This window comes from Rosa rugosa, chromosome 4, assembly GCF_958449725.1.
Source record: "Rosa rugosa chromosome 4, drRosRugo1.1, whole genome shotgun sequence".
Taxonomy (NCBI): Eukaryota; Viridiplantae; Streptophyta; class Magnoliopsida; order Rosales; family Rosaceae; genus Rosa; species Rosa rugosa.
In genome coordinates, this window is record NC_084823.1 from 28,953,282 (window position 1) to 29,024,613 (window position 71,332).

At 41.3% G+C, this 71,332-nt stretch overlaps 4 protein-coding genes, 2 long non-coding RNA genes and 1 pseudogene across 9 annotated transcripts; 3 read left to right on the forward strand and 4 right to left on the reverse strand.

Moving 5' to 3' along the window:
* Positions 1–1,445: 1,445 nt before the first annotated feature.
* On the reverse strand, positions 1,446–2,115 carry LOC133743569 (calvin cycle protein CP12-3, chloroplastic). Its single transcript, XM_062171546.1, has one exon. The coding sequence runs from the start codon at positions 2,041–2,043 to the stop codon at positions 1,642–1,644; it is 402 nt and encodes a 133-aa protein (XP_062027530.1). The 5' UTR covers positions 2,044–2,115; the 3' UTR covers positions 1,446–1,641.
* Positions 2,116–6,345: 4,230 nt separating this feature from the next.
* Positions 6,346–10,272, forward strand: LOC133742522 (mitotic spindle checkpoint protein BUBR1). The gene is made up of 12 exons (XM_062170213.1): positions 6,346–6,609; positions 6,807–7,020; positions 7,122–7,181; positions 7,655–7,799; positions 7,924–8,081; positions 8,175–8,259; positions 8,349–8,415; positions 8,510–8,564; positions 9,309–9,465; positions 9,577–9,662; positions 9,816–9,893; positions 9,984–10,272. The coding sequence occupies exons 2-12, from the start codon at positions 6,809–6,811 to the stop codon at positions 10,045–10,047; spliced, it is 1,167 nt and encodes a 388-aa protein (XP_062026197.1). The 5' UTR covers positions 6,346–6,609; positions 6,807–6,808; the 3' UTR covers positions 10,048–10,272.
* An 846-nt stretch (positions 10,273–11,118) lies between these two features.
* On the forward strand, positions 11,119–13,938 carry LOC133742524 (splicing factor U2af small subunit B). Its single transcript, XM_062170214.1, has 2 exons — positions 11,119–12,088; positions 13,673–13,938. The coding sequence occupies exon 1, from the start codon at positions 11,206–11,208 to the stop codon at positions 12,058–12,060; it is 855 nt and encodes a 284-aa protein (XP_062026198.1). The 5' UTR covers positions 11,119–11,205; the 3' UTR covers positions 12,061–12,088; positions 13,673–13,938.
* Positions 13,939–15,594: 1,656 nt separating this feature from the next.
* LOC133744610 (xylan O-acetyltransferase 3-like) lies at positions 15,595–19,787 on the reverse strand. Its single transcript, XM_062172692.1, has 8 exons — positions 19,590–19,787; positions 17,945–18,016; positions 17,599–17,827; positions 17,252–17,513; positions 17,075–17,129; positions 16,753–16,952; positions 16,488–16,634; positions 15,595–16,416 (listed from the first exon to the last, which is right to left on the reverse strand). Exons 1-8 carry the CDS (start codon positions 19,785–19,787, stop codon positions 16,062–16,064), a joined length of 1,518 nt encoding a protein of 505 aa, XP_062028676.1. The 3' UTR covers positions 15,595–16,061.
* Positions 19,788–29,978: 10,191 nt separating this feature from the next.
* On the reverse strand, positions 29,979–32,217 carry LOC133706811 (uncharacterized). Of its 2 annotated transcripts, none has more exons than XR_009844734.1 (4): positions 31,748–32,217; positions 31,261–31,386; positions 30,334–31,060; positions 29,979–30,221 (listed from the first exon to the last, which is right to left on the reverse strand). It is a non-coding gene; the product is annotated as an uncharacterized LOC133706811 (long non-coding RNA). The 2 variants fall into 2 exon arrangements; XR_009844733.1 differs by having other exon boundaries at positions 30,035–30,221; positions 31,016–31,060; positions 31,748–32,212.
* A 17,086-nt stretch (positions 32,218–49,303) lies between these two features.
* Positions 49,304–53,680, forward strand: LOC133707391 (uncharacterized). 3 transcript variants are annotated; one of them, XR_009845096.1, is made up of 8 exons: positions 49,304–49,615; positions 49,810–50,874; positions 51,060–51,103; positions 51,208–51,284; positions 51,958–52,176; positions 52,677–52,740; positions 52,819–53,094; positions 53,450–53,680. It is a non-coding gene; the product is annotated as an uncharacterized LOC133707391 (long non-coding RNA). The 3 variants fall into 3 exon arrangements; XR_009845095.1 differs by having other exon boundaries at positions 49,833–50,874; XR_009845097.1 differs by having other exon boundaries at positions 49,833–50,874; positions 51,958–52,089.
* Positions 53,681–66,274: 12,594 nt separating this feature from the next.
* On the reverse strand, positions 66,275–69,588 carry LOC133707376 (receptor-like protein kinase 7; annotated as a pseudogene).
* Between the last annotated feature and the right edge of the window lie 1,744 nt (positions 69,589–71,332).

Genomic DNA, 71,332 nt, shown 5'->3' on the forward strand with positions numbered 1-71,332 from the left:
TCTGCGCCAACGATGCCATTGGATTGGTGTGATTGGTGTAAAAAATATATTTTGGTACTTGAGATGTACGATTGATATGAGTTTGTTCTATCCTTGCAGAGAGACGATGGATTTGGACCCATCATGTGTCAAGAATGCCACCAACAGTGGTCTCCGTTCCCTCTCCCGATCCCAAAACGACTTTAGTGTTTTGGAAGGTTTTGCTGATACTGGGTACCTTTCTGACCCGCACAAAGGTCATTCCCAAACTGGTTAAGTGTTCACCATGTGCAAGACCTCGATATCTTGGAGGTCCACAGAATATACCCTAGTCGCTATATCTTTGAACCATATAGAGATTATTGCTCTTCACGAAGTGGTTCGTGAATGTATATGGATTGGATCCATAATTACGCATGTTCGAAGCAATTGTGGTTTGAAGTCTACCACAGATGAGCCTATGAGCATTTATGAGGATAATGTTGCTTGCTTTGAGCGAATGAAGCAAGGCTACATCAATAGAGACAACACCAAGCATAATCAGCAACAACAGACTCTCCTCAAGATCAAAATGAACTAGGTTCAATTTGAGGACAGTGTGATAGACTTGCTCACTAAGCCATTGCCTACATTTCACTTTCGAGAAACATGTTGGTAGCATCGTTTGCCGAGGTTATCCGAACTCCCATGACCGTAGTCATCAGGGGGAGATGTCTACATGTTGATCTCAAAACGTGAAGGGTGTGTTGTGCTCTTTTTCCCATTCGACCGAGGTTATTTTTGTTCCACTGAGTTTTTGTTACTCGACAATGTTTTTAATGAGGCAACGAGAGGAGCACCGCGTTTGGACGACACAAGGGGGAGTGTTCAAGTAAATCCAAAATATGTGTCTGACCCAAACTCTAGGTTACTTGCTCTAGTTGTAATAGAGTTTATGTTAGAGATATTCTCGGAGATATTCGTAGATATCCAATCATTGTACGATTATGTTTCCATGTACAATTCTATCTCTATGCTTGTAATCCTCTATATAAAGAGAACCCTATTATCAATGAAAGCACGACTCAATTCTCTCACAATTTATGATTCCCTAAAAAGGTATTTTTATTAAAAATACGTAAAATATTAGATATAGCCTTACATTCTTACAATTAGGGAAAATCAGTCTTTTAATCTTTATTTTGTACCTCACGCGAGTCACACGTAGTAAAATTAACGGTTCTGTGACGGAAAATAAACGAAGGTATAACGTTGACAGAAAACTGGAGTCTAAATATCACTTTGATCACTTTGAAAGTACATGTATTATTTTAAAAGTCCTCGAATAATTCAGAAACTGTTGAAGTAAAAAAACCCTTAGAAAATATATCCATTTATTTTCACTGTTTACTGTAAGCTTCTATTTATAGCTCCTTGGGTATCTCATTAATTTCTTGATATTAAAAAATATTGGGAATATAATAACGTACAAGAAGACCAATTGATAACATTATATTTTCTCCAAAAAAAAAAAAAACACACAATAGTTAGATAGTACACTCGGGTATTAAACTATTAATACACCAAACTTACAAAAAGATCATGCTAATCCTAGTTAATAAATCTGACCACAGCAGCACACAGTGACCAACACCATATTGGTATAACGATGGAGATGGTGGATCAGTCCTCGTAGATTCGGCACTCGTCCGTCTCAGGATTGTCCTCGCAAAACGACTCGAGAGGATCACTGTCCTTCATTTTGAGCCTGAGATCGGCCTTGGCTTGACTCACCTCCTCCACCTCGTCCCACGCCACCTTGCACTCGTCCGTGATCGGATCTCCCTCGCCGCACACCTGCTTGGCTTCCAGAACCTTCTTCTCGATCATCTCCGTCAGCCTCTTCTCCCTCATCTGCGTCCCCTTGAACTTGGCCACCGCCATCACTCTCATCGCCTTCCTCTGCCCACCCGGATTCGTAACCCGAACCGCCAGGCCGGATCTCGCAAAGGACACCGACGCCGCCGACGTTAGATCGTTGGAGAAACGCAGAGTCGAAAGAGATGTGGATGATAGGCACGCCATGGTTGGTTTTTTGAATTTGATCCAAAGCTGCTCTTCTTTCTCTCCCTTTCTCTGTTGTTTCTATTGGCTGGACCTAATAAACAAGTTAATAATGGAAGACCTTGGTTGGTTGGGCTTAACCATGGTTATTATTTAACTCTCACTTGGGGTTGAGTTTACGTAAATACCCCAAAAATTCTAGGGCCTTCTTTTGGTGGACGTTGTATTAATGGTAGGGTAGGTAACAGTCTCTTACATAATTCATGAACCATGATAGAGACAAGTGTGATTGATATACGACATCCTTATCTACAACAACTAACTGTCGTTGGGAAATCCAGATAATGTCCAAAAAGCATCCAATCTTTTGTTCCCAATTTTTCTTTTGGTCTGATCCAATCTTTTATTTTCCTGCACATAGTAATGCTCCCCGTAGCCCACGGTTTAGTTTACCTTCGCTTCTTCTGACTGACCGAGCACATTGGTTTATGGTCTTTGTTTCTTATTTTTCTTCTGGATATATTTTTATGGAAGTTGAGCTTGTTTTAAATGGAGAGGACCAGATGTGTCAATATCACTTGATTCAAAGTGAACATTCTGGAATGTATCTAAATCGCTAGTCCGATATAAATTTGGACAAGGAAATATAGTTGGGAGTGCTAGACGATGAGTCACGTTGTCACACTATTGGTGAGAATGTGAAAGAAGTTCCTGAAGATGAATGATCCTATCTTGTTACACACGCGTTCAATAACAAATGTGGTGAACGAGTTTTTGTGGCAGAAGCAACAAGCAAGTAGAGTAGTGATGAAACACAAAATGGAGTATTTGTTAAATTTTGATTCAAAGTGAATATTCTGGATTGTGGCTAAGTCACTAGTTCGGTAGAAATTTAAACAAGACAATTCTGATAAGTAATCAAAAAGTAGATCTCACAAGTAATATCTTAAAATAAAAAAAATAAAAAAAATAATTCCTCACTAAAAGTGCTATATATATAGTCATTCCACTGAGAAATCAATTTATTTTGGAAAAAATCCAGTTTACTCCCCTGAACTTTGGGCCTAAAATCAGATTGGTCAATCTTTTTGAAAATCGACCTCGCTGCACGGCGGCGCTTGCAGGTGTTTCACCAAAGCCGGAACTGCACCTCCAAATCTTCTCTCTATACCCAAAATTTCTCTCTACACCCAAATCTTCTCTTTGCACCCAAGACCGGGGAGTCGATGCCGCTCGAGTACCCCAAATCCAGCAACATCAGTGTTCAAGATCCCATCTTTACCCCTATAACAATCAATCCCACTCTCAATCACAGAGAAATACAACCTAACAACCCCCATAGTGTTTGAGTACCTCCGACCCACCTTGCCCCAGGAGCTCAAAGCCCTACTCATTCTGACCTTCTGAGGCTCGCTGGCGGCATTGAGTCCCCGAACAACGTTGTGGACGAGTCTGGCGGCTCCACGACCAGTGCGTCACCGTGAAGTGGCCGGAGTCGCTAGAAAAGGCTCAAGACCGCTCGAGCTGCAAAAACTTCGTGGGAAGATAGAGAGAAGTTAGAGAAGCTTGTGCCTACGCCGCCAATTCCGATTGAGAAGGAGGATGAGGAACAAGAAGCTTCAGATCGAAAGGGGTGGAGGTGGCATTTCCGGCCCGTCGGCCTCCAGCTCCAAATTGGGCGAAATTGAGAGATTAGGGCTTGAATCGGATTTGGGAGATAGAGAGAAATTAGAGAAGCTTGTGCCTACGCCGCCGATTCTGATCGAGGAGGAGGACAAGGAAAGAGATGGCGTGATGTGGAGCTTTAGATCGAAGGGAGGTGGAGGTGGCCGTCGATATAGAGAATGGGGGAGGAGGAGGAGGAGGAGGAGAGAGAGAGAGAGAGAGAGAGAGAGAGAGAGAGAGAGAGAGAGAGAGAGAGAGAGAGAGAGAGAGAGAGAGAGAGAGAGAGAGAGAGAGAGAGAGAAAAGAGAAAAAAATTAGAAAAATTGGAAATATCTATTTTGCCCTCCTTGTAGGCTTTAAAATCTGAAAAGTGGGTCCCTATATCGGCTCCAACTCAGCATGTGATGTCATGTTTCAAGCCAAATTCAAATTTTGGACTCGGGTGATGTCATTTGAGAGTATAGGGACCATCGTAATCGATTTTCAGAAAGAGGGACTAATCTGATTTTAGGCCCAAAGTTCAGGGGAGTAAACTGAATTTAATCCATTTATTTTTTATTTTAATTTTTTTTAGCTGAAATGTCAACTTTTATAATTTAGCAACCAGTACCAGATGACACACTCCTATAGAGTTGACAGAAAGAGCCATTCTTGAGGATACACAAAACCCTATTTTAAATACAAATAGAACCCAGCATACCCAAAGCACACCCACCTCTTAGACAGCCTACACACCATTATTTTAACAAAAACCTAGAACCTTAGAGGCATATAAAATAAAAACCAACCAAATTCCCGGCTTTTGCCCACTGAAAGAAATTAGATAATATTAGCAGTCGAGGATGAAAGATCACCCTCCACACCTTTCATTGCATTTGGAGTCTCCACCATATGCACAATATCAGTCCTACCATCCAACTATTCTTCAACAATCTCAAATTCGGAAACAACCTTGCAAGCATCCTCAAAAGCATTTCTATTTCATAGAAACCCTAGCAGCCTTCAAGGCCCAAATTCCTCTGAGCTCAGAAGGAAAACCAGCCTCACCCCCAGCGTTAATCCCGTCGGCAGCCGCCGTAGTCACCCCTGAACCTGAAGATTTAGCCCACCAAAGGCCAGTGTCGATCACCGGATCCAAGATCTGCAACCAGCTTTCACCGCCGCTGCTTGCCTTAACATCAAGGGGAACATATCCCACCTAGGAACTGCCGCCCTGCCCTCAATAGAAGGCTGCAAACCAACGATCGGGCCGAAACATCCACCACCACAGAGCGTACCAACCGCTCGTTCCAAGCCAAGTCTGATCCCTGATCTGATCAGCCATAGCGTTTGCAATACTACCATCACAACCTACGAAAGCTGCGAAGGAAAGAAGGCGAAAGCTTATGCTTAAGGGAGACCTCCGAGCAATCTCGTTGTCACCACCACAGTTTAGACAAGAGGGAGGACAAAGGACCCCTTTCTCAGTCGAAGGAATAGAGCCGCTGCTAGCCAGAAGTAGCCACCGCTGAGAAGCTTCTCAAGTAGAGAGGAGAGCATCTTTTTTTACTCTGTTTCCATTTTTTTAGTTATTTTAAGGGATCCTTCGTGGGACCCACTTTTGATCACATATCGATATATTGACCGTTTACTTTTCAGGGCGAACCAAATATATCAAACATGAACCGTTCATGTTTATAATTGTAAATCACAGTTTTGAATCTTTAACGATTATCAATTTGGCTTAAATTTGACAAAATTGATCTACTCATATAGACCTAACAACTGAAAGGTGAATATGTTGATAAGTGATAAAAAAGTTAGTCAAAAAATCAATCCCTTAAAATGACCAAAAAAGGGTCACTAGAAGCCATGTGTGTGTATATATATTATATAAACACACACACAAGGCTTTTAGTGAGTGATCCATTTTTTAAATCATTTTAAGGAATTCTTGTGGGACCCAATTTTCAATCACATATCGGCATTTTGACCGTTCAATTTTTAGGTTTTTATGAGTAAATCACTCTGCAACCGAATGGACGAACTAGAATTTGTCCAATCTAAACCATTCATGTTCATAATAGTACATCATGATTATGAATACCCAAACAATTATTAATTTAGCTGAAAATTTGCATAAGTGATATACTTACAAATTCTTAAAAACTGAATGGTGGAGATGTCGTTATGTGATCGAAAAGTGAGTCCCACATAGAATCTCTTAAGATCATTCACTAGAATGGCCCTTTGTGTGTGTAAAGGAGAGGAAAAAACTACTTCCACCCAAATACTAACTAGCCTCCATAGGAAAACCTTGACTGAACAAACCAAACCACCGGCTCAAATCCCTTAGAACGCAGTTATGAAACACCACAAATCTTCTAAATCACAAAAGACACCGTGACGATCGCACGTGCAACAATAAAATTTGAATCCGTGGCCAAACCACATTGAACTGAAAATATATAATTGCTCGAAACTAAATTGAACAAAACGAATGCTTGCAATTCAGTTTTCGGTTAATATTTAACAAAAACTCCAAACAAAATGGAAATTAGATGTGAAAAGCCTCTATTAAATTTTCAAGTTTTATCGTAAGCTCTCAAACACTGCTCATCGCTTAACTATAATTTAAAATTCTTTGTGAGGCACTTGATGGGAACAATCTTGGGTCCCGGCGGGCGACGTGGAAGGAGCGGGAGAACTAGCCGTTTCATTTTTAAACTTCCAATAACCTAAAAAGGAAAAAACAAAACAAACAAACAAACCTTCTTAATCAGTCTCCACCATCACCTCTCTCAAATTCTCAATTTCTCATCTCATCCCCCCCCTTCCTAGATTTCTATCTTCAACTCATATCACTCTCTTCCCCACCGGAGAATCTTTCCGATCTTTCACTCTTCAATCTCCGTTATATTCCTCTGTTACCGGTCTCTGCAGGTAAGCTTCAGATTCAACGAAGGTTCCCCCTTTTCCGTAATTTATGAAATTTCTGAACACAAAACATGACAGTAATGCTGTAATCTTGCAGTTTTTTTTTTTTTTTTTGGTTTTGGGTATCCTCTAATTTTTCTGGGTTTTTTTAGATTTTGCTACAAATTTGTTCGTTTTGAATTCTGAAAATTTTCTTGATTTAGATATGGCGGAAAGTGGAATTGAAATAGAGAAAATAGAGATGTTGGATCCAGAGTCAGAGTTCCTGGCGTCGAATAGGGAGTCAGGGAACGAGTGGGAGCTGTTCAAGGAGAACGTGCGGCCATTGAAGAGAGGCCGCAAAGTTGAAATCTTAAACGACGCTCTCAAAGCTCAAACTGACAACCAACTCAAGAAGTCCCTCTTTGAACAACGAAGGTCTTCTTCTCGAAACTTCATCTTCTTTCGCTTGTTTTATCTACTAGTGTGTATGCCCATTTTGTTTTGATTTTTGATTTGTTTTTCTTTTCAATGGTTAGGCGGTTGATTCAAGCAATTGACGAGTATGAAGGAGATGACCCTCTGCAGCCGTGGCTCGAGTGAGTACTCTCGTTTTTTCGATGTATTCATTTCATCTTTTCCCTAGAGAAGGCTTGATTTGAAATCTAGCGATTTGTTTCAAATTACATTGTTTAATTTCTCAATTTTAACTATTGCAACCAAAGGATCTGGTACTTTTGTTATTACTTATTAGTCGTGATTTTGCATTTATAGAAATCTCTGTATTCCATTTGAAGGGATTGACTTCAAATCTCGGTATTCTTTTACTAAAATGTAGCTTGAGTTGCTTGACTGAACTATTGCTGCTCATTTATACCTAGCTCTGAAGTAAATGACTCTTTGTGTATGGTTTGCAAACCGTTTTAAATGTACAGCATCTAGCTATATCAAACAATATGTAGTCTTTCATAGTTTTTTCAGAACAAAAGAAAATTCTTTTTTTTTTTTTGAAATAATTTCATCTAAATGGAGCCTTTCTGTTTTCCTCCAACTCTCTTTCTCTCTCTGAAAGGTGTATCAAGTGGGTTCAGGAAGCATTTCCCCCTGGTGGGGATTTCTCGGGACTGGTTGTGATATATGAGCAATGTGTGCGTACATTTTGGCATTCAGACCGCTACAAGGATGATCTCCGTTATCTCAAAGTCTGGTTGGAATATGTGGGTTCTTTTCCTTTCCATTTGTAAATCTACCATGATTTGGTTCTCGGTTCTGGCCTACTAGGTGTCAGTTTCATATTCTCAATTGTCTAATGTAATTTTGTGAATGAAATTGGTTCTGCAGGCTGAAAATTGTGCGGATGCTGAAGTCATATTCAGTTTTCTAGATGCAAATGAAATTGGAAAGACACATTCTCAGTATTACATATCTTATGCTTTGCTCATGGAATCCAAGAACAAAGTGAAAGCTGCCAATGAAATATTAAATCTTGGGATATCAAGGTCTCCATATGTTCACTTTAAACTGTAATATTGCATTTTTCCGTGTCTTACTCATTGTAGACATGCATTAAGCCTTTATTATTTTGTTCATAGGAATGCTCAGCCCACAGAAAAATTGAATGATGCATTTAGGAAATTTCTTGCACGCTCAATGAGAAGACCACCAAAAGCTCCAGAGGTATGCAACTCTTATACTCTTTGTGTGGATTTTATTTTAGTACTGGCTGTCTACAAGCCATTTACAGTTCAATCTTTTTGAACTGTCAGGAGGATTCAGCTGAGAAACGCTTACCCACCCGAAGCTTTGGAACTGTCCTTGCCAAGGGAGAGAATCGTAAGTTCCATTGCTACTTTCTGGATTATTATATTCCTTCAGAAAAGATATGATACTTTTGTCCTGCATTACTCAAATCTTAGAGATGTTGCAGGTCTGCAGACAAGTGAGAGCTCTGGTTTGTTGAAGAAGAACGTGAAGCTAGATAGGTGAGCATATGGAATTTTATGTACTTTATCTTCTTTAGATTAGTTTGGTTATTCCAAGTAAACTTACTTCTCCTGAACGGTTATGATTAATGAACCTTAGAAACTTATAAACCTATCACCGAAAACCAAATAAGTTATATGTCCAATTACAGTTCAATCACACCAATTTGGATATTGTGTTGAGTTGAAAAGAAGGTGCTGAAGGGCATTGTTAGTGATTCTATCTTTTTTCTTTTTCTTGAAAGTTGAAAATGATTGTTATGTCCTTCTCAGAAAAAGAAAAAGAAAATGATTGTTATGCTAAAAATCATTTTGTTTGGTTTCTGAAATATGCAATATGCAGTGAAAGTGATTTTCAACATATTGTGATGCCATTACATCACAGGATTCATGTTCTTGCATATAGGTCTATCCAAAATAATGACGTAGTTCAATTATGTGTTCAATACTCTCATGGCGACTTTAGCCCCTCCAGCATTTGTAATTTTATTTAAAAACTTCATTTTGCTTGTTTCTGTTTTTGTATTATAATTCTTCCTTATTCATGCCTGTATTCTTTCCGTGAGCCAGAATTTCATCTCTCTCTTGTTCTTGTTCTTGTTCTTCTGTATTTTTTTTTTCACAATCTTGTGTGTTTCCTGTGTGTTTCAATGTGGATATCCTGTGTGTTTCCTGTGAGCGTATTACTGTTTTATGATCTATTAACACACTGGCTCATGAGACCTTATGTTATTGGCTTTTCAGGGGTCGTGTTCCACTTAGCATTTATAAAGAAGATTCAGATTCCCTTGACCAATCAGAAGTGTCAAAGAGAGACGTGAATTCTTGGCACACCCTTGGACCTAGAGCAGAGAGAAATAAAGAAAATAGTGCGAACCCTTCCAAGTGGACATCATACAAGGTTTCCTATCCTCTCCTGCTTCAATATATATTGGATGCAAACTTTTCTAGTTTCATATTCTTGCAGCAACTTTACCAACTCCCAAGTCCTAACTGGGTTTAATTATTTCAGGTTCGTCAAAGACCTGTGCCTAGAATCGGAGGAGCAGCTGCTACTAGTGCCTGCATTGAGATTTTTGTCGATGAAGAATGTGAAGAGTGAGTAATATGACATTTTCCCCGTCTTGGTGCACTTCTTCTGATACTGCATTTTAATTCCCAATCTTGACTTTTGTCGTAGTTGTAAGGGATGTGGTTCTGTTGCAAATTCTAATCAATCATATTTTATTTGACTTGTTAAATTTTATCCAGGACACATAGAATGAATGCTGAGGGTGCCAAATCTTCAACCTTGCAGCCTAGACAGGGTGAAGAGCAAGAGCTCAAGAAGTAAGCTTGGTTCGATGGGAACTTATGCTTCAAATTGGTTTATATGTTTGTTTCAGCCTTCCCTAATGTATTTCTTAATTTCTTGTGCAGGGAAACAGAGTTGTTGAGACAGCAACCATTACGCAATTTCCCTCAAAATAGTCTTCCCAGATGATGATAATTGCAGAAGTTCTATGCTTGTTGCTGTGGATCAACTTTATATCTCTAAAGTCTGATCCAGGTTTATCAATTTTTTAATGTTCCATGTTGGATTTGTTTAGTTTCACATGAATTTCTCAAGGTTGAGAAATTCTTGGCAAACACCCATTGGATAAGAAAATGATGCCAACTGAATTATATTGCTGGTGTGGTTAATGCAACTGAATTTTTCTGACATGCGTTTCGATTGTGCTTGAAGTCAAGTTCTGAGTATGAAGAGTCACTATTAGAGTAAACTATTTGGTATAGAGATAAGGGTTCTTTTATTACTATTACATGGACTAAGGGTTATTTTGTCTTGGGGTGTGACAAAAGAAATGAAGGTAATGATAGATGTCTGTCTGGATCTGCATGTTGTCCCGGATGCACTCCTCTATTTGTGTCTTACCCTCAAGGAGTGCCTGAAACGTGGGTTTCAATTCATCCTTCTGGTGAGTTTTATTCTTCCTTCTTGGCGATATACAAGCTCTCTCACCAATCATCATCCTCTTTAGTCGGTCTCTTACAACTTCTTCACCTTTAATCATGATTTTATTTTTTCTCCGAGTTTACCTAACCTCCTAGTCACTTTCTCTATCCACTCCTGCAACTTTATCTATCGGATCCTTAAGTGGTCACTTTGATCATCTATTTAACTCCACAACAGATGATATGTTACCCCGAAACACAATTGTTAGGTAATGACGTAATGTAACTCATGCGACTCAGTTCTAGTAATATCATCATATAGTAGCAATGTTCTCCCCATGCGTAACCATCTTGATGACAACAGTTATCGGGTTTTGATGTGAAAATTTGCTTTTTATCCACAACCAATCCCCACCTTGATAAGACAATTGGAAAAAGTTAAAAGTAGTCACATTCTTTCTTGTTCATTGGATATCAAAAATATCCAAAAACTACGTCGTATGATCAAAACCCGAAAGATTCCAAGGACATTCCCGAAAGATTGAAGTGCCGTTGATCTGGTCTACGAAGTGGGCACGTGTACGCACATGATACGATATGATATGAAGTGCCGTTGATCTGGTACTTGCTACCTTCACCAGAAGCAATTGGAAGTTGCAATTCCAATTGAATTGAGTTAGAGTGAGAGAGAGAGAGAAGAGTAGCGATGGCGGAGCACTTGGCTTCGATATTCGGAACCGAGAAGGACCGGGTGAACTGCCCGTTCTATTTCAAGATCGGCGCGTGCCGTCACGGCGACCGGTGCTCCCGTCTCCACAACCGGCCGACGATCAGCCCGACTCTGCTCCTCTCCAACATGTACCAGCGCCCCGACATGATCACCCCCGGCGTCGACCCCCAGGGCCAGCCCATCGACCCCCGCAAGATCCAGGACCATTTCGAGGACTTCTACGAGGACATCTTCGAGGAGCTCGACAAGTTCGGCGAGATCGAGAGCCTCAACGTCTGCGACAATCTCGCCGATCACATGATCGGCAACGTCTACGTCCAGTTCAAGGAGGAGGACCAGGCCGCCGCCGCCCTCCAGGCCTTGCAAGGGAGGTTCTATAACGGCCGCCCTATTATCGCCGACTTCTCGCCGGTGACTGATTTCCGGGAAGCCACGTGTCGCCAGTTCGAGGAGAACAACTGCAATCGAGGCGGCTACTGTAATTTTATGCACGTCAAGCTGATTGGGAGGGAATTGAGGAGGAAGCTGTATGGGAGGTACCGCGGGTATAGGGCTAGCCGGAGCCGGAGCCGGAGTTTGAGCCCGCGGCACCGGAGGGATAGGGATAGGGATTATGATAAACGGGACTACCGGGACAGAGATTATAGAGGGAATGGGAGGAGAAGCAAGGATAGGTATGACAGGGACAGAGACAGTGGGAGGAGAAGACATAGCAGTCCCAGGCGGAGCAGAACCAGGAGCAGGAGCCCCGTGGCGGCAGTGAGGGAAGGGAGCGAAGAACGCCGAGCTAGGATTGAGCAGTGGAATCGAGAAAGGGAGGGGAATCTGTGATTGTGGCATTGGATTTCGTTGGGATTTGGTAATCTTTCTGTATCTGTGTCATTTTAAACTTAATGTACTAGTGTGAGATGACCTGCTTTCTTTGCTTGCCTAGAGAGTAGACTAGTGTGAGATGACCTGCTTTCTTTGCTCGCCTAGAGAGTAGTATTGATTAGGGTGTTTAGGCTTTCAATTGTTATTGGTGAATGGACACCCGAGTACTAGACTTGCTCAACATGTCTTTTAATTTTTTATTTTCTTTGTGATGCTGTACTTTATCCACTATTCTACTCTTTGTATTCTCTCTATGCTTATTCTGCTTTGTTATATATTTTAGAACAAGTCGAATCAAGTATGTCTAAAATTGATAATCCTTATATTCTCAGCCTTGTTGTGGATCAATTAGAGGTTATGAGGATTAATTTGTCACATATGTATTAGTTTCAATTCAATTGCTCATATTTTGAAGGTTTCATAGATGAAGTAGTCTTTAGATTAGGACTTGGACCAGTTGGTGAATGGATAGGTTTCACTTTAAATCTTGCTGATTACAAAACAGTCTTTGAGTGTGCCATTACCTGCTACATGATAGAAATCATGAGTTTCATAATCATGTGGGCACCAAATCTCACTTAGAAATGAGTATGAACCTGTCCGTCCATGAACGTAAGGTGGTGGCATCCTAAGCATACGGTAATAATTGGTTAAAGGATTAGTAGGTTTGCTGTATTTGTGTTAACTTAACCTGCTAGCATCGGTCTTTATGCTTTTCATTCTCATTGGTTAATGATTACTTTATTACTAATTACTTGACTTTGCAGACAAGTAGCTTTATAATTATGTTCATTTGTAGTATCTCTTTGCGTTTTTCATCATTTTTAATCATAAAAGAGTTCCTTTAAATGTAATAGTTTCACTTGTTGAGAGGGTTTCTTGACCTCTCAGTTACTTAGACTGTGCTGCAGACAAGTAGCTTTATATTGTTTTCATTCCCTCAGTATCTCTTTGTATTTTTTATATATTTTTCCTTGTGAGAAAGAGTTCCTTTTGTGAAACTTGTTGTGACCTTGTTTAAACTTGTTTAAAAGATTAAAGTCGAAGCATGAGTCTTTTTGCTTAAGGTCTGGACCTGATAGATTATTAATTCAAATCTTGCTTCTCAAAATATAGTTAAATTGGCCATTCTGGATTCTTTGGAAGTTTGGTGTACAGATAGTGGCCTAGGGAACACACAAAACACAATCTACTTTACTTTTTTATATGGAAAGTAAAAGTGTTATGGTTTCCACTTATTCAGTTTCCACACCATTCTGTTGTAATTCTGGTTGTTATGTATGTTCAGAACTAGTTATGGCATTTTTCCTGAGATGCTTGTTGCTTAAGGTGCTGACTGTGCGTGTGTTTACCTTTTATAGCATACCATTTAAAAAAGCAATGTAAACCATATGAGTTATATGCATTGCCATTTAGATGTGAGAAGTCGAAACCTTTCATAGTGATTTCTCAGCAATCAATATGCTTTTTTTTTTTTTTTTTTTTTAATAAAGAAATTCTTTGTTTCTTAGTTTAAAAAGGTCATCCAGTGAATCTGATTATAATATGGTTTCCTTTGTTGTCTTTACAGCTGTTAGTGTAAAGCTCATGTCGTGGAGATTCTAGTTTTGATGACTTCCACTGCTATTGCAGTACGCATATCACACAGTTAGCTCGACCCTGTGTTCTTATTATTTGTTTTTTTCCTGTTGCTATTTTTCTTTTCCCATCTAATACTACAGGATGTTGCTATCTACGCGATAGCATCATATGCAGTATAGGTTCTTAGGCTGGGTGCTTGTTCTACAGTCTACACATCATAACGGCATCCATGATAATAGAATATTTGATGCTAAATCTATATTGGATACTCAGCACACTGGTGATATGGCGATAGGTTAGCATTTGCATTGCTTCTTTATCAGACCCGCAATTACCAGTTCTATATCACGTCTTGCTGGCCAGAATTGTCTGCTTTTTATAATGTTACATCATTGTGTAGGTATCCAGGGGACCTGGAAGTTAGTGCTTGACAGACTGATAGAGCGATATTCGGTTTTCTTTTCCTGATTTTATCAAGTCCCGAGTTTTTACCTTATTTTCCTTCTCTTTTAACTAATAATATTGTCGTGTATGGTTTTAGGGTTAGCTGAACAAGAAAACAGGTCAGAAACAGGATACCTGACAAGTTGATAGTTAGTGCTTGACAGACTGATAGAGCGTTATTCGGTTTTCTTTTCCTGATTTTATCAAGTCCCGAATTTTTACCTTATTTTCCTTTTCTTTTAACTAATAATATTGTCGTGTATGGTTTTAGGGTTAGCTGAACAAGAAAACAGGTCAGAAACAGGATACCTGACAAGTTGATGATTCTATAACTAGCTATGGTGTAGGCTGCCTCTAGGTACTCCTTTGGTTAAATTGGTACTAGGTATTTTCTTCTGCAGGATATATACATCACCGGTCCTTCTCCCCCAAAAACTGTTCTGCAAGTGTATCTCATCATCAATCAGTTTAGATTATATTCGTCTAGCACACAATAGTCACTGTGACATGTCTTTTTCAATGAAATGGTCTAGGTGGTTTCTCTGGCGCCCATAGTTCTAATGAAGGATGAGCAATAATGTAGTGATGATGCCAAACTTTAATTTGTGTGTTAGTGACCTCTCCTTCAACCTTACTTGCCTACAAACCCTTAGGGGTACCCTTTCTACCAGAACATCTGAGTTCGGTGAAAATATGTCGACTTTGCAACCTTGACAGGTTGTTTATTGGTGTTTGGTGCTAAATTCTTTCCATCTCCGAGACACGTCTGACTAATTTGTCCTCTCTATATCAAGGAATTGTTGGTGGCGTTTCTGAAGCTCCATTGTAAAGATAGGGTTTGCAAGTACAAGGACGTAGATGCTGTAGTGGATAAACCTAGAAAATCATTATAGACGATGAGTGCTAGTCATTAGATTCGTCTCAGATGATGGTGTGCAGATACTGTTGATGGCTCAATATTGTTGTTGGTAGTTAATGTAATTTAGTCTTTAAACCCTTGTATGTGAGCTCCATATATATAGTGATTTGTTTTGTGGATTATGACAGTAGATTGCGGACGAGAAATTCTTTGTACTGTCTTCATCATATTGTGTGGAATAATCCAACTGTTCTCATCTTAACCAGAGAGATTATTGTTGTTGTTTTTTGTTTTTGTTTTTCTGTTTTTGTTGTTTTTAGTCAAATCAACCGAAGTATGGGATAAACATTAGAGAAAAATATACAAACAGTACCCGAATTAAGGCTCACTCTTAACTTCAGTACCCGACTATGCAAAACTATCACTTTGGTACCTCTAGTTTGAAGTCCGACTCGTACACCGTCTATAACGGCGTTAAGTCTCAAGCCACGTGGCAAATCATGAGGGGTAATTGAGTTTTTTCATTACCCATCTTTCTCTTTCACCTCTTCTCTGCGCAGCCACCCATTTATCTCACCACATCCATTTTCTTCCATCACAACCAAACCTCTTCCTCACTCTCATCTTTGAACACACCACCACCTCTTCATCCCTCACTCTTCTATCATTTGTTCATCCTCATTCCTCACTCAAATTTCATCATTTCCTCAAAGATTTGGGGGAGGTTGAGAGATGGTAATGAGTGGTGGTGGTGTTCTGTTTTCAAGGGAGAGAAATGAGTTAAATAGGGTGGCTGGTGTTCACCATTGGAAACCGATTCAACAGAATCAAGGACTATCAAAGTAGAACACATGATAAAGAGATATACAAGGGGAAGAACAGCGCAAGTTTAGAAAATCAGTGAAAAGAGTGATCAAGCCGACTAAATAGTGTTAGATGGGTTAGTATTGGTTCCAAGATATGTGATAAAGAGGAACATATGAGTTAATACAGGTGATATTGGATGTCTCACTCCTTGTTCTTCTTCTTTCTTGCATCAATGTAGTTTAGCAAAGACTCAACTGCTAACTTCAAGTTACAAAAAATTTTGATGACTCTTTAACAAATGTGCGTACAAAATTTCGTTCCATGTATCTGGAACTTCAGGTAAGCACCAGTGAATGCAATCTGCGAAGTTTTTTGGATCAGATTTTTGTTCCTTTGTCAGGAGCTTGCCCTTGCGTTCCCCATAAACTGATGTGTGTGCATCTTTTCTGTACTCAGACAATTGTGTGATATTCAAAAATGTAACCTTAACTTTCAAATCCTGTAACGTGTAATCTATAATATCCATGATTTTGGTGTTCGAACCAGTACCCCAATATGAACCTTGAATTGGATGGGACTCATTGTAGCAGTTTTCATCACTGTCAGGCCTCCATTCCCAGCTCCTACAGAAGAAATCATTATGTTTCGGTTTTGTTCAACTTTATTCTTTCGAAAATGTTTCAATGAAACTCACCATAGATGTGTTGGAGACATACTTATGAAGAAGACCTTTTGCCTTTCTGGGTTTATTCTTGATTCTAACCATTCTGCCCAAGTCAGTAATGCCAATTTATACGCAGTAGTGACATTATATTCTTGGACATCGTTTGGAGATCCATATCTGTGGGAAACAACAGAAATAAACAAACTTAAGCGCATTATTTTAGATTTGGAATCTCATTCTCAGCTTAAGGTTCACAAAAAATGGCCAAGCAAAGTACAGCGCGCATGTTACTCACGTAGCATTGATTGTAGGCTTGTGCATCCACCATACATAGCTCTCAAACACCAAAATATCTACTCCTTCCCAGTGCTTGCCATGCTTAGCTATGGAGTCGAGCTTCACCAACCGTTTTAGTACAGTATGCTTCGTTGCATGATCCGAAATTGACTCCACAATAAAAGGAGCCCAGTAGTACTCAATGGAGGCATCGAACTCCTGTCAAAAGGAAAAAAAATAAAATGAAAACTAACTTGTTGGTTTTGCCAAAAAGGCAAAAACCAATAACGAAAATGTTACCGAGCTAGCAAGTGTTAAACTATTTGTTGCAGAATCTTTACCTTGATTGTGAATATCTTCCTAGGTGGAACCCTAGCCTTTGGAAGGATTTCTTTCCTAGAGGAAGTATAGATTGTACCATACAGACCATGGATTCAAACTGGCCTCTCTGTACCGAGTCTCCAACAAACATCAGTCTTTTGCCCCTCAAAATTTGCAGTAGCTTCAATGGATCAAACCTGAATTCAAAACGAATGCCACTTACGCTGGTACGAGCTACAGCTGAGCTCCAATCTACCAATCTGATGGCCTTGTAGAAGGTGATGCTCCAGAAAAATAATGTGAGGCACATGAGCATTGTATATATCCAAACGATCGCTCTCTTGTAGAACAGAAATCCACAGAGCAAGAGGAGAATGACGCTCATGGAGAAAGCGAAGCATATACAGTTGTTCTTGATGAACTCCTGAAAAAGTACTTGCTGCACATAACTTGAGATGGCTGTCCCAAAGATGCAGGGGCTTAAAGGAGTGCAAAATGCTGGGTCGTTACTTGGATTTTGCCAAACCCTACTAGGTGGGCTAACCATAAATCTGGTCGCCATCAATGCGATCGGGGTAGCCACACCAATGAGCATTGCCCTTTGACTCTCCACCCAGTTGGATTCCTTCTCCATTGGCCGGAATCCTTCTTTCTTTAGCTTCACCACTGGGTTGAGCAATGCTGCTAATGATGCCAATCTTCAACAATAGCTCTTGGACTCTTTCCTTGAGAACACTTGATTCTTCTTGCAGGGAAACCAAGGGATCCATGCTCTGCACAACAAATTTCCACTTTTAAAGAAAGAAACCAAAAAAGCAGTAAAACCGCGAAAAAAAAAAAACAGCAGGCAACTACAACAGAAACCAAACCAAATGGCTACTACAGCAAACTCTAAACATGTTTCGTTGCAAGCAAATGGCTGCTATTGCATACATACAATACCAAAATCTTATACTCAAAACCTGTAGGAAACAGCAAATGGGTAAATTACAATAAGCCTAAGCATTTGGAAATCTAAGATAGTGTGAATCACTAATTTGTATGCAAGTCGAGATACTAAACCAGAAGAATGCTCAGATTGATTGGAACATAGATTCATAAAGCTAGAGTCCAAATCTTGAATTAAGAAAGTGAAACAATCAACCCTGGTATCATCATTGCTAGGCTACAACATTAGTTAAAAACAGACCAAGCTTGCACTAGTTGCCTATGAAGATGCAGCATGCAAGTGGATTACAGAATATATGTTTGATACTATTGAATATGGTGGAAGAATCTAGGCAAGGTACTTGCTGCGCAAGGCCTGAGAATCCAAATGTCCACTTGAAGTAGCTAGTAGTACTATTAGAGAAGGCCTTGGCCCTTGCATAATTAGAGATCCTATGCTCAATTCTCCTCTTTTATTAAGGATCACATCAAAAATCTAGACATTGTTTTCGACATCTTACTCCAGTATGGCATGAGACTCAACCTAGACAAGTGCGTATTTGGCGTCCTCGGAGGAAAATTTCTGAGTTTTGTGGTTAGCGAAAGAGGAATTGAGGCATACCCGGACAAGGTCTAGGCCATTCTCGATATGGCACCGCCATAAACGAGAAATGAAGTCAAATCGCTCACGAGTAAGGTCATAGCTCTCGCCCGGTTCATATCTCGCTTAACTGACAAATGCGCACCATTCTTCAAGCTCCTCAAAACCCAGCACACAGAAAACATCAACTGGGGACTAGAGCATGACAAAGCTTTCAAGGGGATCCGAGACTACTTGGCATCCGTGCCTACTCTCTCAAAACCCATCCTTGGGGAAACCCTGTATGTATATCTCGCCGTATCGGCCACAGCGGTCAACCCCGCCCTCGTCAGGCGAGAGAGCACTGACGAGTTACCGATATATTACACCGGCAAAGGATTCAACGATGTCGAGTCCAGGTACTTTGATATCGAAAAATTTGCCCTAGCGCTCCTTACTGCCGCCAGGCGATTAAGGCAATACTTCCAGGCACACTATTCACGTACTGACGAACCAACCCTTGAAACAAGTCATCCAGAAACTGAAGTCCTCGGGTAGGTTAGTAAAGTGGTCCATTGAGCTAGGCGAGCTTGACATCCACTACACACCACGCACAGCCATTAAGGGGTAGGATGCCGCAGACTTCATTGCAGAGTTCATACCCCTGGAAGAGAGCGGACCCCCAAGCGAAAGGGAATCGGAACCCAGGACCACCTCGATGTGGACACTCCATGTCGATGGGTCCTCCAATAGAAAACTCAGCGGAGTAGGAGTTGTACTGACTGACCTAGAGGGACACACATACGAGTACGCACTATAGTTCAAGTTCAAAGCCTCAAACAACATAGCCGAGTACGAAGCACTGTTAGCCGGTATCCAATTGGCAAAGGAACTTGGGGTAAAAAACCTGAAAATCTTCAGCGGCTCGCAACTCGTGGTGAATCAGGTCGATGGCGATTTCCAGGCCAGGAACCCTATTTATCTCATTACCAATCCCTCATAAAAGCTCTACTCAAGCAGTGCCTCACCTCCCACACAATCGCCCTGATCCCACGGGCATAAAACACCAAAGCAGATGCTGTCACCAGACTAGCAACAACGCCATCCAGCACAGATATCGGAGACCTCAAGAGGGAAGTCCTGGAGAAGCCGAGCATTGATAGACCCTTCTCGAAAATGTTCACGACATAGAGCCAAAAACCACCTTCATGGATGAATCCATTCATTGATTACCTCTCAAAGGGCATCGAGCCAACAGATAGTCAGATAGGGCTATCGCCACCAGACTTCGCAGAAGAGCGACACTATACACAATCCGAGAGGGTAAGTTGTACAGGAAAGGTAGGTCATTCCCTCTCCTAAAATACATCTCTCTCGAGGAAGGACAGCGGGTACTCCTCTCGCTGCACAGCGGAATCTGTGGTAACCATGCAGGGGCCAGAAACTTGGCATTCAAAGCACTCCGTACAGGGTATTACTGGCCCACAATCGAAGAAGATGCAAAGCGTATCGCCGGCGCCTGCCTTAAGTGCCACCGATTTGCCAACTCTCCTATCGCACCGTCGGTGCAGCTCTCTGTCATCATCGCCCCTTGGGCATACTGCCAGTGGGAATTGGACTTCATCGGCAAGTTCCCCATGGCTCCAGGACAATTAAAATGCGCCATCGTTGCCATGGATTATAACACAAAATGGGTAGAAGCTGAGGCCCTCGCCACCATCACGGTCGCCAAGGTCATCAATTTTCTATGGAAAAACATCTTCTGCCAGTTCTGAATCCCTGAAACGATCATCACCAATAACGGTGCGCAGTTCGATAACGATACACTGAGGGAGTTCGTGTGCAGTATGACACCAAGATCCAATACGCTTCACCTGCCCACCCCCAGACAAATGGCCAAGTAGAGGCAATCAACAAGATTATTAAACAAAATCTAAAGAAGCGACTCGATAATGCCAAGGGCCTGTGGGCAGAGAAGCTACTTGAAGTCCTTTGGGCCATCAGGACAACACCAACTGAGGCCAATGGCTAGTCCCATTTCTGTATGTCATTCGGTACTGAAGCGGTTATCCCTGTTGAACAGGAAATCCAAAGTGATATGGTGGCATGTTTTGACGCACTCTCCAACTCGGAGGGTTTGAATCTCAACTCCGACCTCCTGGAAGAATGCCGAGAGAGAGCGCACCTTCGCAACATCAACAACAAGCAGCGCATCGCCCGATACTACAATGCCAGAGTAATGCCTCGTACACTCACTGTTCGCAACATCAACAACAAGCAGCGTATCGCCCGATACTACAATGCCAGAGTAATGCCTCGTACACTCACCATTGGCGACTGGGTAATGAAGGAAACAATGCCACCCCCAATGGGACTGAAAGCTACATGGGAAGGACCTTGCGAAATCGTCAAGGCCGTCGGACCGGCTACCTTCTATCTAAGAGGAGGCGATGGCAATATACTGCCACACCCATGGAACGCTCAACACCTCCAATACTACCCAAAGTAAGACAGCCATAGGCCCCCGCCCACACGCCACCAGTTTCACATCAGCACCAACTATGTACTCCCACCCAGGTTTTGAATTATCTAATGAATTTTGTCCCTGCCTTAGCGCAGCATTGAATGAAAATCCTCTACTATTGTTACAATTTGTAATTACATATATCCGCATCATAATCGGCCACGGCCACAACAATCATCTGCAAACCCTTGCCACCTATCCCCACCAATCAATGAGGTGGCATAATAATAAACCAACACGCTAAAGGTACGGGCACGCTATATAGCAATCCCAACTCACTACCCACGCTTTAAGAAATTCTAAGATGATATCACTCATGGCCGGTTGTGCTGACATAGTCAAAACTATCCCTCGCAAACCCTTGTGTTGCCTATCACGATTAATCAACACGGCGTATCGCCGCACGCCATGAAAATGTTAACGACGTGCTATCGCCAAAGACAAAATGTAACGTTAAACGATAAAATGCCCAATGTTAACGACGGGCTATCGCTAAAGATCGAATGTAACGTTAAACGATAAAATGCCCAATGTTAACGACGCGCTATCGCCAAAGATCAAATGTAAAAGTTCAACGATAGAATGCCCAATGTTAACAATACGTTATTGCCAGAGATCAGATGTAGTTAAACGATAAAATGCTCAAGGTTAACGATACTCTATCACGAAACGAGCAAATGTTGTTGTGTTTTTGGCTCATTGATACAATCTGAAATTTAGGATGCAGAATTCAAATCCAAGTCTAGAAAGGAAAGAGGTTTGTGCGCAACTTTTCTATAAGTTCTAGGAAAGTTAGTCTTTCAAGTTCTATTAGGATTTGTATTAAAGGCTTAGTCTATTAGGATTAGGAATCCTAATCCCATGTCGTATCAGCAGCCTCTATGCCCTATAAATAGGAGCTCCAGTCAGTTTTCTGAAATTAAGACAGAAAGTGCAGAAAACTGAGAGTCAAGGTGATAGAGAGATAAGAACTAGTCAGAGGGGTTTGAGGGATCTGCAATAAGTTCTTGTAAACACCTAAATTCTTCATAGTGCTAGTGAATCTCTCAAGAGAGATCACGAAGTGGACGTAGGCTAAAGTTTTGGCTGAACCACTCTAAAATCTGCTGTGTTGTTTCTGTTTTCAGTTCATCTATTTTCTGATTTTGCTTAAGTAAAACACAAAGATCCTAAAGGGGGCTTACACAATAAATGTAACCAATGATAAAAGCCCAACGGTAAAGATGTGCTATCGCAAAAAAGGCACGTAAATTCAAAAAATGCCCAACGCTAACGATATTCTATCGCGAAAGATCCAACCAAAGTCATAACGCCAAATGCCCAATGTCAACAATACACTATCACCTACGTACCGCAATCACCGGCGACACTACAAACAGCGATTCATAATGCTAGATCGCGACCACGCACGTCGCGAATCGACAATCGCAATCGTTACAACGATCCTCACCATAAGCGAGAAATGCTATCACAAATGATAAACGAAAGACACACGACAACAATAAGATTCTGAATCATAATTCATTTACTACAAAGGGCTTTGCGGCCAATAGCGATACATCAAAATTTACTCGTTGCAAGGACGCGATACATAAGTCTATCCTAAAGTGAAAAGTCACCCCCTTGGCAAGCTTGATTATTTGGAATATAAGGAGCTCCGGAAGAAGATCACTGCCACCGGCGCCGACGGGCTGGTCAAATTCTAGTGCGAAAGACTAGGGGACGAAGTCACTTTCTGCCCCATTGCCGCCTGATCTCCATCATTGTAACCTCGCCGTATAGCCAACAATATGTGCCCTTGGGTTTCTCACTTGAACGAAGATTCAGTTCCCTAAGAGCACCGATTACTCATCCCCTCAAGTGGCGGAGGGGCTGAGCTCGCCTAAGATTAGGCTATAAAGCCAATAACCCAGGCATGAGATTAAGCTATAAAGCCTAGAAATTTGGAAAGGAAAACTGACAAATCGAAGGAAGGATTTCATAAGCAGAAGCAAAATAAAGAACAAGGGAAAAGCCATGTTGTGAGTTTGCTCCACTCCACACTCAACCCACCTATTTATAGGGAGATATCACCACAGAAACAGCCTCCAGATGCCCAACGGTTGCACCGCTTTAATAACCTGAAATAATGACAACGTCGAAAATCGAAAAGGGCAGTTAATACATTCAACGCATGGAGGACTATCGCCCATGGAAGTACCTGTTCCCAATAAACGACCTCTTATATTCCCAAAAGAAAAGTAAATTCCAGAAACAAGGCAACTGTTAACGTTAGAACCGAAGGCTCTAGTTAGCTTTAGATAGAGAGAGAGTGAGAGAGAGAAGACACAAGAAGTATAGTGGTTTGTCTCTCACCTTAGCGGGAGACTACGCTTGCAAGCTTAACTATGTGTGTTGGGCCTTGAAGCCCAAGAGGATTACATGAGATGTAATGGGGTGTTGAGTAAGTGGGAAGGAGTCTCCTTTTATAGGGGAGGGAGGCTCCTTCCTTTACATGTTCTTCAATGTGGGACAAGAAGTCCCATTCTAGTCTAGAAATACATATTATGGAGGCATATTGGCAAGGCCGGAAAGGTTGCTTCCTGGCGAGATCTTGGCCACTTCCGACTACCACGGGGTAGGTCGTATGTCTGGCTATGGTATGCGTGTCGCAGTTGGTCCCACCACGACTTGTGGGCCCCCCTAAGAGGGTGTTACTTATGTTTGGTGAGATACTAGCTTGCTAGTAGAGGTATCTACAAGTCCCCGAAGTCCCCAAGTAAGAGGAGCTTCTTGGTTGGGGAGTTATAAACATGATGTCATCAAGCATAAGTGATGTCTGAGAGGCGCCTAGCTCCTACAAGTCCCCGAACTCCGTAAGCAAGAAGGGACTCGTTAACCTGCACAACAAAGACAAAAGCGCGCATATGTAGAATGCTTGTTGTATTGGGCAACGTATGTGAGTTGCATTGATATGCATTGGCATATATGAATGTATGAGGTGCATGATACATATTGATGTATACATGAGAATGCCATCGAGTATGATCGTATATGACGTATAGGCTCGAGAATGCATATGGTTTTTTGAGCATACTAAGAATGAGTATACGGATTGCATATGATGCGCGTGGTGCTTGCAAGAGAACGAACGTGGTCGAGTTGACGAGGTTACGCTCGGTGTAAGTTGTATGAGTGCCATGAAGGCAAGCGTTTGTAATTCGTGAATGATGCATATGCGAACGCTTGTGTTTGTTTGGTTTTTGCTCGTATTAATGGAACGTGAAAAGAATTCGATTTGTTGCAAACGACAAATGGTAGAAGAATTCAATGTTCCATTAATGTGTATTATTTCGAGGGGATATGAGTGTAAAGCTCGAGAATGCCGGGAAGGCATGAGCATAAAACTAGGGGTTGCCGGGAAGGCATGAGCGGGAAGCTCGAGGGTGCCATGAAGGCATGAGCGTGAAAACTCGGGATGCCGTGAAGGCGTGAGCGTGAAGCTCGGAGGAGCCGGGGAGGCATGAGCGGGAAGCTCGGGGGTGCCGGGAAGGCATGAGCGGGAAGCTCGATGGTTGTCGAGAAGGCATGAGCGAGAAGCTCGGGGGTGCCATAGAGGCGTGAGCGTTAGAGCTCGTGAGCCGGAAGCTTGGGGGTGCCGTGAAGGCATGAGCGCGAAGCTCGTTGGTGCCGCGGAGACGTGAGTGTGAGAGCTCTTGAGCGGGAAGCTCGGGGATGCCGTGAGCGGGAAGCTCGATGGTGCTGTGGAGGCATGAGCGTTAGAGCTCAGGGTTGCCCCTGAGGCGAGAGCTTGAAAGCTCGGGCTGTTAGGTAGCGAACCTAATCTTTGACACCCAAGCGTCGGGGGTTAACTGCCGGATCAATGGCTGCCGTGGCCTGCGTTAACCGTTCCCTTTACTCTTTCCCGGAGGAGAAAAGCTTAACTGCAATGCCGCGTAGCGGTCATTGTCATTATGAGGCGTTGCCTTACCGCTTGTCGGTTGGTAGTGGACCATAGACTCGTGGAGTCTAGACCCGTTTAGGTTTATTTTTTCCGTAGGGTGATTTGACAAAGTATGGTGCCCGGAGGCTAGACAATGTGTTCACATATAGTGTACATGTAAATCTTGCTTAATTGTATGAACAACAAATAAGCATGGCATAGTTTGTTTGATTGTCACATGTTTATTTAATTGGGTTGCAACTAAATAGAAGCATGGCATATGTGTATAGCATGTACTTGTAATAAAGTTGCTAATAACATTTTGTATTTTTGTAGGCTTGCTTAAGGATCATTAAGATCGATATGGCATATCTAGCATGTAAGGCCTAGAAGGTGTTGCCAAATCTACAAAATGTTGTAGGCATGCTTAATAGTTATAAAAGCATGGCATTGACATGGCACTAGCTCAAATTGAAAGAGCGTAAAGAAAGGAAGATATAGTTACTTCTCTGCTGCTGGGTTGCTATCGCTGGGTGTTGGATTACTGCTGGGTTAGCCTAGCTGGGCTGCCGTTGGGCGTCGCTAGCGGGAGATGGCCACTGTCGCTGGGTCGTTGGCCTCGCCAAGCGGAAGATGGCCGCTGGACATGCTAGCCTCGTTAGCGGAAGATGTCGCTGCTGGTACTGCTGGGCGTCGCTAGCGGGAGATGGCCACTGTCGCTGGGTCGTTGGCCTCGCCCAGCGGAAGATGGCCTCTGGACACGCTAGCCTCGCTAAGCGGGGTCGTTGACTGGAGACCGCTAGCCTCGCCTGCCTACTGATGCCACGGACGCGCTGTTCTTGGTGGAGGCTTGGTGCTCAGAGGAGGATTTGATCGAAGGACATGGCGGAGTAATAAGCCGAGGAGGTTGGGCATCTGATATTCTGCTCCGTCAAGGCTTCGTTAGCGATGTTATGCTTGGCGGTGGTACCTAGCGGTGTCGTGTTTGGGTTTTTCCGCTGGTGTCTGCAGCGCTTGGCCTGATGCTAGCGTTCGCCGCTTGGGCTTACTGCTGGCGCGCTAGTGCTTGGTGCTGAAAGAAAGGCGTGTTGTTGGGCATCTGATATTCTGCTCCGTCAAGGCTTCGTTAGCGATGTTGTGCTTGGCGGTGGTACCTAGCGGTGTCGTGTTTGGGTTTTGCAGCTGGTGTCTGCAGCGCTTGGCCTGATGCTAGCGTTCGCCGCTTGGGCTTGCTGCTGGCGCGCTAGTGCTCGGTGCTGAAAGAAAGGCGTGTTGGCACTGGCGTGCAAGCGCTGGGAGCTAGCTATTGCCATCGCTGTTGGGATTCACGTAGCGAGGCCGAGGATTGGCGCTGACGAGCTGCTGCGTGGCGCTGGCGATTACTGCTGGCATTAGCGTGTTTGCCGCTCAAGTTTTGCGTTGAAGCTTGTCGCTGAACTTTGCCGCCAGGCTACTAGGATTGACCAAACGCTTGATGCGTTAAGTGGCCGCTGCTGTGATTGATTGATGATGCAGTGAATGGTGTTGGCGGATAGATGTTGGCGGAATGCGTTGATCTTGACGCTATGGAGGGTGTCCAGAGTAATTTTTTTTTGTATGCTTGTGTTAGGCAAGGCTTGCACTGGGCACTGGGGCCAATGATTATCCGAGGAGATTGATAATCAAAGAAGATTTGAGTAGCTCTAAGAAGAAATAGAAGAATTTTCTTTGATTTCCGTTAGCATGGAAAATGACGAAGCCTTTGTGTTGGCTTCCCACAGACGGCGCCAATGTTAACGTTAGAACCGAAGGCTCTAGTTAGCTTTAGATAGAGAGAGAGTGAGAGAGAGAAGACACAAGAAGTATAGTGGTTCGTCTCCCGCCTTAGTGGGAGACTACGTCCACTTGCAAGCTTAACTATGTGTGTTAGGCCTTGCGGCCCAAGAGGATTACATGAGATGTAATGGTGTGTTGAGTAAGTGGGAAGGAGTCTCCTTTTATAGGGGAGGGAGGCTCCTTCCTTTACATGTTCTTCAATGTGGGACAAGAAGTCCCATTCTAGTCTAGAAATACATATTATGGAGGCATATTGGCAAGGCCGGAAAGGTTGCTTCCCGGCGAGGTCTTGGCCATTTCCGACTACCACGGGGTAGGTCGTATGTCGGGCTACGGTATGCGTGTCGCGGTTGGCCCCACCATGTCTTATGGGCCCCCCTAAGAGGGTGTTACTTATGCTTGGTGAGATAGCAAACTAGCTTGCTAGTAGAGGTATCTACAGCAACTGACCAATGTCCCAACAAAATTCAAAGCATTTACACATCAGCAAGTCTATCACTAACAAAAAAAAAAAATGCAAAGATATACTACGTCTCGCTCTCGGTACTGCGCGCCCGCTCCACAACCCTGTCTCGCCCCCCAACGTTATCGCCTTTTGGTGTCTCCTTGGTATCCACCACGCGCGCTTCACCAAGCTCGTCGATATAAGCATCCCCCGCCTCGCCATCCCAGACTTTGCTCTCGCTATGCTCCGAGGCAGCTGGCGGTTCCCGGATCACAATACCCCCTCCACGGCCACCACTCGCGGCGCTGGCCTGCGACCTGGCCGCCTTCTTCGCCTGCATATCGCAAACCATCTTATCCTGATCAATCCATCCCTCGGCGATACCATCACAAATCGAATGCAAGGCCCTATCTGAGAACGCCTTGTTCACTTTTTTCTTGAAGTTAGACGACAAAAGATAATGATCGACAGCACGTGCCGCACCGTCTCGCTTGGCCTTCTGAAGCTTGTCAAAGTAGGTCTCGGCAGCGGCCCGTAAATGAATGCACTCCTTGGTAAAGGTACTAGCTCTAGAACGCTCTTCATCCGCTTCCTTCCTTAATCGCTCCAGCTCCACATCCTTCTCGCCAGCTTGGTATTCAACAACCCTCAAGCGATCAACCTCCCTTTGCAAGGCACCAAGCTGCCCCTCCAGCTTAATCACGTGATTAGGGTAAGGGGCTAAACTCTGTAATGTCGCCTCACGGAGCTCCAACTCTGCGTCCCGATCTCGGACCTGACTTTCCAACTCATGCAAGCGACCTTCAACGATGTGGAACTCTGCCCTGACATCCTCCAAAGCCTTCAACCCCACCTCGGCCTGCTGCAACTTCCCAGTAAGGTCCAAGTTTGATTCTGTCTAAGGGGCAACAGCCTCCTCAACTTCCATTCGCCGAGTCTCCTTAACCGCCAACGACCGCTCTAGCTCCATCCTCCTCACAATGCCATCGTCAATCGCCCGCCTCATTTCTTCATGGTCAGCTTGACTGCGATCCAACAAACCTTGGAGCTCGCGAGCTCTCTCCCTCTCGGCATCCAACTTGCCCCGGAGCAGCGGAACCTCTCGGTTAAAGTGGGCAAGCAACTCGGTAGAGGCTTGTTAATTCATATTCACAGCCTGCGTACAGCACCGCACAAAAAATTTAAAAAACAAAAAAAGAGAGAGCACAAAAAGGAAGCAAATAACGACAAGAAGATACTCACCCTTATTAGTCTCTCCTGGGCATCCCGATATCCTTGACGAGGATTGTCCACATTAACACGACCCCGGTCGCTATGACAGTTGCGCTGATCCGCCACCATATGCACAATAGCACGGTCAGTGATACTGATCTCGCCCAGAGTCCACGCGAGACCCCCGATGACCTCATCTCGAGAGTGTTGGGAACCCTCACTCTAAAAGTGAGAGCGTACCACCTCATCAACTCGAGACCTCTTTCCCAAACGGGTATTGATACTCACCCCTACAGGATGATTCCCATGTACATACCTCCAATAATATGGAGTATATGCTACATCACCAAGCATAAGTAACACCATCTTAGCGGGCCCACAAGCCATGGTGGGATCCAACCGCGATATGCATCTTGTAGCTCAATGTCCAAGATACGCCATGATAGTCGGAAGCGATCGAGACCTCGCCGGGAAGCCACCTTTCCGGCCTTGCCAAGATGCTTCACAATGAAGCTTTCTACACTAGAATATTTATCTTTTGCATCCCACATTGGAAAACATGTAAAGGAGAGTGGCTCCATTCCTTATAAAAGGGACCACTCCTCCCACTTAGAAGATCATCCTATTACATACTTTGTAATCCCTTTGGGCCGCAAGGCCCAAACCCACAATAGTGCAACACTTCAAGTGAACGTAGTTTCTAGCTAAGGTGGGAGACGAATCACTATACATCTTGTCTTCTCTCTCTCTCTCTCTCTCTCTTACTCTCTCTTTCTCTCTAAAGCTAACTAGAGACCCCTCGGATCTCTAACGTTAACATCCTAAGACGGAGTTGTGAAGCAGTCCTCTTCCTTATCCTAGCACCGTCAGTGCGCGCGCAGGTACCAGTACCTCGGCCCTCATCCCCCTCGCCTGGCTGAACAGAGGCCACCACCTCAACTACTCGAATGCCCTCACCACCTCCACTTTTCCCAGCACCTCGTTGAGCGTCGGCAGCCTCAGCCACCGCAACTGCGACATCAACAACCTAGCTTGTTACCTCAGCCTCCCCGCTATTGACAGCGATAACTTCTTAAGAACTCAGACCCTCGGTATCGGTGCCAAACATACCCTCCAGCTGTTCCAAGACCATGTCCTCCACCAGGCGAACCCTAGCACTGGTATCGCTGTGACGCCCACTACACCAATAACGGGCTATAGAGACGCCCAAGTTTTGCCACTAGAGAAGCACTAGGGACAAATTTACGTTAAAATCCGTCCCTACATGTATGAGTGACGAAGTAATAATTAGTCCCTAATTCTTGCGTCTCTAAAAACTATTAGAGACAGCTGACCACAACTATCCGTCTCTATTAATTAAAGGCTGCCACATGGCAGAATGTGTCAGAAAACTTAGAGACACTGTATTCCGTCTCTAATAGTATTAAATATAATATAAAAAAAAAGTATGCTTTTTATGTATTATAATTATACATAAAAAGCAGAAAAAGTCTGAACAAACGATTTATAATTTTAACAACAAAACTAAAATTTGTATTTAAAAGATACATACAGTGAGTTCAAGTATTACACTCTAGAACTAAAAGATTAAAAAAAAAAAAAAACTAAATATTCTTCTTCAGAAGTCAGTGTAGCTGCAACCTTCAACAAAAAAGACTAGTGAACATACGAACTCTTTCAATATTCTTTCAAGTAGCAGTGATTTTCCCAAGCTTAAGTTGCAGCATCACCCTTTCCATAAGCTGTGGAAAAACATAATAGATCAGCATAAAAACCAAATGGTGGCATATCATAGTTAATTTACATTTCTGGTTTGAACAAATACTCTTAAGTACAATATGATACTGTACTTACATAGACATTTGCAAGCATAATTAGCTATAATGAGCCACGCTCATGCTACCGCCAGCGGTACCAACTCCCACCAAAGGTGTGACCTACGGAAACACAGCCAGGCGGGCTACCGCTTGAGCCCCGGCTCACCCCCAGATTACCCCTGATGCGCCGCGCCAAGACAGCGGCAGAAGCTACAGAAGCTGGGGACTGAAGCACATCAGTCCCACATCGAAAACATGGAGAAGCTCAGCTCTTCCCTCACCTATAAAAGGTTCTCTTTTCTCTCTTCATTAATTACGCATTTAATACTTACCTACTGTTACTTTGTCAACATAAATACATTGACTAACTTAGGCATCAGAGAGTTGAAGACCGCCCAGCGCGGTCTCCCTCTGACGCCCTTTGTATTTTACTTGACAGGTAGCGGAAGCTTTGAGAACATCACAAGTATCGGTCCGCCCATCGGACCAGCGTCAACAAAGGTTTAGCTACCGCTGAACTTTTAGACATTAACAGATACCAATTTGGTCTAGTAGTAAGTAACAAAAGTTAAACCAAATAATCCACAACTATTGCAGCAATCTACTTAGGAAGTTAAGAATGAGCATTGTACATTAGTAGCTCGATAATTTGCAAGGCTAATGCAGTGATTGATACCTACTATGCACAATAAAGCTAAATTAAAACGCCCAATCCATACCCGGACAAAATGGAGTGTGAATTTAGCACATCTTTGATCTTCTATCTGAAATCCACAACAGGAAAAGATACAAAAGGAACAAGAAAATGAATTAGGTGAGATAGATCTATGTAACATGGAAACTAAGTCAATTATGGTAGTCAGGTACAACCATATATTTAAAACTTTAAAAGTAAAAAGCCTTCTATTGTTTAAGCAATCAACAGAACAACCATGCAGAAGAACACCGAAAACTGATAAATTACCTGACCCTTCCTCAATATGACACAACGAGAATCACCAGCATTGGCAACAACAAGTTGGTTGTTTCTAATAATTGCAACACAAGTTGTGCTCCCAGAAGTTGGACCACTAAAGTCGAAGTGAGACCACTGAAAAACATAACAGAGTTTATATTATGGAATGCATTGACACCATCATATGAAACCTATAGGTATGAGGAATTGAAAATAGGAGTTCAAGTGATCCCGTTTTCTTAAATGTAAATATAATGATACCATTTTCTCTGTGTTCATTATAAGCTAGTTATCAGATTAATTTCAATGTAATTCAATAATCAAAGAAAGAATCTTGCACTTATTTAAGCACACTGATAAAACTATTGCCAATTCTACTTTCCTCTATCAATTGCTACTAAATGAAGGCAATTTTCACAATCAATCAGAGTATCTGGGTCTTATTCATGCATCCAAATATAAACATCTGAGGGATAGAGGAGCAGGACATTCATACTCTGATTGAAGAGGGACTTGGAGAGGAGTGGGCCTATGGTCCGCATAATTGTTTAGAAATTTCTCCGTGCCATTGTTTCTGCAACTGATTGGTATCAACTCCTCCTCAACAATCTCAGCCAATCGATCCTTTAGGATTGGCAGCAAACAAACACAAGTTTGCAACCTGCAATTTAAACCAAAGGCAACATACAACCAATCAATAGAAAACCCATCAAACCAAAACCTAATTTCTAATCTGAACCATATAATTTTAACCTAAACAGCAAAATTGAACAAACCAATTGGGAATACTCAAAGCAAACCAAAAATTAAGAAGCTTTCTTTTATAAAATACAGGACGAAGACGAAGGATAGGGTTTGGGGTGGTTTAGTTGAGATATGGGAGGGTGTTGGGGGGTTTTACGGAGGTAGTGGAGGCGTGGCGACCTAGACGACTCTCTGCAATCTCTAGAGAGAGAGAGAGAGAGAGTCGGGATAAAATTAAAAATATGGTGATTTTTTTTTCCTTTTTTTTTTTATTGATAGGATGAGGGTTTTATTTTAGGGTGTTTCTAAATGTACCCAGCAAATATCTTAACATACCTAGCCCTAAAATATTATGTTAAATTTTCCAAATTTACCCTCAAGTAAAATACACCCAGCAAAAAACCCAGCAAACTTCTAAGCTGCAGGCACCATTCAAACCCATAAGAGAGACCATAGATGATCCGATTTTGGTTTTGAAGCGAAGAACAGAACCCAATGCAAACCCAAGCCCTGTCCAGATCTCATGCCTTTCATAATTGCCATAGCCACCTGGCCCTCCTCATCCAATCATTCTAATCAAGAGGCTATTGCAATAAGGAAGAGAAACAAGTATGATCAAATTAATTTCTTGATTCCTCTCATCTACGCCCTTGTTCTTCCCCTCATTCGGCTCACACTGCGAAAGAATCCGGTTGTTGTCTTGCGTTTTGGAAGTTTTTTTTTTTTTACCATTCAATTGTTTGCAGATCATGCATACAATTATAGAAATTAATCTGAAAGAACTATAGTCACAACAAGAGAGGAGAGGAGAGGAGGAGCAATAAAAGATCAAAGAAACCGAGTGATTCCAGTAGCTGGTGTACCCATTTGTTACAGTTAATAAAACTTGAGCAGTCTATATAGTCACCCCCTATCCATCCTTTAGCTACAAGCTGAAGTCTTATCGTGCCTTTGCGGGACCGTTTGTTTACTGCTGTGTGGTTGGAGCATTTGCTCATGGCTCTTATTTGGTGTGACGGATCTTTATGATATCGAGAGCAAGTAAATTTGCAGAGCATAGTTTGAGATATGAGGTAGCTTACACATCTTCAGCAACTTTGAATTGGTTTGCGGATTCTTTGCAGCTCAATGCTTCAATGGCTTCCAGAGTATATTAAGACAATTTTGATACTAGGGAGACGGATAGAGTCGAGGTCCAATTGCAGGAGATCAATTCCTAGTCTTGTCGACGTCTCTCGGATCTGGTTGTTGGGTTTGTAAATCAAAGCAAGGGTAAAGTTGGAAAGTACAGGACAATATTTTAAGTGCTGGGTGTATTTAGATATTTGCTGGGTACATTTAGAAAGACCCTTATTTTATTTTCTATTTTTACATATTTAAAAAGTGAGACTCTTGGTATTAGAGATGGAATAACATCGCCTCTAACATTAATTTGTAGTGTGGTGGATATTTCATTCACAATGAGTATGCATTAGAGACAGTTTTATTATTTCGTCACAGGGCATCGTCTCTATAGCGTGTTTTTGGCATCGTCTCTATAGCGCTCAGCTTCCTCAAACAATTCCTCCACTAAGATCTCTACTTCCATAGACGGAGCCTGCTGTCCCACATTGCCTTGAGCACCCTGCTCGATATCGTGAGCACCTTCCTCCACCCGAATATTGGGGGACTGCCTCTGAACTTGGGCCGAAGTAGGCAACCCTCCCCCTACCAAGACCTAAGGACACTGCCTCACTTCCCTTCGAACTCGGGGGGACAGCCCCTCTCAGGCCGCCGAGCCCCGAGGACGCGACCTTACATCGACTGGTTGATCATGTTGACGTGGTATCGCATCCTCACCGACCTGCACCTCGGCATCAACTGCCCGGCTATTAAGGTACTCCAACACAGTATCAGAAAACCTCTCGTACACGTCATTGGGTAGCTGCATGTTCACCTGATGCTCGATCTCGTAAACCTCTCCGCACGACAAATCTACATCATAACGCCTCACCACCTCCGAGTCTTTTAGCAACTCCGTAATGATGACATCTGTATTCACCTCGGTATAGGGAGCATCACTTTTGCTAGCAACCTCGTTGGGCATGTTGACTACAGAGGAAAAGAACTCTATCAGCAAAAAAAAAAAAACAAGAGGCAAGACCACAACAATACCAACGTTTAAAAAAAAAAAAAAAAAAAAAAAACGACCCCTCACCAGGGCACCTCCCTGCCAATCCAAATCTCTCGTATATGGGCAGACTACACAAGCCATAAAAACCCCTCCTCCCTTTTGGAAACTTGCCCAGTACCCTCAGGATGCGCCTTTCCTCTAGTATCTTGCCCCACTGCGATACAAAGAAATGCTGTTAGCACACTGGTAATGCACATATACTAAAGACGCGATCACGATACTCACAAATGGGCTGAAACTGAGTAGGAGCCCGATGCACCATATCAGGGTTCTACCAAAGACCGCCAACGAGACAAGGCCTCCCCCTCCATCGAGTATAAATGTTGGAAGGCAGATCTTCGATGATTACGCGCCTGCGTGCCCTGAAATTCACGCAACGGCTATCTCCAGTCTTCGTGGAATACTGCATCTTGAACATGGAACTAAACTCGTTAATACTAGGGCATTGTTGTCTGCTAAGCTTTCACAACACCAAAACCCCCATCATCTGCCTCAATGAATTAGGCGACAGCTGCCCAACGGAAATGTGAAGACAAGACAACAGGTATTGCATTTCCTCTGGTATCGGAAACGTCAATCCACACTTGAGCTGGTACTCGTAAAAGCACGCCTACCCCAACTTGGGATGGCTAAAGAACTCGCCATCCCTCAGGGGACGCAACAACACATTGCCCGGAATGCCCCAGGTCGTCTTCATCTCGGCAATTTGCTCCTCCGTCATGCTTGGCCCCAGTTGGTCGATAAACATACCCTCGGGGGAATCACGCAACCGCCCGCGCGGCGATTGAGAAACCTCCAACAACTCGAAGTCTTCCACCTCGGGAACCTCTCGACCCACAGTTTCCTCAGGAGCCTCGCCACCACTCGGACCGCCGCGAGAGGAACCCTCGCCGCCCCCACCTTAGGAGGAGCCCTTGCCAGCCCACCTGCCACTGCTACGTTGCTCACGAGCCATGCTGTGAACGACACCCAAAGTAAGTCAATCACTCCTGCCTCTCGCCTTCCCCGAACACTCCACGACAAAATTTTCAAGATCCAGACACACCAGTTTGGAGCCACAACACAGGCACCGACCAAACCTAACCCAGCAACACAAAGACTCAAAATTTCCCGACCACTCCTAACTCAAGACAATAAATTGCCAGTCAAACCCACATTCTTTCGACAATACAACGACAGAATGAAACCCAGAAAACAAAAGGCCGACGTACCTGTTCTCCTCCACAGATGAAGACCATAGGCACGAACGCCGGAAACCTCCTCTGCAAATTCCAAGAATAGGCACAAGATTCAAACCTTCTGGGCACCAAAGTCTCCAACTTTATCTGAATTCTCCTCAAAATCTAATCAGAACACGGGGAATAGTAGCCATCTTCATCTCCCTCCTTTATCTATATATAGGGTCAATGAGAGTACAAGGACCGTTGGACGTTCAAGGACAACAACACCGGATCCCGCCACATGTCCGATAGGTCTGAGCGTGACAGTGGTCATGCGCCGTCGCCTCGTCTCCTTACCCATTACCTCATTATTAGCTGTTACAGAATCCAGTACACCGGACTTCCTGCACATGAAACGCAAATGACAACAGCACACGTGTCGGTAGGGAATAGCAAATACGCCAAAAGACGCATGAAACCCTAACCCGAGCATGCGATAACGATACAATGCCAAAAAGCGGAACTAATCCCTATACCCCAGTCAATACTCCTCCTAGATCGGGAGTTGGGGGACTGGGAGGGTAATGGTTGTACGGAAGCCACGTGGCTAGGAACTTGCCTTGAACTTCCGATACTTCTACCAAAAAGACAAACTCCCCACCCAAGAGAACTTTTGACCGGGGACTTGGGGGACTTGTTGGTATATATACCTCCCAGGCACAAGTACCGAAAGCACAAGACTCATCTAGCCACCAAAGGGTAACAAAGGAACTCCCAGACAGGGATCCCGGTACCCCTCGGGGGCGGTATCGGGACCCAAATCGTCCCACACCTAATGAAATGAAATCATGCTTCCCCAAATCCATTATACAAGGATCATCTCCAACACCCAAAAGAGGTAATTGTTTACTATCGCTTTCCATTATCTTTATCTTATAACGATACTGTACCTACATGTACGTTTGCAAAGCATAATTAGCTATAATCAGCCACACTCATCGTACCGCCAGAGATACCAACTACCGTCAAAGGAGTAACCCACGGATAGGCAGCCAGGCGGGCCACGGCCTGAGCACAAGAGTTCCCCAGGATCACCGCTGACGCGCCGCCACGCACTCTGCCAAGACGGCATCAGAAGCTACTGAAACTGGGAACTGAAGCACATCAGTCCCACATCGAAAACAAAGAGAAGATCAGACCTCTCCTCACCCATAAAATGTCCTCTCTTCTCTCTTCATTATTACGCATTAACTACTCATTCATTATTATGCTGCCTATATATCAACTGACTTAGGCATCAGAGAAGTGAAGACCGCCCAACGCGGTCTCCCTCTGACGCCCTGTCTTTCATTTGGCAGCCAGCAAGGAACACCAAGCATACGGAGTAGCGGTCCGCCCACTGGACCCGCGTTAAACCGAGGTTTGGCTACCGCCAGACTTTGAGCATTAACAGATACTGACTTAGCATGGAGCGTCAAAGGCCGGCACACCGGTCTTCCCTCTGACCTTGGTTTGTCTTACAGATAAATAAGATCGATAGCGATAGTGGCAGAACAAGACATCTCGTGATTCGGCTAGACTAGACACCCCTCTATACAACTGAAACAATTCTCTAACATCTACTAATAACCGACTCCAATTAAAACCAAAGTGGAGAAATACTACACTTACAACTCACCAAAATTAATTTTAAATCTTAACCAATCTCACGCAATTAACCCCAAAACAACAAAAACCACTAAAAGAACCCATAAACCTAAAATTATTATTATCTTCATGAACTAAAGCACCATTGCATCTAACCAAGAAGTGAATGCAAAACTGGGATGGGATTTGAGATCATCTCCTCTGATCCAACTACGCACAATAGCAAGTTGTCCAACAAAATTCTTCTAAACCGTAAGAGTGTGAATTTGGCGAAAATGGCCAAAAGCACTTGGACAAATAACGAGGATAATCTTCAACTTTAGGAGAGAACTAAGTTTAGGAACAAAAGTGTCTTAGAGGGCCACTTTGTAAGTGGGTAAATTACATTCTTGTACTAGGTAATTGTTTGTATGCTTTGATAAAAAAAAAAAAAAAAAAATGATAAAGACCATGACCAAAACCAACCTCTTATACCATCGATCAAATATGACTTCTCTTATCCTCTCTTCTCTCAAGGAAAAAGAAAAACCCTAGCCACCAAACCTTCTCCCCTTCTCCTCTTTTCTTTCCATTTAATGCTCTTCTTGTTTTAGTCCCTTGTGGAACAACAAGCACTTAAGGCCTCATTTGGTTCACGGAAAGTAAGCATCGCGAAAGGAAAGTTATTCATTTCTTGCGTTTGGGATGCAAAAGGAAAGGAAGTAATTTCCTGAAGTAAAGGAAAATAAGGGGGGAAATGATTCATTTCATACTCCAAATGAGTCACTTTTCCCCATTCTTTCCTTGCATTTATTAATCACAACACATTATAATTTTATTGTATTAATTAATACTTTTGAACAGCTTTTTGGATAACTTTCCTTATGTTACCAAATATCGGAATGGAAAGTTCTTCGGAAATTTCATTTCCCTTTCCATGGGAAGGGTAAGACAAATGAATTACTTTCCTTTCTGTGAACCAAATGAGGCCTAAGGGTGATTTTATCCAAGTTATGCTCATATCAAAGTACCCCATCACCTTTTTTTTTTTTGAGTTGAAAAGGTCATCCATTATGCAATTCAGCAAGTAGGACAATGATGACTTACCCATAAAGGCAGTCAGAAAAAGCCATCACACAGAGTACACATCAAAATACACTCCCACTTGAGCATACAACTACACACACCCCTAGCACACCCACCTTTTAGGATTAAGCGCAACTACAAGAGAAAAAACTACCCCAAGAAAAAATAAAGTACCCAAGAAGCAGTCAGTTCTCTCGTCGATCTTTCTCACTCAAGCAGACCTAATAACATTGGAAGAGGAAGTCACATCCTCAACCAAATTAGAACCAGCAGTCTCCACCTTATGAAAGCCCATTATGAAAATAAGACTGACAATAAAAATTGAAAACCTAGGATCCAAAAGAATCCACCCCAGGCCCAACAACTTGTTTGGAGCCCAACTACTCTTTTTCCATGAAACCCTAACATCAAAGCAGCCGTCCCACTCATCGGAAACACCATTAGCACTGCCGCCACCGCAGCAACCATTGCCATCGCTACAAATGCCACTGCCACCATAGCCCACTTTAGAGCACGACGAAGTTGGTCCTAGTTCCGGCAGGGGATATCGTACTCCACCACCATCGCTCCAACCCAATCTCAGTCCAAACTCCATGACCGCCGCCACCGAAGAAAGATTGGGAGTACTAGAAGATAAAAAGACCCAACACCAAGCACAAACCAAAGCCCAATCAGGGGCCCAGACTCCCCAATCCATGAGAACCCTAGCAAGCACGACGTCCGCAGCCCCTGCAAAGATGCCGCCCCAGACCTTGCATCCGTCACCAATGCCCGCCAGAATTCCGGCATGACAACCAGCAACATTTCCGCCAACGTAAAGCCCGACCATAACCAAGTCCCAACCCTCGTCGTCAAAAGCAGTGACGACCGGATTACCAAGGCCATCACGAGGAGTCGACTCCGGTCACCATACAGATCCGATACCGGCACAAAGCATGCCAGATCCATCAATACCCCCCTTAGTAGCCAATCCGGAGATCAACCCGCCGCCGTCTGCAGCAAGACTACCACCCTCATCACCACAGAGTAGCAGATCAATTCCAGAGCCAACATCAACACCCCCAGTGGCGTCGACAAAACCACAAATAAAAGATCCACCACCAAAACCAAACTTCACCGCAGGAAAACCCACAACAAAGGAAGAGGAGCCACTAGGAAACAGATCACCGCCACTCAAAGACGACCAGAGAAGAGGGCAAGCCCAGCCTGTTCGATCGTAGGTATAGCACCGCCGCTAGGTTTGCTTAGCCGCGAGCGAGAAACCTCTCGTGAGAGAGTCAGAGAAGAAAACATTGCATTGAATCTATAAAATTTAAAAAAGAGAGTTGATATTTATCGGTGGATTAGCATGGAGGCAGAAGCTCTCACACTCTAATAGCCACAAGAGTTTACAGTGCCCTAACCAGACCCCATCACCTATTTTCTCAATAAACTCTTTCCCCTAAAACTTAGATTGAGGAATAGGTTGAAAATAGTTATACAATTCATCAGCCAATATATTGATATTAGAGGCTTAATCTGCACTAAAAATGTATCAATATATAACATGTAGAGCACTAGATACTTAGATAGGATAAGCAAATGATGGTGAAAATGTTGCATTTTGATTTAGCAAGTCGTCATGGAAATATTGTTGTATGATCATTTAGAGTGAGATATTGGATTGACTCGGCTTGCTTTTATTTTTTTTATTTTTTTTTTGAGTGCTTTTCACATTGCAGTACATTTCTCAAAATTTCAATATTTTTTTAGCCAACTACACATCTCCAACAAAAGCTTATTTGTCATCATTTTTGCAAAATGCAACCCACTCATCCCCCTCCGCTGTACAATCCAATTTCTTAGTTACACTTTAACAATTACATATCTACATGCATTGACTTTGTGAGATTCTTATAGTGTAGCTTGTCTTCACTATACAATCTGTTCAGGAAAGTAATTTCTCTAGTTTTATCATAATGTTATACAATACGTCCAAAATCTGAAGTATCTTCTCATAGAAAGTACATAAACTATACTAGAGGATATGTTTATTTCCTGAATTTCATTCTTTGCATGTGGCTCAAATTGTGTTTGGGTCTGACTTGTCTATGCTCATCTTCATGCAGTAATGGACAGTTAGTGCTTCAACCTTCAAAAGATTCATTTTAAGAATGTAAGAAGATTGTTAAGTATTAACATCATCATACTGAGGAAGGTGTGCACGCCTTTTCTCTTTGCTTTACACTGGGTGTCTCTGTCTCTCTGGTACACATATTCTGCATGCATAGAAATAGAAGAGAGAGATTTTTTTTCTTTTTTTTGAAATTTGTTTATATATGGTAATTGAAGGCGGTTAGTTGGATAGAGAAAAAATTGGGATAGTATTTTTTTTTTCATTTTTTATTTGTTGTAATGTCCTTCAACTATTAAATTGTAGGGGTTGAGCCCGTTTGCCCAAAACTTCATGGTATTTTGCCCATTTGATCCATCATCCTTGTATTTTGCCCAATTACACAACTTTTAGGGGAAAAGACTCATAAGGGTAGTCATTTCTAAAGTAGTGCCTAGTGTATCCTATGCTGACTTTTGGGTCCAAAATTCACTTTTTTTTTTTTGAAAATTCTGTTCAAACTTCTGAGAAAAACAAAACTAGCCTTCAACATGCCAACGTTTTTCACCTAACGGCTCCCTGCCTAACGGTTACTTTAACAGGCGGAATCACTGCTGCTTGTTTCTATCCTAAGCTTGAGGCAAATTTCTCTAAAAACTAAGAAATCTGAACTTAAAGATAGTATAGGATACTAGCATAACACAGATGTAAAACAACGTAAAACTTTGAAAAATTAAAGACTTGATGAAGTGGGTGAACACACTGAAATTATCTATATAAACATAATTACAAACTAAGAATTCAGAGCCTCATTCTCAGGTAAACAGCTAAAAAGCTGTTTAGCTATCCATGAGAATGATTACAGTACTTACTTGTAAATAGAAGCACACTTCACACTAGACAGGAAAGAAAGATCACACTGCTACTTCTTGAGAGAAGACTCTTCTGCTCAAGTTCTTAAGCTATTTTACAGATGGTGGAAGTCTTTTTTTTTTTTTTTTATTATTTTTTTTTTATGTGTGGGGATTTTTTGATGATCTACAAATGAAACTCAAACTCCTTATATAGGGAGCGGACTTCAAATTGGAATCTAAAAACATAAAATGTACAGAACAACTCCGTGATTTCCTGCTTTCCTGAGTGCTCCTGTTGGTGGAGGTCGGACAAGGAAAAGGCAGGTTCCTTTTGGGTGAAATGTTTTTTCACCTTCTCTTTTTGAAAAGCAAAAGTAGCTTTTGGGAAGAGTCCAAATGTACTTTCGGTGTTTTCTACACCTGCTGCTTCACATGTTCTCGTCTGTTTCAGAATTGTGGTCTAAGACAAAGGAGTCGTTGTCAGCTTGGGCCATTCTATCCGTTGTGATATTATCTTCAACGTCTGTATCAACATACATCTTGTAGTGGTTGTCCTTTTCAAGACGTTCAACCCACTGTAAGCATGCCAGCGTTGAATCTATCTCTCTTCTGGTGAGAGATATGAACAGGTCACTGCTGACTACATCTAGATGATCGTATGCAGTGATAATTGTTTTTTCTCCTGCTGCCAGGAAGGTGTTCTTCATGTCTTCAGAGATGATCTTCTTGATATATTCTAAGGCCATGGCTTTCATCCAGGGAATGCTTGAATTTGGTTGGCCATTATATGCAACACAAGCAGGCTGCAAATATTGTCTTTGAATAATCCGTACATAATGATATGGAGAGATATATTCGACTTCACCATTTGTTTTTTGAATCCATTCTGGTGGAGTGGATCGAAACTTTAATCGAAGTGAGCAGTCATTTCTCCTGACATTTTTAACCGTGTTGACAATGATGGCAGGCAGACCCTTGAGATCATCATTTGTTTTAGTCCATAGATTATGGACAAAACCATTTTCAACAAGCCAGAGCTTGTGTTCCTGAGGATGCTCACTCTGAACATTAACCAAATATCTTCCAACGTAGGGTCCAGCTACTATGAACAGAGTTGGAGGAATACAGGCCTCAGAATTATGTTTCCCGATCAGATTATGAAATTCAAACCAATCTGATTCTCTTAGTGCAATGATAGGGATTTTTGCACTTTCAGGGTCTTCAAGATAATGAATTTTTTCTTTCTGGACAGCACTCTGCTGTGTTTCAAATTGTGGTCTCGCATTTTCATAGAGTTCCTCAGCAAGGGCAAACAAGGCTGGGAACATGAGTCCACTGCTTCTTTCTTGGAAGGCGAATAAAAGATTGTCAAGGATTGCCTTCTGGTGATATGCGAGTCTCCTGCTAGTTCTGAATACAGGAGTGTCAAATGTTTGTAATTCATAATTAAAAACATTAATTACTCCGGTTGGAGCACTTTTGCTTTTGGGCAAAGCAATAGCCTTCAACGGTCTTGATGAGCCTTTACCGTCTGCCGTTTGAGACGGGCTAGCCAATCCTTTACCCTGGGATTGATCAGTTGAGGCTAGTCCTTTTGGACTTAGCAGAAACCTTTTGAGGATTTTTTCTTTCGGTTCCTCTGTTGGTTCTGGTTCTTTCCCAGTCCTTCTGTTCCTGGGATTGCGACCTTCGTCGTCATCTTCTCTTTTGAACATTGCCAGTTCTCTGGTTAAGGCGTCTGGAAGATAATTCTTGTTTCCTGCAATTAATTCAACATTGTAATCATATTGGTTAAGAAATAATTGCCAATTTGCTAATCTTCCTCTGTCAGCAGCTTTATCAAGTTTGAAATTTTTAAAATTTTTTACTCTAGCACAATCGGTGCGAACAGTAAAAGTTTTTCCAAGAAAAGCTGGAGAATTCAAAATTGTTTTCTTGACAGCTAAAATTTCTTTTTCCCCTGTGGGATAATTCAGTTCTGCAGGGCTGAACTTGCCACTACAAAATTTACAGATTTTTTCAATGTTCGTTCCAGGCGTTTTTGCCAAGACTACACCAGACCAGTAATTATCACTCGCATCTGTTTGGAGGATAATTTCATCATTCTCTTCTGGTTGTTGTAGAGGAGGGAGATTTTTGCAGAGATTTTTTATCTGCTTCATAATTTTTTCATCGTCTTCAGTGAAGCTCCATTTTCTTTTGGAACTTGTTTTAGGAGATAACATTGCTGTTAGTCCTGAGATTTTGGGGATAAAATCTCTCCCATAATTGATAACTCCTAAGAATCTTTCTAGACTCTTAGCATCAGGAATCCTATCTGGGAATTGCCAGATTTTCTCAAGGATATGGGGTTGAAGTTTTATCACTCCATTTTTGATATTTATTCCTAGGAAATCAACTTCATCAATGATAAAGAAGATTTTCTTTTCACCTAGGATAATTCCATGCTGAACTATCAGCTTTACAACCTCATGGAGGTGTTTCAGGTGTTCTTCTCTGTTTTTGGAGAAGACCAGAATGTCATCTATGTAGACGACACAGAACTCCGCTACATGCTTGAAGATGTTGTCCATCTTTCTCTGGAAGATTGAGGGAGCTTGCTTTAGACCAAAAGGCATTACTAACCATTCGTAATGTCCTTGTGGTGTTCCAAATGCAGTGAGAGGTACACTCTCAGGATGCATCTTGACCTTCCAAAAACCCGACTTTACATCGAATTTTGAAAAGACTTTAGCTCTTCTGAGCTGGTTGATCAATACTCTTACTTGAGCAATTTGATAACCGACTTTGACAGTCTTCTTGTTGACATCTCTGTAGTCAATCACCATTCTAGCTTTTCCTCTTAAAGTTTCTGCATGATTTCTCACGTAGAATGCTGGAGCATGATGAGGGCTAGTGGAAGGTTGAATTAATCTCTTGTTCAGGAGATCTTTAATATCTTTTCTAAATTCTTTTTGGTCTTCCTCTTTGTAGTGAGGAATTGCTTTGACATGACAGATAGCATTCATATCATGTAATCTTAATTCACAGACCACTGGGTCTTTTTCCCAAAACTTCTGGGGGTCTACATCGATATTCTGTTCGAGTAGTTTCTTGATTTTTTCAAGAGTGGGAATATTCTGAGACTCAAGCTTATTCTGGAAGTGCTTGAGGTTATGCTCATGTATAAAACTAGCTTCTTCTTCTTCACTAGTTTCTTCTTCTTCTTCTGACGATTCTTCAACAAGCAGTTCTTCTTGTTGTTTGATTTGTTTGATTTGGAGTATGGGTTCAAATTTGGGTTTGTAAGTAAGATCACCACTATTCTGTTGCGATCTCTGATATTGTGTCGTAAAGTTTGGTCCTACGACATTTTTGGATTGAGTAAGCCTATCTGCCCAGAACACCCTCTCTCCTTTTCTGAAGCCTATTGCTTCTTCATCCTGAATAAATCTCTGTTGGAGAATAAAATCATTTCCCAACAAGAAATCTGAGCCTTGGCCTTCAGATTGCCAGACATTGTGGATGATAAATGTTCCCCCACCGATGGTGATACGAACATTTTTTGCTACTTTATTCATGGTGAGGTGACTTCCGTCAAATGTTACACCAGTAGCAGATCTTTTCTTATCTTCTTTCCAGAGTTCTTCTGGAATTGCAAATCTCTTTGCAACAGTAAATCCTGATCCATTATCTACAAAAGCATGTAGATGATATTTTTTATGATCAGGGAATTTTAGTCCAATCTCTATGTAGTTGCTGTATCTACTAGTAGAGACGACCTTCGATTGTTGAAGCTCATTTTCTTGAGCTTGTTCCTTTGGAATGAACGGTTTGCATTCTTCTGGAACAATTTCTGGTGTTTCAACCAGTTCAATATCTTCATCGATTTTTTCTTCATCGATTATTTTTTCTTCTTCTATTTTTGAGGAAGAAGGTTCCATGATTTCCTGGAACAGAGTGTCTACTTCTTTCTCTTTTTTCTCAGAGAAATATTCTTCATATTCTTGTTCGACCAATTGGCTGACAAGGCCATTCTTGTTTTTTTTTCTTGCTTCAGCTATGAAGCATTCTTTGTGATAAGTCTTTTTTGACTCTTCACAAAACATAGGGAGACCATCCTTTTCGTGACATAAGCAGTAGTCACAAACGAATGTACCAGGGTTCACCTGATAAGAAGACATTAAAGATTTTGTCTTACTTTCTTCCCATTTTTTGATTTTCAAAACATTCATTTGTCTAGATTCGAAGAATTCTACTTCAGAATCTGTCTCAGACTCAGATGAATCTTCTTCTTCAGACCAGGCAGAGTAAACTGACCTGTCGTCTTCTTCATCATCAGAATAGGCTATTTCGTAGCCCTTCATGTTTGCTGATTCTACTATATGTTCATATTCGTCAAAGATAGCCTTAGTAGATCTTTTACCATTTTCCGGGTATTCATTGGCATAGTGCCCTTCAGCTTTACATAACCAACATCTGCAAGCTTTCTTGCTGGGTTGTTGTTTATGCTGATGAGTATTCTTCTTTTTCTTGAAGAACTTCTTTTTTGGATTTTCATCCTGTTGTTTCTTGTAATTGGAACTTTTCTTGAATTTCCAATCTCTTTTCTTATTACCCTTGTTGAATCTTTTGGGGTAATATTTTTCTTTTCTTTTTCTGTGGAAACTGGACTCATGACATCCCCAGTTAGTGGGTATATCCAATATTCCATAGCAGAAATTTTCAACTCCTTTGAGTTGTTTCTTAGCCATTTTAGCTCTAAGATTGGCTTTGCATTGTTCTTTTAGTAATTGCCGGATTCTGTCGGCAATTCCTCCAACTGAAAATCTTTCAATTGGTTTTTCAGCTATGCTTTCTCTTACAGCTGTTCTCCATGGTTCAGGGAGTTTTCTATGCAATAGGTTGACTAGATCAGTATTCTCTAGTTCACCAATTGTACAGTAATATTCTTGAAATTCATTCAAGTATTCTTCAAAATATCTCATGTCACAAATCTTTAGTGCATAGATATTTGATTTGGCCGTTTCTTTAGCATTTTCACTGAAATTTGAAAGATCTCCACAGAACTGATCATACAGAGGTGCTGCAAAATCATACGGAGATTTCGAAGTTCTGATCTCTTCCAGCCATTCTTTGCCTCTGGCGGTTTCCTTGAAGGAGAAGTAATACTTCTTAGCTACTCCAGTGAGAGTAGTTTCAAAGTACATCTGAAGATCAGGAGCTTCAAATTTTCCAAGGGTAAGAGCAGAAGCCATCATCAGGCTGTCTACCCATTGGTCAAGAGTTTTCCTCTTGTCTAGAGCTTTGTCTAGATCTAGCCAGATACCATAGTTAGAAATTGGTACTCTGGGAATCTTGTCCTCTGGGACAAATCTTTGAGAATTTCTTTCTCGATTTCTGCCCGTAGGGGCCTTCTGAACAGGGAGTTTGATTTTTCCCTTTTCTCTAATGATAACTGTTTTGGAACTGGAGCTACCTCATTCTTCCATTTCAATATCCTGATAGGGAAGGAGTTTTCTTTCCTTTCCTGGTTTGAACTTTTTCATTTCTTCGATTAGTTTTTCTAATCGTTCAGGATTTTCGCAGGAATCTGCTTCTTCATAGAGATCATAGAGCTTTTGTGCTCTAAGCATATTAACTGGTCTGTTTAGATCAGCTTCTAGTTCTTCTTCAGATATTGGCTCTTCAATTATAGGTTTTGTTCCACTAGTACTAGCTTCTTTAGTACTATAGCTTCTTCTGAGAAGATTTTTGTTTATCCTGATGTTCTCAGGACCGACATCACTTTTTCTGTGATTGTCAAAATTGAGACTGATTTCTCCAGTCTTTCTGCTTTCATAGACTTTTGCCTTCGCATTTTCTGGTGGTTTTTTCGGACCAGATAGTTTCCATTCAATGGGAAAAGTCACTTCATTCCAAGTAACTTTGTGAATTTGTTGTGAATGGTTCTTCTGATTGGTGAGAAATCCAGTAGTAAGACCTGGGATATTTGTTATCCGTGTCTTAGGGGCTACTGTAGTGCTCATCAACCTATAGTATATTCTGTATACTATTGCGAGTTCTTGCATATCTTCTTTCATGGATATGCCATCTGTCTTGACTCTCAGTCTTTGACAGTGAGCTGCATCTTTCAAGCTGGTAGTGAAGTTTGGGAAGCAATTGAAATATGCTACTTGTTCACATAAAGATGCTTCAAGGGTTCCCAACAGACTAGCTTGAAAATCGTTTAGTCTATTGTCTTGTAAGACACATAGAACTGAACAGTTTATGCCTTCTCGAGCTAGCAGATTTATACCTACTTGGACTGCTCCAATATGCATAAATTGGTATTTTTTTGCCTTAGTTCTGGCAACTTCTGCAGGGGTGATCATTAATAGATCAGTTTCTCCTCCTGAGGTGGCAGGGGTTGTAATTTCCAGTAGTTTAAAATGATGGCTATCCATCAGATCAAACGTTCCCCTTTTATAGATTTGTTTAAAATCTAATTTTGGAATTGAGGAGTTTTTTACCTCCTGTTCAATTTCGTTGTATTCAAATTCTTCAGCATTTAGGAGTTGTACTCCTTTCTTTTTCCCAAAGATGCTTAGCATGTTGACATCTCGGGTTTCTTTCGGATTTTCATACCGAATACTAGTAGAACTAGTTGATGGATCCAGAAAAATCATGTTTGGAACAGGATTCTTGTCTGGTCTTTCTAATGGTTTAAATCCATTAGTTTTCTTTGGTTTTACTGTAGGCACTTTCTTGTCCTTCAGTATATTTTTCATAGAATCCAGCGTTTTTTGCTGTTCATTGATTTTTCTACTAACACTTGTTAGCCTTTCTTCTTCCGTTTTTGGAAGTTCTTTGATATAATCCATTTTTTGCTCCAATTTTTCTAATCGAGCGATTATATCAGGTAAATTATCTAGATGATCTTGAGATCTAGATATTTCTTGTAACAGGGTCTGATGTTTCTCATCAGAGGATATTAATAGAGAATTCAACTTCTCTAATATTAATTCAGACATTGTCCCCATTGGGGATTCCCCTTTTGAGCTCTTTGCAAGCTCTGATACCAGTGATTTGCGGATCTAACCAATGCTCAGGTAGTCAAGAGGTCTTTGTTCCTCTTCAAGTACATATAAAAGATTATCAATATCTTCTTCTAATTTATAGATCCTGGTTTGGAGTCTATAAATAATATCCCAGTAGTTGGGAGTTTCTCTGTTAAGACTTTCTTTATAGTCTTTCAATTTTTTCAACTTTTCTCTTTCTTTTTTCAATTCTTTGCTAGTGTTTTTACAAATAGCATTTAATTCAAGTCTGTCAACGATCGAAATTATGAATAGTAAAATTAACTGTTTACCGTCGAATATAGAGGATGCATTTTAGCTGTAATTATATCTAGACAAATAAGTTCAAGATGAGCCCACCACGTTTCATCAAAAGGTAAAGTAATAGGAAAAATAATAGTAAAAACAAGAATTGGAGAGAGAGAAGGGTACTAATGGTATAAACATTAAGTGAAAGGAATAGTTGGGAGAAAAAGAGAAAACTTTTGTGTGAGTGGGGTTGAAAATAAGTTGGTGGAGTGTATGGGGTGGTATTTGGTATTTTCTGGGTAAGTGGTCATTATCCCTAAATTGTATTCTAGGTCAGAAAGGCATTGTGAGAAGTTTGAAAAATATAGGGAAAAACCATTTTTTCGTAAGGGAAAATGATAACTGAGGTATATATATACACGTGTTATGTTAGATTAGATCAGACAAAATATATTATGTTAAACCACTCCATCTCTTACCAACATGACATTGAAGAGAATAGAAATTACAAATAATGTCATTGTATCCCTTCAAATTGACACCAAAACCTCTCAGTCTCAGTCTCTCTCTGTCCCTGTCTCAATCTCTCTCTCTCTCTCTCTCTCTCTCTCTCTCTCTCTCTCTCTCTCCACCAAAACTACTGTTGGAATTTAGTTAGAATCACTACAAAAAATAATTGCAACGGCTACCCCCTTTGGCGTCGGCATCCGTTTGCCGTCGCAAAAAATTGACTTTTCGCTTCGGCAAAATCACGCCGTCGTAAAACTTGCGACTGAGTTGCTATGCCGTGGTGATGGGGTAGCCAAACTTTAATATTTATCTTCGGCGAACGTTTGCAGTCGCAAACTTCCAATACTTGGCGACTGCGTCTAAAATGCCGTCACACTAGTTAACAACTATGAGCCCAATTCTCTTATTAAATCTATTTTCTCATCAAAAAACCCTAGCCTATTTCTCTGAATCCCTGTTCTCTATCGCATCCCTCTTTCTCTCTCTCTCTCTCTCTCTCTCTCTCTCTCTCTCTCTCTCTCTCTCTCTCTCTCTCTCTCTCTCTCTCTCTCTCTGTGTTCTCGATCTAACTGAACAAATTGAGCATCGCAGAACTTGGTGGCCACTGTGCTAATCTAGATCCAGGGCTTACTCGTTTTGGGTATTTCATTCATTTTGGCTTACTCTTCAGTCGTTCCTCTCCTCTCTCGTTGAATCTAATTCGACTCAGATGCTTCCAATTCAATGGCGGGGTCATTCATGCGAGTTTCTTTCTGTCCGAGTGAAATTCGTACAGAATTTCGATTCAACTCAGATGGTCTCTCTTCTCTGTTCTCGGAAAGCTCGCGTCTTGGGTCAGTTCTCAACTCTCTTTTTGCTTGGTTTCTGTTTTGGGCTTCTTGTTTTTTACTGGTAGATTCAATTTTATGTTGAGATTTTCAGTTATAATCTACTAGAAATTATCTGTGATTTAATTCATTGTGGACTGAAAGCATTAGTCATTGCTTGTGTGAATTTGCTTCTTTCCAACATTTGGAAATTGATGAAGTTTCAGTTGGGTTTTCGAAACAGAAAGAGGAAGAAGTTGATAGAAATGGGAAATTGGAGAGAGCAATTGATGGGGTTTCAAAAGAGGAAAAGATAATAATTTCGAAAAGCTTTGAACATAGAAATGGCAAATTGGAGGGACAGATTGATGGAATTTCAGTTGGTGTTTCAAAAAAGGAGGGGATGGTGATTTCAAAAGGCTTAATTGGGGCTGCGGTGGATGAAATTCTATCTGGGGATAGTGAAAATGATGAAAATGTGGAACCTTTTGTGTCTTCTGGTCGTGATTCTCAAGCTTCTACTCGGTTGCCTTGGGAGAGAGAAGGTGAATTGGGTAATGGGGAAGGTGGTAAGACAATAAAGAAGTGGAGTAATACGCTTTCGGCTGAGGCATCCCTTCCGGAGCATGAGTTGAAGAGGCTAAGGAATGTTTATTTGAGGATGCTGGAAAGGACTAAAGTCGGAGCTGCCGGTATCATACAAGGTTTGGTGGATGCTATACATGAGAAGTGGAAGGTGGATGAAGTGGTCAAGTTGAAGTTTGAGGAGCCACTCTCACTTAACATGAAAAGAACTCATGGCATTTTAGAGGTTGGTGTCTGTACATTGTTATATATCTTACTCTCTTTCATCTATATCAATTGAATCGTTCTGATTATTTTAGTCTCAGCTGACTAGTATTGTCTGTATTCTTTTGAATTGGAGATGCAATAATGATGTTGATAATAGCTATGTCGTATATTGTTAATAAGTTGTTCAAGAATTGAGTGTCCTGGTAACTTATTTAGGGTTATCTTCTATTCTGTGCCAAAGTAAAACTGGAGGTTTGGTTATATGGAGATCAGGCAGTTCAGTAGTGTTATACAGGGGAATATCATACAATCTTCCGTGTGTAAAGTCATATACCAAACATTTGAAGAATGTTGACCTATCTTTCCACTGGTTTGATTCATTTTTTCTTTCGAAGCTATAATTTCTGTTCAAGGAGCTCCAAAGATCTCCTCAGATCCGACTGCAATCGCACTGAGTATTTTCTCAGTGCAATTATCAATTACCATCTTTATAGGTAATATTATTTTCTCTAATTCTTCTTCTTCTTCTTCTTCTGTGGGAACTATGGTTTTTCCTCTTTTCAGTTTTAGGGGTAAGTGAACACGTTGATAGATGAGAAACTTGATGTTAACTTTATATTTTTCATTATCAGAGAAACAAAAGTAAATCTACTCACCGAACTTATGAATCCATTAACAGATATTGAGGAGCGGCACGAATTGTTGCAGGGCTAGGTTTCCCAGGTATATCATATATATCTTGTAATAAACTAAAGGGATCACTATATTCCAGTTACAGATTCCATTTATTGTTTGGTGTCTGAAGCTTGGTAAATGTATTTTACCAGGAGAAGAGATTTGTAGATGCAAAATGAGTTCAACGTAATGGTGGTCAGAAGTTGGAGCTGCACGATTTTGTACGATGGTGGGTTGTTTCTTTTTCTGCAATCAGTATCTAGAATTGTAATAATATTGGGCATGTGCACTTGTTTGAGATATTAAAAATGCCTGATCTGTTTGTTTGTGTTTGTTTTTAATAAGTGTAAGCAAGAGTCCTGCTCTTTTCAATTACTTCAGTTCCAGGCTGTGACTTTTTATTTTGACTTTTATATTATTATCATTATTTTTTTTTTCTCTTGTCCTTGCAACATCTCACCAAAAGTAATAAGAGGTTTATTGAGATGTTAATCACCATTGGATTCAATTGTTTTAACTGCTACCAACAAAACCTTCTTTCATATTGCATAAACAAATAGCAAAGATGATACTCCAAGTGCCAAATTACTCATCTCGATGTATCATTTGTAGTCACTTTTTGTTCCTTTCGTTTGCCGAAATTTGAACAAAATGTTATTTTCCCTTCCTTTAGAATGAGTTGGTTTGGTCTTCCAATGGAGTCATCATTAGATACTTTATATCAATTGCTAGTTACAACTATATTGATTCTGTTATACCTTTTAATGTGATATGCAGTGAAGGGTTTATTGATCAAGACCCTTTGCAGATTAGCAAATGATCATGAACTGACATTACCTTATAACAGGGTTTATTGATTAAACTTATCACATGCTAACCCTTATAACATGGTTTTTGATCAGGCTCAGTTCATTGATCAAGACCCTTTGCAGCAGCAAGTGCAATTTTCATTCATCCATCAAATTTGCAGCACCAAGTGCAATTTTCAGTTCAGGCTCAGTTCACAAAGTATAGGGCTTTTCAATTAAGAATAGGTATATTAATTTTAATTTGTTTTTTTTTAATATGAAATTGTGCAGTCACCATTGCTAGAAGAGATGATTAATTTCTTTTTTTTCCAGGTAAATTTCCCTCTCCATTTTCTTCTCCTTTTCCATCAAATTGTGTTTACCAATTGCACAATTATATTTTCCTTTTCATGTCATCGCAATTATGATTTCCACTGGTTTGATTCATTTTTTCTTTCGAAGCTATAATTTTTGTTCAAGGAGCTCGAAAGAAATTTAGTTTTGACACTCATCTGATCTTTGCTTGGAACATTTTACCATAATTGAAATCTATATTTTTGTTTTTGCAATTTTTTTTTCCTTCTAAGAATTGGTTGGGTTGGTTTTATTCTAAGAATGACAATTAGGATCACAATAGTGGTGTAACTTTGAATAATATCAAGTTATGAACAGATATAAAATGGAACATAAGTAGAGCAAATGAACTGTAAAGACATTTTGGTTGAGTTTTTACTTTATACTGTTTGGTACTTTGGTTTAATATGCAGCTGATTTGCTATAAATGGGAGAAAATGATGGATTAATTTCATGATTTTGTTCTTCTGCATTTGCAGGGGTCCGTTCAGATGCAATTGTCATGATCGAAACAGAAAGAGGAAGACTTTGAGAAATACAAAGGTAAGGCATGCTTATGCAGATTTCCAATTAAAGTGAGTCCTTGAATTGAAGATTTAGTATTTTTTTTTTAATTTTCAGGTCTGGAAGATTTGGAATTTATATAAGGGGTTCAAACCAAGTGAGTCTTCTCTGACCTGTATCTTTGGTTTAATTTGGTTTGTTAGATAAGTTGCCAGATTGATGCAGAGACAATGAGTTTGGGTACAAGTACAATGGCCAGCAGTGACTAAGTGAGTTCTTATCTTTGATATTTCTCTCCTTCATGATTGATATAACTTTTAGTTATCTTTTGAACTTCTCGGAGAAGAAGAAGAAGAGAGAGATGGAAGGAAACAAGAGGCAGAGAAGAGAGAGGTAGAATTTTTACATTGAAGCTGCTCAGATCCCATCATTTGTTTACATATAATTCTGTGACCTTTTTTCTTTAGGTGCCACATGTTGTGTGCAAGTGATTGGGGGTGTTCAGAGTTTGGTTTTTCATTTAATTAGTTGCTGTCTTCTTTTCTTCTTTGTTTTGGAAAAAATGATGTGGCTTTGCTGAATGCTCATGGTGGAATGCTTATTTACTGTTAGTATTCTTAATAATTCATGCTCATGGTGCAACCTGCGATATTAATTATTGGAATTGGGTTATGGTGTAACATTGAAAAAGGGTGATATGCAAAGCCATACATGATATATCAATTTTTTTTTTTTTTTTGATGTCTAGGTTCCGGATGCAACTAGTGACCATGAAATTCGGAGGGAGTCTGTAGGAGAAGAAGGGAATCCATATTCAAGCAGTGATAGAGCAATAGACTGAGTTTCAATATGTTATTGCATATTTTTGTTAAGTGTTACTCTTGGTTGTCTTCATTAGGTACTTGGTTTTGGGCATAACTTAATTTGTACTTCTTCTAATTACCTATACTGATAGTGCAACAACTTAATTACATTGCAATGAAATTTTTTTTTTTTTGAGAATAAATAATTCTATTAATAACCAAACAGATTACATAACATTAGATCCATAGTTACGGGACCGTCAACATAAGTGACTTCCATGAGCCAAAAAGGCTCAACCCCTAACCAAATTTTACGCTCATACCCTCGAGCTACAATGAGGAACCACCTAACATATACCGATACAACCCAGTCGCCAACATTACAATGAACTGTTTCCACCCGTTCGGACACCGCGATCCAAAACTGCCAGACCACGTGTAAGGGTGATTCACCATCACGTTGATAACCAAAAAGCACCGACAAGGACACACCCATGAACCCAAAACAAAATTAACCCTCACTCAATTGAGGAGGGACTTATTATCCCAATTAACCCTTGCAATGAAATAGATGAGTTAATGAACAATATATGTGTTGTGTATTGATATTTTTATCCCATTTTTGGATATTGCAAAAATACAGGTTTTGTTAAAAAAAAAAAAAAAACAGGTTGGCTACTAGCATCAGTGAATTGCCGTAGCCAAGAATATATTTCTATATAACACCACACCGAAGCTACGGCAACGAGACCGTAGCAAAATTTGCTATTGAAAAATTGGCGGGAAGCAAATTAGTTTGGCAGCAAAAAAAAATTGGCGGGAAACAAATTTTGGCGGGAAGTAATATAATTATCTTAATATTAATTATGCTGCGACGGAAATTTGCCGTAGTATATTTTGTAATGGTGACGGCATTAGGGGTAGCATGAAACCGTCGCAGAGTAAGTGTCGCAAAGCTCTTTGCCATCGCAAAAGTGGTCTGCGACGGCATTTTTCCGTGGCTAAAGATATTGGTGACGCCACAAACGACGTTCTTTGCCGTCGCAAATGCTTTTTTGCGACGGCAAAACAGCTTTTAGCTACGGCAGGGCGCCGTGGCGATTGCAATTTTTTTTTGTAGTGAATATTTCAAAATACCAGCTATATTTGAAACCTCCATTGGACCTTTAATTGCAGATGACAATAGTCATTAACTCTCTTTGATTGTGATTGACACAAAGATTTCATGAGTTTACTCATATATCATTCATTTGTTCAAAGTCTGCAATTATGGTGGTTCTTTATTTGCTTTCTTCCGTTTTGGTTTACTCATCAATGTCAAGATATATATTGCCTTTCTGTTATATAAGTTACAGAGTTTAAATGTCATTCCTAATTTGACGTTTTGATTCTTCCTAATCAATGTCATAATATTCCCTTCGGTTACATAAGTTACATAGCTTAATTGCTATGGTTAAATTGTCATCGCATTGATCATTCCTGCCATATATATAATCCCTAGCTTTCTAGATAAAAACATACAACAGAAATTCAATCTTCTTTGTTTCCTTTTCGAGCTCAAAATACTCATGTGTTTCCTTTAATTTTTTCTATTCCACCAAAAGAAAGTTTCAAGCTGTTCGATACGATTCGAGTATTGTGAGTGTACACCTACAAGGATTGAGGTTGTTGTATCCTGGAGGGTAGGGCGCCACAAACCTGCTACACCGAGACATTGTCTCCGAGGGGCAAAATCTACTCTTAAGGGCAGTGTTTACACGCCTCAACCTTAAATTCTTTTCGAGTAATGTGTCCTTCGAAAGCCTATCCAAGAGATAAGTTCTATAATCCTTGTTATTTTAATCTATTATGACAATAACATTATGATTATTATTTGTTATTAATATATTGTATTTTTGAGATTTTGTAGGAGGTGAAATCCGGTGATTGAAGTAGCATCCATCGACCAAATTTTCCAACAACTACTACGACGTCATTCCTCGTCTGCAAAGTCCTTATGCAGCCGTCAGACCGACTCGGTCTCGGTGATGCCCAACGCTAGCGACTGGAATGACACCTTGAATTATCATTTTTTTTTTTTTTGCATGAATCCGGATGGATCGCCGATTTCCGCCAATGTCGTGTTCGAGGACGATCATATTCGGCCGGTATATCCAACGTTGTTTACTTCTTCCCAATATCACCATCATCGGATACTCCAGACGATTCTTCGCAACCGCTAGTGGCAGAGAGAGCTGTTGTCTCGGCAGCAGCCTCGACATTCTTCCGGGCCTTGTGATAAGCAGAAGTGAGTTCTTCAAAAGAAAATGTAGTGTTAAAAGCATCAAGAAAAATGCTCAACCCCTGTTCGTTGTCGAATTTCGATGCACCGTTTAAACCAGAAGCTTTCATTTCCAGAAATTCAAGACTGAAATTTGTGTGCACGCTTCTTGTCTTCTATTTAAAGTTTAAACTAGGTCTCTCTTCTACATATAATGTACATGCATAAAAATACAAGAGTGAGAATTTTTTTTTTTTTTTTTTTGAATTTTTTTTAACATATAGTTCGTAATTGAAGGCAATTAATTACATAGAGAAAAAATGGGGATATTTTTTTTTTAAAACCATTTTATTTGTTATATACTATAATGTCCGTCAACTATTAAGTTGTATCTAGGTCAAAAAGGCATTGTGACAAGTTTGGAAAAATATTGGAACAAACCAACTTCTCTTAATTAAATAGTTTATTTAGATAAGCAAAGTGCAAGTAAAAAGCTCATCCAATTAAACATATCATCTTTTCGTTACTGTCAATTATTAAAGGTTTCTACATCAATCGTTAAATATGTACTTTTGATGATTAGTTAAATACATTTATATTCATTAAATATGTACTTTTGATGATTAGTTAAATACATTCATATTTGGTAAATTATTGATTCGATAACATCTAAGGTAAAGCCAAGTTTTGTGAATAAACAATTTATGTTTGACTTCCTACAATTCATAACGTTGTTGTTGTTGATGATCTTCTTTGTATTCTTCATCCTGTGCATCAAGCCACAAAAGCCTCATTAAAGTTTCAGCTATTACATTTGAGATTCCATTGGAGCCTCAAATCTCCACAAATTAGAATATATAACTTAAGAGATACGTAACCTAAAATCTTGAATCTCCTATCAAGTCTACCTCAAAATTTGCATTCAACTTTTAACCAGTTTCTCATCTCACATGCAAAGATTCCTTTTACAGTTTTACAATATCATTTATTTAAGGGTTTTTTGCACCAACAGTGTCTGGAGACATGGGTGACTGACAATATGATACATGAACTTACAAAGTTATCAAAGTAATACCTAGACTCAATTTTTCTTATCAACGTAGTACCTGCGGTCGATTTCCGTCACGTCGCCGTTAATCTTGACCACATGTGACGCACGTGAGTCGCAAAATGAGGGCAAAAAAGACTTTTTCACTCCATCAAACTCTAAATAAATAAATTCAAAATTAAAAATAACTGGTTTTTCTCTCTCCTCCCGAAACTCCATGTTCATCATTTCATCATCATCTTTTTTCTTTTTTTTTTGATCAACCATGTTCATCATCTTAAATGCAGCAAAAAAGCAACCAAAAAAAAAAAACAAAAGAAATCCCAGCAAACGTTGATGTTCTTGAACCCATTCAAGTTCGTCTTCTTAAACCCAGCAAACCATTATGATGCCATCTTTCTCTCTCTAGAGTTCCAATCAATTGATACAAACTTAAAGAACAACAAAAGAAGAAAATTTGATCAACAGTACAAACTCAAACAACAAAATCAAGTAAATTTGATCAACATATCTGCTATAATTCCATTAAAGGCTACCAGATCAGCAGATTCATGTTGGTAACACCTGAACCCAACAATTCTTCATCTTCATGTTCTTGAACCCAGCAAAAAAGAATCACAACAATGTTGATTCATTCATGTTCTTGAACCCAGCAGAAAAAAATCTGGCCTTGACTTCAATCTTGGCCTTGACTTCTGAGGGCAAAGTTTGCTCAATTGATTCTTTTGATCTTATCTCCACATCCAACCCCAAGGACTTGAGGACACTAACAAATTCAGAGTCCAACTCTTCAATTCCAAAACCTTCCCCTTCAGGCTATCATCCAAATTATCAAGGCTAGACACCCCCAGCATTAAGGTTAGACACAAAAACAAACATTCGAGATTCAAAGGACAAGAAAACAACTAGATTGCAACACTTGAACCCAGAAATTCATCATATTTATGTTCTTGAACCCGGCTAAAAAGCAAAAGAAGAAAATTTCAGCAATCCTTGATTCGTTCATGTTCTTGAACCCAGCACGAATTTCTAACACGCGCCCTCCACCATTTTCTCTCTCAAGAGGTACCCGCTGCGGCCTTTGACTAGGTTGAGGTGGGGGTCCACCTTGTCGGCACCGTCGATAGCGAGATCGAAGATCGGGTAGTCATCGAGGTTGGATAATGGAATTCTAAGAGAGATGACTTGTTGGTGGGTGTTCTCGGAAATTCCGATGATGTTGTGAACTTTTTCCGGTTGTAAAAGCTCGCCCAAGCGATCCACGGCGTGTTTGTCGGGGGAGCCGGAGCCGAGGCTGAAGATCATGCCGGACTTGACGACCTTGTAGGCGGCGATTTTCTTCAACTCGTCTTGGGTCAAAATTGAAGAGCTGAAAGCAGAAATTGGGAAAGAGAGGAGGCAAGAAAAGGGTCTTACTAGTTTGATTCATTTGTGCGTCACTAAAACTCTTGGTTAGATCAAAAGAAAAAGTTGAAGAGAGGAAGTTGAAGGGAGGGGGACTGGGCGAGAGTGAAGACGAAGAAGACGAGAGGTGGAGAGGATAAAAAAAAAGAAGTAAATAGGTATATATTATTAATAATAAGTAAAATGTCAAATGAAGGGTAAATCGGTCTTTTTGCCCTCATTTTGTGATTCACGTGGTAAAACTTAACGGCTCCGTGACAGAAAATGGCTGCGGGTATGACGGAGATACGAAAAATTGAGTCTGGGTATTACTTTGATAACTTTGTAAGTTCGGGTATCATATTGTCAGTCACCCAAGTCTCCAGACACTGTTAGTGCAAAAAACCCTTTATTTAAAGATATTGTTTGTAAAGTTAGCAGATTGAAAACAACTTAAACACTATGTGAAGGAGAATAGTCTAGAATAAATGAATAAACACTAATTCGACCCTTGGCTTTGGCACGGGGCAGTTCAGATTCCTTCACTTCTCGGTGTGACTGCAAGAATGAGGACTCAATTGTGGATGCGGAGTCTGTGGGTGTGCTCTTTTACGTATGCTTTTACGGCATACCCTCCTTCTCTTCGGATGGATCCTTTGAACCATCACCATTCATCTTTCAGAGCTTGAAAGAGGGAGATGATAATAGGAGTGTGGAAGAAAGAGATGATAGTGAGACTACAAAGATCTGAAAAGGAGAGTGAAAAGAGTGCTTACGGGTGAGATTGCAAGGAGTGCTACCTACTTAGAGAATATGACAGCACCATGTTCCCGAAATCTGCAGAGTGAAAAAGAAAAACAGTACTTAGAGAATTTAACAAACTCATCTCAAAAAGCTGCCTCACTCCCAACTTCATTCTCACCACATTCCAATTTATACCTAACATAAACCCAACTCAATTAATTTGCTCTACTAACAAATGTGACAGGACCCGCCCCGGATTTCACCCTGAAATCCGAAGTGGCCCTGCGGGGCCCACCTTAGAAGAAATTCTACCAAAAATTTGGCAGAACTTCCCATAAAAATGGACTACCCAAAACCTGTAGAAAAACATTTACACTTCTAAGCAATCCATCCTTATTCTCCTGGAGCCACCCTGCTCCCCAAATCACAACATCTTCCAATTCACATTACACAAATCTCAACTTAAAAACAATAATTCCACGGTTATCAGAGCAATTCTAAAACAGGTGTAATAGAATAAAAAGTAAAGAGGATAAAAGATCGATAAATCCTACGATGCGGAAGCAGTAACAACTATGCCTCAACTCCATGTACGCCCGACCTCAACTAATCTAGCCTGCAAACTGGGCATTTGAAACTGAAGGGCCCAGGGGAAAAGTATTGAAAAACACGTTAGTGTGAGTGAACAAAAATAAATAATTAAATGATTTAAATGAAGCAAACTTGAATACTCTCCCACTTATTTAAATTTATAAAACTCCGATGCATGCAACGTTTATAAAACATATTTCTTTAAACTCAAAATCTCGTGAAAACATACCAGCCCCGCTGGTTAAGAGAAATCGAACTAGGCCCCGCTAGTCAAGTAATAATAGGATATGGGGAAGAGATATCACCATACGGGTAAAGGAGCCCCTTAGGCTCTACCTACCCTCGACTGCCACCCACACATAGATTGTGTGAGGAGGAGAACTAATAACCTCGACTACCACTCACGTGAGGAGGAGAATCCTCGACTGCCACTCACAAACACAAAGTAAGTGAGGAGGAGACACTAACCGAACGACCCGAGTATGGTGAGGAAAACAATCGAAAACCAGTAAATCCATAAAGCTTCCCCAATATCTCACGAGAAAAAGATATCTTCCAATGACGTGGCCCCGCACGCCAAAATAATCTCGAAGTCATAAACAAATGGGCGAGAAATAATAAATAATTATAATTTCCTTAGGAAATCCCATTTCCGATAATATGGCGAGAAATAATAATAAATTGTAAATCAGAAACAAAACCAAATCCAACATCATCATCAAGGCATTCCCAATGCCAAAACCGAAAGTCGATAAATAAATAAGAAATATAACTCTATCAAAATCCCATTTCAAAAATCCTTTAAAAATCTCAAATCGACGAATAGAAATATAATTAAATAGTATAATTCCGGAAATCACCTCGGAAAATAATTCATTGAAAATCACATAATCATAATTTCAAATAATAATCAATCTCTGAAAATCAATTCATATTCTCAAAAATAAATCATAAATCCAAATCGGAGCATAATAAGTTCATATCCGAAACTCATGAAAAATCAATGTCAAATTATAATCCAAGACAAAATATCATGCTCGATAAATAAAACGATAATTAAATAAATCAATAATTTCAAAATAAATGCATGCATCATTATTTAAAACAAAAGTCCACTCACAGTACTATTTAGGCGACCAAGCATTAGGGCTCCTTCACTAAGTAGTAATTCAATACGTCACCCTGTACAATTATAATCCGTAAACGAATAAGTATAGGGTGGAAATTTAATTTACGATAATTAAAATCGAATTCCTAAACGTCTCCTTTAATCTTAACTCTTTCAATTCTCCTTGATATCTATCCAAAGTTCACCAATAATTTATATTCATCGATTTACAATTTCTAAAGCAAATTCGAAAGAAATCTGACGGTCGGATTCTCGTAAATCGATAATCGAAATTCTAAATTTCAGAAATTTATAATCGATTGAAAACTTCCCCAATCTTCACCAACTTCATATATAAGCTCTAGAACATTTATAGGATTTAATAGGCTAAAAATTGAATTTAAAAAGCAGCCCTACGCGCCTCCACGCGCAACCTACAGTGGCGGTGCGTGGGGTTCACGCGCCACCGGCAACCACCTCCGATGGCCACCAAAATTTGGCAGCACCACCTACTCAACAAACCCAATATTTTTCTCAACTACAACAAGTTCCAATTTTACCTTGAAGAGCTCCAATTTGGCCGGTGGAAATTTTCCAGAAATTTCAAAACCCTAGAATTGGGTTTTTCTTCGATTCTTCCTCTTCGTTGTGAATTGGAGCTAGTAGCTTGAGAGGAAATGATCACTGGCTCGAGGCGCTTCTATTCGACTTGGCGTGGTGGCCGGAGATGGCCGGAATCGGAAGTAATCGCCGGAAACTTCGATTTGCTACAGTAATCATCTCAGCTCGATATCTCACTTTTCCGGCCAAATCACGACGACCCATGACCACAGGCAGAGTTACCGTGCTGGGGTTCGCCGTTTGGTGGCCGGACGGCGGAAAAACGAAGGGGAGAAGGAGAGAGGCCGACGCAGGGGAAAGAGGGAGAGGAAGAGAGAGAAAGTCGGGGTAGGTTTCCAGAAATGGAAATCTACCACAGTAACTTGCTATATATATAGAAAGTTACCGTGAACAGTAACTTCCACATTTTAGGCCATAACTTTCGCATACAAACTCTGATTTTTACGTACCACATATGCACGCGCTCGGTTTAACGTACTCTACGATTTTCATGAAGAAAGTTTCATCAAATTTTGACCCGATCAAAAAGTCGACTTTTAAGGCCACTAAAAGAACCGAAACGACAGTAAAAGTGAAAGTAAATGTCGTTTACCGTCCAAGTGACTAGTAAATCGGTAAATTCAGGTTCGGGACATTATAAAATGTATCATCCACATTCTCGAAAACCCCTCAAAATCTCTCACAAAACCCATTTAAATTTCCCAAACACTCATCACCGACTCCCATATTCAAGAACATAGACACAAAATTCAAAAGAACCCAGAAACACCTGCAAAAACAAAACAACCAAATTTGACCTCAAATCATCACAATTTGAAAAGGAACCGCCGTAACATAAATCCAACTCGATTGATTTTTTCTACTAACAAATGCTTTACCCACACTCTCGAAAATCCCTCAAAATTTCTCACAAAACCCATTCAAATTTCCCAAACACTCATCACCCACTCCCATATTCAAGAAACCATACACAAAATTCAAAAGAACACAGAAACACCTGCGAAATTCGATTGAAAACACACCAGATGTCGTGCTTGCTCTATCTCCTAAATACGATTGTTAGTGATTAACGGTAATATTACCTACATAGTAGGTAGCCAGTCTATAGCTTTGGTTTTTTTACAACAGTTGAATTTTTCCGTGTAAAATGGACGACCCATATGTAATTACGAATTTTAAGGTACTGATACCTTAAGGTATGGCAGAACTTTCCGAAATTGAAAATGTTCCAAGGAAACTACCATCAATCATTATTCTTGTTCTCTTCATTGCTAAAAATATCAAAAGTATTTTCAACACATTGAACTTCTGTTGTAATACTTCTTTTCATCCTAAACTGGAAGAAAAAGGAAAAATTTTGAAGTCTTGTACCAAAACCTTGAAAGATCTACGACAAGAATGACAAGGATTGGAGTAAGGGGTGCCAGTGACGTACACCACTTCATATACTTTTGAGTTTGAATTAGGGCAACCACTTGGTTTGATAATTACCAAACCGACCGCATACCAACCGATGTTTTAGGTTTGGTAAATTGATTTTTTGGTAACCGAGACTGACAAAATCGAAATAAAAAAGGGAGAATTTTTCAAACAGTACCTGAACTAAAGGTCACTGATAATTAAGGTTCCTCACTTTCCACTAATTACACTTCGGTACCTGGACTAACAAAACCCGACACACTTTTGGTACACGCCATCAATAACACCGTTAACCTTATGTTATTATTCATTTTTTAAAGGGTAATTTGGTATTTTCACTCTCTCTCCCTCAACTCCATCTCCACATCCAAGAAGGGAAAAGCTGAGGCCAAACCTGCTGCCGCCGATTCGACTCAGTCCTCCGCTAACAATAATTTCACGGCATGTATTCGGTCTGTACCTCCCTCCTCAGTCGCCATCACCATCCACGCCAAGCCTAGCTCCAAATTCGCATCGATCACAAATTACTTTTCCATCTCAAACCGTCACAAAACCTGGAGAACAAAGCCGCGTCCTCTGAATCCACCTTCCATGCTTTTACTACTTCTAAGCATGCCTACAATATATCGCACTTGATATGCATTTACATGTCTTCATGATCCTAGGCATGTTTACAACAATGCAAAAATATTATTAGCATCCACATTACAAGTACATGCTACATATGCCATGTTTCTATTTAATTAAAATTTAATTAAATAAACATGTGACGCTTACTTAGACAAACTATGCCTTGCTTAGTTGTTGTTCATACAATTAGCAAGATTTACATGTACACTATATGTAAAATATTTTATCTAGCCTCTTGGCCACCATATTTTGTCAAACTTTCCCCAAGGGAAATAGACCTAAACGGGTCTAGACTCCACGAGTCTATGGTCTACGACCAACCGCCAAACGGTAAGACAACGCCTCATAATGGCGATGACCGCTACGCGGCATTACAGTAAAGCTTTTCTCCTCCGGGAAAGAGTAAAGGGACCGGTTAATACACAAACCACGGCAGCCATTGATCCGGCGGTTAACCTCCGACGCTTGGGTATCAAAGATTAGGTCCGCTACCTAACGCCCACCGCCTCCGCGGCACCCCCGAGCTCCATGCTCACGAGCTCTAACGCTCATGCCCTCCCGGCACCCCCGAACCCCGAGCTTCCGCTCACGCCTTCACTGCACCCCCGAGCTTCCCGCTCACGAGCTCTAACGATGACGCCTTCGCGGCAACCCCGAGCTTCCTCTCACGCCTTCGCGGCACCCCCGAGCTTCCCGCTCACTAGCTCTAACGCTCCTGCCTTCGCGGCAATCTCGAGCATCCGCTCATGCCTTCGCGGCAACCTCGAGCTTCCGCTCACGCCTTCGCGGCAACCTCGAGCTTCCGCTCACGCCTTCGCGGCAACTCACGTGCTCTAACGCTCACGCCTTGACTGCAACCCCGAGCTTCCGCTCAGGCCTTCGCGGCAACCCCAAGCTTCCGCTCACGCCTTCGCGGCAACCCCGAGCTTCCCGCTCATGAGCTCTAACGCTCATGCCTTCGCGACAACCTCGAGCTTCCGCTCACGCCTTTGCGGCAACCGACGAGCTCTAACACTCACGCCTTCGCGGCAACCCTGAGCTTCCGCTCACGCCTTCGCGGCAACCGTGAGCTTCCGCTCACGCCTTCGCGGCACCCCCGAGCTTCCCGCTCAAGAGCTCTAACGCTCATGCCTTCGCGGCAACCTCGAGCTTCCGCTCACGCCTTCGCGGCAACCCCGAGCTTCCGCTCACGCCTTAGCGGCAACCCCGAGCTTCCGCTCACGCCTTCGCGGCAATCCGGAGTTTTCCGCTCATGCCTTCTCGGCACCCCCGAGCTTCCCTCTCACGAGCTCTCCACTCATGCCTTCCCGGCAACCCCGATCTTTCAGCTCATGCCTTTCCGGCACTCCCGAGCTTCCCGCTCACGAGTTTTCTGCTCATGCCTTCCCGGCACCATTGAGCTTCCCGCTCACGAACTTTCCGCTCATGCCTTCCCGGCACCCCCGAGCTTCCTGCTCACGAGCTCTCCGCTCATGCCTTCCCAGTAACCCCTCTCACGCCTTCCCGGCAACCCCGAGCTTTCCGCTCACGCCTTCCCGGCACACCCGAGCTTCCTGCTCACACCTTCCCGGCATCTCCAAGCTTTCACACTCTTGCCTTCCGGCATTCCCAAGTTTTACACTCACATCCCCTCGACATAATACACATTAATGGAACATTGAATTCTTCTACCATTTGTCCTTTGCAACAAATCGAATTCTTTTCGCGTTCCATTAATACGAGCGAAAACCAAACAAACACAAGCGTTCACGTATTCATCGTTCACTAATTACAAACGCTTGGCTTCAAGGCACTCATGCAACTTAGACCGAGTATAACCTCGTCAACTCGACCTCGTCCGTTTTCTTGCGCGCATCATGCATTTATCATATGCAATTCATATGTTCACACAACCACATGCGTGTTCGAGTTTATACGTCATACTCGATCATACTCGGCGCCATTCACATGTATATATCAACATGTATCATGCACCTCGTACATTCGTATATGCGAATGCATATCGAAGCAACTCACATACGTTGCTTAGTACAATAGGCATTCTATATGTGCGTGCTTTTGTCTTTGTTGTGCAGGTTAACGAGTCGCTTCTTGCTTACGGAGTTCGGGGACTTGTAGGGGCTAGGCGCCTCTCGGACGTTACTTATGCTTGATGACATCATGTTTATAACTCCCCAACCAAGAAGCTCCTCTTGTAGATACCTCTACTAGCAAGCTAGTTTGCTATCTCACCAAGCATAAGTAACACCCTCGTTGGGGGCCCACAAGCCATGGTGGGACCCAACCGCGACTTGCATCTTGTAACCCGATGTCCAAGCTGCGCCACGGTAGTCTGAAGCGGCCAATACCTCGTCGGGAAACCACCTTCCCGGCCTTGCCAAGTTGCCTCCATAATGAACCTTTCTAGACTAGAATACTGTTTTGCATCCCACATTGGAAAACAAGTGTAAGAGGGGAGGCTTCCTTACTTATAAAAGGGACCTTCATCCACTTAGATCATCATCCCATTACATCTCTTGTATTCCCTTTGGGCCGCAAGGCCCAAACACACTAGTTAAGCTTTCAAGTGGACGTAGTCTCCCTCTAAGGCGGGAGACGAATCACTATACTTCTTGTGTCTCTCTCTCTCTCTTACTCTCTATCTTTAACTTTAATTAGAGCCTTCGGCTTCTAACATTAATAGGTTTTTAAACCATTAGACTTTTATGGTCTATTTTCCATAATCCTGGAAATATATCCACTAGAGCCCCCCCAAGTATTGCTCGATCAATCTATCTCGAGTAATGCTCAACTCCGGTGACTAATGCCCGAAATACTGTTCAAGTAGTTAAAATGTTTAGGAAAGGTTAAAAGTTTAGAAGGGTCTAAAACTTGGCTGCATGTTCTCCAAATTTTCTTTCAAACAAATTAACTAGCTTTCCTCTCAAGCAAGGCAAAGGCAACTAGATACTAAGATACATATATAATACATGGTACAAAAAAGAGCCTTGGCCACTCTTATGCATTAACAAAATTACAAAACATGTATGATTTTGGTGGCTCTGGCTATTATATAGTTACAGGCACTATTCTCAGTTGTCATATACTACACAGTTTTTCCAAGTTTTTTAAGTGTAAATTAATTATAACCATGGAGAGGACGATCGAGTTGCTCCAACTAATTTTCGAACCCAAGTCTGGATTTTCACTTCTCTGTTCCCTTTTGTACTTCCATTTTCTTACTAGAACCATCTTTGCTGATAACAATGTCCAGCAATTTCATTGGCTCCGAGCTTCTTCAAGCATTTGAACGACACTTCTCATGGAAGGTCTTAGCTCTGGAAGCCTAGCTGTGCATAGAATTGCAATTCTCAATACCTTGATAGACTCTTCTCTATATGCCTCAGGAATGTATGAGTCCACCACACCTAACACACTCTCTCTACCCTTCAGGTTGCCACATATCCAGTTCACTATGTCCTTGTTGTCCCCAAATGATGGATCTATCGGTTTTTTCCCGGTCACTAGCTCCATTAGTACTACACCGAAGCTATACACATCGCTCTTCTCATTCACCTTGTAGGTGTAACCATATTCTGCATAACCAAAATTAAATTAGTACATAACAAATTTGATTAATTACCTTAAAACAGAACCTGAATAAAAACTAAGAATTTGATTACTAACCAGGAGCTATGTAACCGTGTGTTCCAGCAAAAACATGAGTCGAGTCCTTGATTGCATTCGGCTGAACCATCTTGGCAAGCCCAAAATCCGCAATCCGGGGCTTCAAAAACTCGTCTAACAAAATGTTACTGGACTTGACATCTCTATGAATCACTAGCCTCTCACAGCCATGGTGCAGATACTTCAACCCTTTGGCTGCTCCGACTGCAATCTCATACCTTGCGTCCCAATCAAGCTTCATGTTCTCACACATATGCAGCCGATCCCACAAGCTTCCATTCGGTAAGTACTCGTAGACCAAAAGGCTTGAGTCCTCACTAGTAATGCTGCAGAACAACTTCACCACATTCACATGCCTTATTGAGCTCAACGTTTGCATCTCAGCATCAAATTCCTTCGATTTCGAACTACCACTGCCCCGTCTCCCGAGCATGGGTGTGGTGCTCTTGAACATTTTCCGGCCGCTTGGATCAGTGTTCCATATGTGCTTCACGGCGAGTTCTTTGCCATTGGCTAGTGACACTTTGTAGACATTTCCAGAACCTCCTTTTCCAATTAGATTCTCTTGAGTAATGGAATCAAGAATCTCATCCTCACTGAAGGTTATGACATGGAAAGACTTTACATCCCAAGATTCTTCCTTCAATGAACGGTCTTGATCTTTCTTCTTCCTCTTTAAGAACAAGAAGCAAATGAGTGAAACAAACAGTATTGCTATACCCACTGAGAAGCAAATAAGTGTCCTGACATCGTTGGACATTTCCTTTTCCGGCGAGCACCGTGGGAAGTAGGTGATGTCCATGCTGCAGAGACCCGGGTTGCCGCGAAGGCTGCCTTTGTAGGCTGCAATCGAGAGAGATTCCGGTACGGCACCAGTCAGTCTGTTGTGCGAAAGATCAAGCATGCTTAGTCTCAGAGATGCCAGACTTTTCGGGATTTTACCGGAGAGTTGATTGTGAGACAAATCCAAGGAATTCAAGTTCAGCAAAGAGCCCAAAGATGACGGGATTTTACCGGAAAGCGAGTTGTTTGCCATGTTCAAGTCACTCAGGAAACTACAGCTTCCTAATGACTTGGGAATTGAAGAAGACAACAAGTTGCTCTGTAAATACAGAGTACTCAATTGCTTCAAGTCCCCTATCTTCGCTGGAATCTTACCAGAAAACTGATTGTTATTCAACACAACCGAAACCAACGAAGTTGACTTCGAAAGCTCGTCCGGTAATTCACCAGATAACCGATTGTAACTCACAAACAACTGCGCAAGCTTCTTGGCGTTTCCGATATCAGAAGTAATCGGACCTTCAATTTGATTTGAAGCGATGTCAATGATTGCCACATTCGGCAATCCCCAAAGTCCAGCCGGAACCACACCGGAGAGGGAGTTGTTGTTGACCCTGAACAAGGTCAGCGTCGTGCACTTCGCGTAGTTTGCCGGAATTTCGCCAGTCAACTTGTTCTGAAGCATGAGCAGCTTCTTCATCGTCCCTTTGTTGCACATGTCCGGCGGAATAGTCCCGGTCAAGAAATTTTCCGACACATCGATGAAGTCCATCTCCGACCAAGACCCCAATTTCTGAGGCAGAGGACCGGTCAGCTTGTTAGCGTACAAAGACAGATCCACAAGCTTCTTGAACTCGCCGAATTCTTCCGGTACTTCGCCGGAAAAATTGTTCTTATACAGCTGCAGAGAAACCAAATTGGTCAGAAACCCCAACTCGTTCAAATCGCCTTCTAGAAAATTCGCGGAAGCGTCAAAGTTCTCGAGATTGATGAGGTTTCTTAGCCCGAAAGGAAGTTTTCCGGTGAACCTGTTGGAGTAGAGCTCCAGCTGCCAGAGCTTGGTGAGCTGTCCAATCTCGGCCGGAATTTCTCCGGTCATGTTGTTAGTTGACAGCTCCAGGTTGATAAGCTCGACCAATTTCCCGATTTCACTCGGTATCGTTCCTTCGATGCTGCAGAATCCCAAGAAGAGCCACTCGAGCTTCTTAAGAGTTATTACTTCCTTTGGAAACGGGCTCGGATCAAACGGGGTGTCACCCAAGCTCAAACGAATCAGACCAGTCATGTTGGTGAGAGAAGTCCACGGGAAAATCCCCGAAAACACGCTGTCGTTTAAATGAAGATGCTCCAGTTGGGACAAGGAAGATATGTCAGGGAATGAACCCGTGAACAAGTTTTTCCCCAAATCCAGGTACTTCAAATTCGTACAGTTTCTCAAGTCCTCCGTGATTGTCCCGTGCAGGAAATTGGACCCGAAAGCGAGCTTTTCTAATGATGGAAGTTGGCATATCGAGTCCAACGGAAGAGACCCCGACAGCTTCTGGTTTGAAAGTTCGATTTCTCGAACCGAACCAACGTTGTTGCAGGTGATTCCGGTGAAGGTGCAAAACGAATTGGCGGTGGAGTCCCATGTGGCGAAGAGTTGGGCGTTGGAGTCTTGGAGGGAGGATTTGAGTTTTAGCAGGATTTGAAGCTCGTCGGCTGCGGCGGCGTTGGAGAGGAGGAAGAGGAAGAGGAGGAGGTAGAGATGGAGGTGGTGGTTTTTGGGTAATGGCATGATGGAGTTGACAGACGAAGAGTGGTGGATGGACTTTGAAGATGGGAATGCGTAAGTGCATGAGAGTGTGAGACTCCGTGCATGAGTGTGCCATTTTAACTACGAGGCTGCTTGTTGAGGATTGAGGGTCTATAATTACAATTTTGTCTATGGTGATTTCACTTTCAGAGTGTTTGTACAACACATCGTTTACGGATGACGAGATTAAATGATTTCACATTTACCCGCCAAAGAAAGGGATTTGTATTTCCCTTGCAACAGTCACCGACTCGCTTTAAGTTAGTATATAGGCAGCTTGAAAATTTTGATATATAGCACTAGATTTGCCTCATTGTTTTGCAAATCTAGGTTCAAATGGAGTATGAAACTCCGGGCCTAAAGTAATTTCAAATTATCAAGTCTTTTATCCAACGCTTTAACTAAAAAAATTTCAACTTCGGATGAAAAAGAAGGGACTTGAATCCGAAACTCCGATCTACTTAATTTAGTTTAGCCCGTAGCTTTGCAAATTGATTAGCCATGCAATTTTTTTCACAGTCGTTTATGACATATTTAATTTTTTATTTGTTTTATTAAAGCGGAGGGAGAACTCTAACTTGATTCCACTTTGATATGTCTTATCACTAAACCAAATACTAGTTAAGTATAAATTATTTTTCTTGCTAGCTAGTTTCATTGGCGATGAGATAAGTAATGAACAAACGATATTCAATCAATTAGATAACTAAAGCTACTCATCTAGGATGTTTTTGAAGGATTGTAAGGCACAACTGCATCTAATGGTTAAAAATAAGAGAAAAATGCATGAACAGTGTCTGGAGACTCTGAGGACTGTCAAAATGATACCTGAACTTTAAAACGTATCAATGTGATACCTGGACTTATATTTTCTTGTCAACGTAGTACCTACATCAACTTTCCGTTACGGCTCCGTCAGTTCGAGTCACGTGTGACGCATGTGAGGCCGAAAATGAGGGCAAAAAAGACTTTTCCACTCCATCAAATCCTAAAGGGAAAAATGCACGAACAGTGTCTGGAGACTCTGAGGACTGTCAAAATGATACCTGAACTTTCAAACGTATCAATGTGATACCTAGACTTATATTTTCTTGTCAACGTAATACCTACATCAACTTTCTGTCACGGCTCCGTCAGTTCGAGTCACGTCTGACGCATGTGAGGTCGAAAATGAGGGCAAAAAAAACTTTTCCACTCCATCAAATCTTAAATGAATAAATTTAAAATTGAAAATAAAAACATAATAATTTATTATATTGAAAATAAAAGATGATTATTTTTTTTGTGCTTTTTCTATTAACCAAGATCAATCCAATATATTCTCAAAAAAAAAAAAAAAATCCCAATCCGATAAGTATGAACCTAATATTTCTTCATGTTCATCTTCTCAAACCCAGCAAAAAGGCAAAAGAAATCTCAATTGTTCATGTTCTTGAACCCATTCTTGTTCATCCAGGGCCGGTCCTGACATTGTAGAGGTCTGAGCTAGGCGAATAAATAAAATGTGGCCTCATGAATAGTGTTCGATCAACCAAATTTGTTTTATTCAATAATAAAATTTAATTTTCATATAGTATTTTGTTACATCTATATTTGTTTTCTTAAATTATAAGGGGTAAAATAAATTATACTCATATACATTAGCAACAAAGAAAAGGAATTAAAGGTGAGCAGTAAAGTAAACCAGAAAAAAGAATAAAAATAAAAAAAGCAAAGTGAATTGAACAAGCTCAAAAATCGAACCTCGGTGGGGTGGCTCATAAATGCAAGCCACTAGATT

Bases quoted from the DNA above. Each gene is read 5' to 3' on its own strand.
- LOC133744610 (XM_062172692.1), bottom strand. From the start codon at position 19,787: ATGAATGGATTCATCCATGAAGGTGGTTTTTGGCTCTATGTCGTGAAC. The intron at 17,130-17,251 runs GTTTGATCCATT...TACTTCCTCTAG, and splicing joins GGCATTCGTTTTGAATTCAG to GAAAGAAATCCTTCCAAAGG. The intron at 16,417-16,487 runs GTGAGTTTCATT...TTTCTTCTGTAG, and splicing joins ATGTCTCCAACACATCTATG to GAGCTGGGAATGGAGGCCTG.
- LOC133742522 (XM_062170213.1), top strand. From the start codon at position 6,809: ATGGCGGAAAGTGGAATTGAAATAGAGAAAATAGAGATGTTGGATCCA. The intron at 8,416-8,509 runs GTAAGTTCCATT...GAGATGTTGCAG, and splicing joins CCTTGCCAAGGGAGAGAATC to GTCTGCAGACAAGTGAGAGC. The intron at 8,565-9,308 runs GTGAGCATATGG...TTGGCTTTTCAG, and splicing joins AAGAACGTGAAGCTAGATAG to GGGTCGTGTTCCACTTAGCA.
- LOC133743569 (XM_062171546.1), bottom strand. From the start codon at position 2,043: ATGGCGTGCCTATCATCCACATCTCTTTCGACTCTGCGTTTCTCCAAC.
- LOC133742524 (XM_062170214.1), top strand. From the start codon at position 11,206: ATGGCGGAGCACTTGGCTTCGATATTCGGAACCGAGAAGGACCGGGTG.